The sequence below is a fragment of the Rhinopithecus roxellana genome, chromosome 5, assembly GCF_007565055.1.
Source record: "Rhinopithecus roxellana isolate Shanxi Qingling chromosome 5, ASM756505v1, whole genome shotgun sequence".
NCBI classification, from domain to species: Eukaryota; Metazoa; Chordata; class Mammalia; order Primates; family Cercopithecidae; genus Rhinopithecus; species Rhinopithecus roxellana.
Window position 1 is genome coordinate 22,322,036 of NC_044553.1, and position 72,089 is coordinate 22,394,124.

Consider the following 72,089-nt stretch of genomic DNA (forward strand, 5'->3'; position numbering starts at 1 on the left):
TATGGTATACATTTGTGACATAATACTGACATCAGCAAGAAGGAGGGGGTGGGGTGATTATCCCAAATGGCTTCATATCTAATTCCCTCAAACTTATGAGAAAAAAAAAACCCATAAAACAAATAACAAGAAAGTATGCCAATATCAAATCGCAAAAGAAAATAAAAATGTGTCTTACTTGAAAAACCACTAACTTTTAAGGTATCAAAGCCCAGTTTGCTTTGTAATTCATTAAAGGTGCCTATTCTGGAATCAATAGTAAAAGACCATGGGCTAATTTTTGATTGATAAATTTCTCATTAAAATTAATGTCAATCTAAGCTTCCAAACTGTACCTATTAATAAAAATATTAATTGATATCATCTGTAGCCAATGCCTTTCTATGGGTATAATCAATTTGGTAGAGATCCTGTACTGTATTGACTTTTGGCTACACACGGGAATTTTTTCTCCTCCTTCAGGGAGGGCCCATCTCTGTGCAGAAACCCGAAAGCAGACCTGAGGCATGAGGGCACTTGCCATTTAATTTAGACTTCCTGTGACATTCCTAACACACAGCACCAACGTCAGACAATGCTGTTAGTGTGCTGGTCCCAAGGGTCACCAGCTATGAAAAGCCAATTGCTGCACTTAAAAGCTAGGCTGTCAGAAAGCTTGGTGTTCTAGACTCCCTGGCTCCAGCTCCATCTACAAAACTTTAAGTGCCACTTGCTAAAAGTAAGGAAAAACCATATCCTGTCTTTATCCATACAGGGTACCATTATATGTTTTACAATATCACACAAGCTGAATAACTGGAGCCAGGTAAAAAGTCAGTGTTCTACTTCAAATATTCCTGAGTCTTCAAAGAAAAGTGGTATACTTGGATTCCTGAGGAAAACCAGCTCCCATGCAACAGGGGCACATGAGTATTGACTCATTCAAACCAAAAGGAAAACTGCACCTACTAAATGATTCTCTATAAACACCCCTAAGGCTCATTGACATGCTGTTGCTTTACACTTAACATTTCTGAGTGTGTGTATTAACTTGGAGGATCTCACTGCACAGAAAAAAAAAAACCAGAAAAGGTCTATTGGACAACTAAAAGCCTAAAAGAAAGAAAAAAATTCAATATCTGGTTTTTGCTATATTCAAACAAAATACGAAATGAAATTTACTCTAGCTGTAAAACTCCAAAATCATCAAAGAGCAGCCCAATAGCTAAAGAAAACTCAATGAAGGCCCATGACCCCTCTGCAGGGATGGGTGATGCGAAAGGTTTAGATTAAAACTGGTGCAGATAAATATCTTGAAGATCAGATTTTTATCTGAGCGCTAAGCAGCCCTTGAGTCTTCAGAGGTGCTCTGCAAATGTCAAGAGAAAAGAAGCTCCTTCAAGGCTACGGCACTTCTTTCCACGTTGCTATTAAGCTTGGAATGCCAGAGCTGTACGTTCTCTATGAAATTTCCAGCTAAACTGTAAAACTCAAGCATGTGAAGAACACTTACGGAGAATTGTTTTACCCTCAGTCTCTCTATCAAACAGTAACTTTGTGAATGGGCTTCAAGAGAATGACTTGAGGGTGAAAGGGACTGTGTCCTCCTTCGCTTAATCTGAAAACAATGAAAGGGTATTTTTTATTTCTGTCTGTCTGTCTCTCTCCCTCTCTCTCTCAATGTCTCTCTAGCATTTCTAGAGAATCAGCCTCAGACGGCTAGCTGACTATTGCTCAATTCTCCATTACATTTTAAATGATTTTGTTGATCCCCTTTGTCAGGGCTTGGGTAAAGACTAACGAGAAGTTTCCAGAGAAGCTTAATGAATGTAGGGCCTACTTTCAGTTCTGAGTTTTTCCCAAGACTATGTGGCCTTCCTCACACCCATCCGGGACAGAAGGACAGTGCTGTCCCATTAGGCTGACTCTGCTGTACGGTCCACTGCTGTTTACTTATCGATCCCCTAAAATCCAAGCTTGTAAAGCTTTAATTTCTCTGCTGAGGGAAACTTCACTTTGTAGAATGTATTTCCTTTTTTTTTATTTTTTTAAAAAGTGTGTAATTCTTGTTGATTATAAAAGCATTAAAGAAAAATTTAGAAAATAAAGAGAAGAGAAAGATCCCTTCCAATTGCATAGTGCTTTATAATGAATAACAAGAAAACATGTTTTTCTCTAGGTTTGGCTATTTTTCTTCATTTTGGTGCATCCATTTGCATTTTTCTCTAAGCACAATGATGGTTATTTTCTGAAATTTTGTGGGATTATAAAAAACGATTTGGTGAAAGCTAAAAGAAAGTTTACAGGTCTGTAAATTGTTCTTTCTAAAATTGTTCTGTCAGGTCCTCGAAGATTTTATTTACATTTCTCCTCACAGGTCACTCTCTGGGGAGTTTCCCCAACCCACAGCAGGAAGCCTTTGCAACCTGCTCAACCCAACTCTACTCCGCATGTCCCACTTTCTTTATTATTTTTTTTGGCACTGGCCAGCCTGTGATACATATAGGTTCAAGTGTTGGTTTGTTGTTAAATAGAATCTAAGCACCATGAGCTTTCAGTTTTCTGGTTAAGATTCAGATTCAAATTCAACAATCATTTATAAACGCTGGAGATCCACACTTATCTTACCCAGTAGTTCCCTAAAGCAAAAAATAAGACACCAGAATCAGATCAGATATGCCCCTCAAGTTCACCATGAATTGGTATGTGTTGTTCATTCTATCACTTGTTCACGCATTCCACGGGCACTTTCTGCACACCCACCAGATACCTGAAGATGTCCAAATGGAAACAATCTTCCCGTTCTTAAAGATGAGTGGGCAGCACCGGTCCAGGGTGAAGGAAAGGTCAGACTGAAAGGAGTGGCATCAGAAGTCAAATTAGACAAAAGATGGTGAGGGGAATTGCAGCATTGGCTATATTTAGCCAGACCCGAGTCATTCTCTTCTTTTGAAGTATGCCGGGTCCATGGAGTTAAAAGAGAAGGGGGAAAGAGGTGAGCATCCTCTGAAGGATTAAGCAAACAAGACAAGAACATTATCTCAGTTCCTTGTCAGGCCTTCCCTCCAGGAATCCTAGCCTAAGCCTCTTTCTGTCATAATCAGTCATTTGTCTCTTCTACACCATAGTCCCTCACTGCCCCTTTCCCTCGCCTGCTCATTATCAGTGTCATGTTGCCCGCTGCCCGTCGCCCCTCCACATAACTCATAACTCACAACAGACAGTGAGCTCCTGACAGTTGAAATCAGGCACAGAGCTCCCGTGCCCAGCCTGGCACAAGGAGAGGGTTTATGCCATCGTTGGAGGAGAGAACAAATGAACAAAGAATCAGCAAATAGACTCTGGACCTAGAGGTAGGCAATTCATGAGATGAGAATCTCATTGATGCCACATGGTAGTTATCACTGAGACCAAACTTTGCCATGAGTTTTTAAAAGTGAAATGCCAAATTAAGGCACATTAAACAAAGCATAGCATCCAGAAACAAGGAGGTTATTACACATTCATCTCTGGTGAATGGTGGTCAGTTCCAAGCAGCTGTTTTAATAGGAATGTTTTAACAGGAATATTAATTAAGTAGGATACAAACAAAGAAGTCTGATGAAGAGGTCTGGCCTGGAAATGCTTGCCATACAAAGAGTCGTTGGCCTCCCAAAAGAGGGATTGTTTCATTTAGGAGAACAGGGACTGAAGAAAAATGTGATACCAAAATGTGGATGTTTAAACACAGACATGTGAAAGATGTCCTATATGACTCAAAGGGAGAGCTGTTAAACATTCAGATGGACCTATTTCATGCCAACAGAGGGACAGTTTTATGGGCATTAGAGCTACCCAGAATTACGTTGGATTATTTGGTGAATGAGTGAGGCTTTTTGCCACTGGAAACCTTCAAGTAGAGACAGCAATTTTAAAGTTTTGTTTTATTCTTTTAAGAAAAGTATCAAAAGTGTTGGGATAGATGGGTATCTCTTTCAAGATAATGGTTCTATGACCTCTGACTTGCTGAAGTAAGCCCAGAATACTCAGAATAAAAGGTCGTTATAGAAGCAGGAGATTTATCTCATTATCCCTGGGTGACTGGGTGACTGGGTGACTTTAGTAGGAAGCGACTGCACCCAATAAGTGCTAATGATACCGGTAAGAAATTGAGACTCACAGTAAATGAAGCTAGAAGGAGAAGCAAGAAAAAGTAAAAACAGAAATATAATTGGGGAGGGTGTGACTACCATCAACAAAACTGGGTGCCAAACACTGTATATAATCTTCACAATACCATGAAGTCCCTAGTATCATCTTCATGTCACAGTTGAGGAAAAATAGGCTCAGAGATGTTAAGTAGCCAGTTCCAAGTCACACTGTCAGTGAATGTCAGTCTCAGCATTCAAACTGAGACTTATTTTATACCAAAGTATATGCTATTTTTATCTCACGATGGCCTGGAAAAGAATATTGCCCTACTTCTCTGGATGGCTATTAGAGGACTGACCAAAACACAAAGTATGTAGAGCTGTTCTGAATGAAAGGAAAATGGTAGGAGTTTTCAGCAGATAATGAGGACCTCAGTATCAAGAGACACAGTTTTTGCTACGATCTTTTCACCATACCTCTAACCTCTCTGACCACCCAGACATGGGTAAAAGAACAGGGATCTTTTGACAATGAACACAAAGAAACAACTCTCAAATTGGATCATGGATCAGTATAAGAGGGCAGGGATTTAGAAGCAGCTTTTTATTAAAATCAGACCAAAACAAAAAGCTAAATACTTTAGGAAACTTCTTTTTATTATAAATGGCATCCTAAATGTTCTTGGGTTTGTATTTGTTTCCATCTTGGCTGATTCTCCCACTGGCTAAAGTACTGCTTGGGCATAGCAAAAATATCAGGGAAAAAAAACCACCATGTGGTATTAACTTCTATGAATCTTTTTTGACTGCAACTTATTCATCTTCCTCTTAGTGCCATACGCCAAGTAACAAATTATAGATCCCCTTACATCTTGATTCATTCACATGGATATCTATGAAAAGCTCCAATTTTGGAGGAAGATACAGGATTTTTAAAAATAGAAAGTCACATACCAAAATAGTTAAATAACATGAAAAGATGTTTGACATCATTAGCCATTGGAGAGGTTCAAATTAAAACCACAATGAGATATAACTACACACTTATCAGAGTGGCTAAAGCTAAAAATAGTGAAATACCAAATGCTGGGGAGGATGCAAAGAAATCAGATTACTCACACATTTCTGGTAGAAATGTAAAATGGTACAGCTACTCTGGGAAACAGATTGGCAGTTTCTTATAAAGCTTAACATGAAATTATCATATGACTCAGTGATTGTACTCCTGGGCGTTTATCCCAGAGAAATAAAAACATATGTTCATATAAAAAACCTATACACAAATGTTGATAGCAGCTTTCTTCATATTAGATAAAAACTGGAAACCCAAATGTCCTTCAGTGGATGAGTGGTTAAACAAACTGTAGTACACCCATGCCATGGAATACTACTCAGCAATGAAAAGAAACAAACTATAGATATGTGCAGCAACTGGATGACTCACAAGGGAATGATGTTGACTTAACACAGCCAGTCTCACAAGGTTATGTACTGTATGACTCTGTATATATAGCCTTCTTTCAAAATGGCAAAATTTTAGAGATGGAGAACAGATTAGTGGTTGCCATGAGCTAAGGAGGGAGAAGAAGCAGGGAGAAATGGGTATGGTTGTGCAGGGACAGTTAGGAGGACCCTCACTGAAGTGTTCTGTATCTTGACTCTGGTATTAGATACATAAATGTGATTAAATTCCAAAGAACTAAATATGCACACACACACACATAAAACACAGAAATGAGTACATGTAAGCCTGGAAAATCTGGATAAGATTGATGGATTGTATCAAAATCGATTCATTGGTTGTGATGTTATACTCTAATTTTGCAAGATGTTGCCATTGAGAGAAACCAGGTAAAGGGTACATTGCATCTAAGTTTTCTTTCTTACAACTACATGTGAATCTACAATTATCTCAAAATTAAAAGTTAAATTAAAAAAATTAAAACAATTAAAGAACCTAGTTGAACTCCATTTGCCTGGTTCTTGTAATTTTCCACTCTATTTCACTCTGCTATTCAAAATCTGGATGGAGGATAATCATAGGTGATTGTGGTGATTAAATGAGATGCTGCTTGTAATGTCCTTAGCTCAGTGACTTGCACATAGTGTTTATTCAATAAACGTGATCTACCATTAAGGGAAACAAAAGAATTCACATGTCTGTGCTTGATCTCAAAAGTAGATGGAAATTTTGTTATTTAGTTCCTTTTCTAATACAACCATGTGAGTAAGTAAATGAACACAGGGCCATAGTGGGTTGGCTGCAATTTGGAAATCATTCATTATTTTAAATCTCTATAATTTGTTACTTGGCATATGGCACTAAGAGGAAGATGAATAAGTTGCAGTCAAAAAAGATTCATAGAAGTTAATACCACATGGTGGTTTTTTTCCCCTGATATTTTTGCTATGCCCAAGCAGTACTTTAGCCAGTGGGAAAATCAGCCAAGATGGAAACAAATACAAACCCAAGAACATTTAGGATGCCATTGTATTTTTGACATGGAAGGAGATAGATGCACAAAAAGAGGGGGCTACCAGCTAACTCAAGACAGTGCTGAGAACCTTTGCTTTGAGCCTCCTTTCCTTCTGTACTCCCCTGAAGATGTGCCACTTGACCGTTTTTTTGTTTTGTTTTGTTTTGTTTTGTTTTGGTAAGCAGGCAAGGTATGAGGGGTACACATAAGGAAGAGAGAAAAACCTTTTTCTCACCATCTCATGCTTTATTTACCTTAAATTTCTGTCTTCTGTTGTGCCAGTTTTTAAAGCTACATACCCTGCTGATATGTTTACATGGCCAAAGAGAGCAGCAGAGGCTCCTGGGCTTCAAAGAAGGAAGCAGTCTGCTCAGACACCATTCCCTTCAGCGTTTTGGGGTCAGTGCTGCTGACTTGATAAGTCCATGCATCCATATGTATCCAAATTTCTTGTGTGTACTTTTTAAAAGCACAAAATTAGAGTCTTCTTGCTCTTTTTGAAATGGCCCAATTCCCAAGAAGAATGGGAGAGTGAACAGAATAGAAGAATCTTAATGAAGCAGGAGAGGAGCCAGACCCAAGGTGCGAGCTTGCTATTGTGGTTGAGACTCTCCTGCACATGCCCACGGAAAGGCCTCACTGCCTGCCAAGCCCGCTTTCTCTACAAGCAGATCCAATAGAAAACAGTGCAGGCAATACTGGCACCAGGAGAGGTCTTGCCTTAGCCTCCTCCTGCTCCAGAGCCCAGTGTTTTCCCCAAGGTTTGGGAACCAGGGAAATATGCCATATTGAAATGAAAATCACCAGGCAGAGCTGACATTTTCATCCACCCAAATTTCTAAATGAGTTTGTTGGGAAGATAGCCACCAAATAAAGCTGGCAGTCACCTCTGAAATTGCATTCTGCATTCTGCCACTCTAGGGCAGGTTATGGAAAGTGACAGCGAAGGGATCTCGAATTTACTAAGGGTGGGAAGATTGCTTTTGCAACTGCCTGGGTCAAGAAAAATAAAAAAGGAATATAACATATGCAAAGCGCACCCATAATTCAGTATTCAGTCTTCAACCTTTATTCACTCATGGCACAGACTCTCCTGTGCAGGGCACTGTGTGAGGTGCTGAGGCCACATGGGAAACAGACTTAGTCCCAATCCTCAACGGAGCTAACACTCCTGAAGGCTTGGGGTGAAAGGTCACAAAGACCAATGTATGTTAGGTCTGGGAGAACAGGGTAGACATCTAAATCTTTCCAAACCAAGGAGGACTTCCCAGACGGGGCTACCTATTCAACTAAGACCAGAAAGTTTAGAAGGAGGAAACTAGGAATGGCATTAGGGGAAAAGGATGGATGGAGATGAGAAGAAGAGATGGGGAAAATGCCAAGGAGTATAAAAAAATGAAGTGTCCCAGAGCAGTGGTTCTCATTAGAGGGATATTTTTGTCCTCCCCCTACCCCATGCTTTCGTTGCCAAATCTTGCAATTTGGAGGGATATTTTTGGTCACTTTAACAGGAATGGGTAAAAGCCAGAGATGCAGCTAAATATGCTGCAGTGCCCAGGACAGCCCCACCACAAAGAATTGCCTAGAACAGAGGTCGATAGTGCCAAGGCCAAGAAACTGGCCTAGAAACAAGATTTGGGGAAGGATCTCTTCTCAGAACCCTAAATAAAATAAATGACTACCCATTCTTGGGTTCTGAAAGAAGTTAAAATGTGAGTTCCTTGTGACATTTCTGGGTATTGGCATATTATTCTCACTCAATTTTCAGGAAATTTTTTTCAGTGGATGAGGAGGTAGAGCCAGGGGAAATCAGTAATGGGAAAAGGGGGGAAAAACACACATGCATGTACTGAGGTTTGCAAAATTATTTCTAACAGTGATGTCTCTACTCTCTGTTTTGTACTTTCTATCATTATTTCTCCCAGTACCTCCGGCATCTTAGGCCAAGCTATTGCTTTTAGTCTTCTTCTTTTTTTTTTTTTTTTTAAATAAATAAGTAAATAAGCAAGGAAGACTTCAGATACCACCAAATTGATCAATGACAACTTTACAGATTATTAAAATAGTTAAAAATAGGATTACCCAAATAAGGCAAGTAGGGTAAAGATCCTAACATTTTGTTTGAATACTGAGATTATTTTGGTCATATTATCTGTGTTAAGACACTCATAAATAGGCCCTGGCTTATACTTCAGCTCTCATCAGTATTAATATAAGAATAAAAGTGTGTCATAAGGATTCTGAGTCCACTAAGAACATTTCCTGGGAAACACCGACAGTGAAAAGCAGTGACATGTCTGGGTTGGACACTAAGATGTGATATAAAATCCCCCTTTCTCATTTCCTATCTTGACAATCCATACAACCCTTAAACAAAGGGGACGAAATCACTTTTAGAAAATCTTCTTACAAAGTGTGAATATCTAAGAGCCCAGGCACATGGTCAGTTAATGTATTTGAGCATACACGAAGGAATTTGCTGAATGCTGACAGCACCGGGTAACACTTCATTTTACTACTGCATATTTATGAAATTAATGATATAATACCATCCCTCCTAACTTTAACTCTGGATGATGGTATTTGATCCTGTGGGAATGCATTGTCATTAAGCCCAGAATTAAATGCAAGAATAATCTCAAATTTTGAGGAGGTGACAGAGAGAGATGAATATGAGAGACTACATTGTATATTAAATATAGGAGCTTAATGGGAACAAAGTAAAACAAATAAGAAAATAAGCCAGGTATTTTTCCCCAATATGCCAGTTAAGGTTTTATCTTTACAGAAGTGACCCATGCTCACTTATATGATTGAGGGATTACCAAATCCCAAATCCTGTCAGTCTAAGTATATGTTTCATCTCCAGATGAATATATCTACCATAGACTCCTTGCCTCATTGTAAAAATCTGACATACAGAATGTATGTATATTAGAAACAGAAAAGAAAGAAAAACTCCTTAATAGCCTGTCCATGTTCCGTTAGCTAAAAAGGATTTTTACATACTAATAAAAATATTTTAATTGATTATGGATCACAGATTTTTACTGTGGAGATATATAGGTATGATAGCATTATCAATTATCATCAGCTAATGAATATGGCAGCTATTTGTAAATATTACATTTTTTTTCTCATTTTCAAAATCCAGCTTCCATTCATAGTATTCAATGACTGATCCAAAAGGTCTCTATATTTCGTGAATGAAGTCAAGGACATTCTCACAATGGAATATCAAAATCAGAGTCAAACGTCTCTCCAAAAATCACGTGGGGTTGGAAAAAATGTAAAATGAACCTTCTTGTCAGAGGGGACACTGAATAAAAATTTTACATTCTAAATATTCCAGAACTGATAGTAAGAGGTGACTTTAGTAGTTCACAACCACAAAATATGCTTGTTACTCTTGATCAGGGATGGTCAATAGCATCCGTACAGTAGATTGCTGGTGGCCCTCTGGTGGGTGGGTGGGATAAATTATTGAGATCAAGTGTGACCTAGAGCAAGGTTTTTCTTCAAAGTCTGTTATGGGTATGGAAGTAGGAAACAGTGGAATGAACATTACATAATAACCATATCAACTCTGAATTATTTCTAATTATTGAAATGGTAAAGTTCTAGAAAAGGGCCTCAAGAACTTTTCTTTAGCTAAATAGAGTACTTGTGAATTTACTTATGTACATAAACCGTGTTATACTTTTGATATTGTATTAGGCATACAATTTATGTATTTGCTACACTTAGTTGGTCACATGAATTGTAAGGATTGAAGACAAAAACTTATTTTAAATTTTAATGCAGGACTCCCACATTCCTTCCCCAAACACGTCACAGTGATTAGGAATTTATGTCTTATCATGAGTCAAGGTTTTAAGGGGACACTTCCTTTTTTATAGGCAAATTTTATGATAGATAACTAATGCTAAAGAAACTTGCCCTGACCTTTCAGGCTGTAACTAACTAAAGCAAATTAATAAAAGTTATGCCTGTGAAATAGTAAGGCGACACAGAACCTCTGGAAATGCAGCCAGAAGGTCTAAACTAAAGCACAAGAGAAAAAGTAGAGAAGAGAATTCAGACTGTAGGAGCAGCAACAGCTACGGAAATGTCTTTGATCAAAAATGACTTGGCAGAAGAGTTTTACTCCAATAAAATTTTCACTGAAGCCAGTGCCTCAGGCCTTAGTTGCAGCTTCGTGGGATTTAAGAAAAGTAGATGAAGCAGGCGAAAACTGAGTGAGGAAGCAGGAAAAGGCAATCTTCTGATCTGTTCTACATATTTCTGCAAATAAGAGCAATCTTTACCCGGAAAAGAGTTGAAATACGGAGTCTATCTCTGGGGCTGATTTTGGAGACTATGTTATGCTGTATATACATACATAACCACGCATGCATCCACCTCCATATACATTGCAGAAATCTTCCATTTAAAACGTATTTCCCTGTGATGGTGAAGTTGTTTGAATTTCAATTACGCGGTAAACTTAAAACAGTTATTCTCTAAAAGGCTTGTGCATACTTAACCGTACTATACGTATTTTAAAAGTGCAGTTTGTAATCTCAAGTGGCTGAATTGGCAAGCGGGTTCCGTATTGAAATTGTTAATTTCATTCTAGAACAATAATAATGCTAAATAATAAAAATTCTGTGAAACATTTTAATTCATCTGATGTGTTGCTTTATCTTAGGCTGCTACTGAGTTTCAATTAGGAGTGTAGGGAAAAACGAATAAACAGACTGTGTCTTTTATGTATGTATGTATTTATTTATTTATTTATTGTATTTTTAAAAACTAAGATTTTTCGGCTACTAAGCTAGTTATTAAAGAGCCACAGCCATCCTGGGCTCCTCGCAAGAACAATGCGGCAAATGATCGAGGTGGTGCCGGCCGGCCAGGCTGATGACTTTATACGCTGCGTCCCGGCTCGGTGACCCACAAATCTCCTTTGATATGCCAGGCAGGAGAAAGAGCTTGAAAGGATCAGGAGGAGAAGGGCCCAATGAAGCCATCATGTGACAAGAATCCTAAGACTGCCGCGGAAAGTAAAAAAAAAAAGGCGAGATTCGGGCAGGAGCGCGGGGAGGCGGGCGGCGCGGGCGCGGCTGATAGAGACGTCGGAGCCGCCCGAGTGACCCGCTAGCTGCTCAGCCGGGGCGTCCAGACCACCGAGGATGCAGGCCGGCGCGGGCCAGGCGGAGCCCAGGAAGCAATCTTCGCTAAATTAAAGAAATCTCCATGGAAATTAGCATGAAACATTTTCTAATCTCCCGCTTTTCACTGCCGACAAGGGTCACTGGTTTAGCTTCCCTCTTATTTTATTATTCCCCAGCCACTTCCCCGGAGTCTTTATACCCTTCCATCCTGCCACGAGTTTTCAGCCCGTCTATGTTGTGTTTTGCTGGGATTCTTAACCCTTTTAGGCTATCTTTTCTGAAAAATATAGGATAGTATTATTATTGTTGTTGCTGCTGTTATTGTTATTATCACCACATCCACCATTAACATGCTAGCTCTTCTAATACAATTACGGGCATGGGAAGCCTTGGAGAACATTGCTCTTTCTAATCTCTGGGCAGTGCAGTCACTACATTGCACCCAGTCACTCCCAAACCCGGCTGCCAGATGGGCAGGTGAAGCAGCTGAACCCTTCCTTAACCGTGGCATTACAGTTTTCAGACTGCTCCTCTCTTTCGCCTTGATTGTCTGACAGAATGAAGTGCCACCAAACTCGACTACTCCTAAGGTGCGGTGCACCAGGCAACTCCCACCTGGCCATGGAAGGGGCACAGCTCCAAGCAGTGTGTGTGTGTGTGTGTGTGTGTGTGTGTGTGTGTGTGCGCGCGCGCGCGCACTCATGCTTACCTGGCCTTAGGCATGTCACCTAACCTCTTTGAGCCACACTAAGTCATTAAGAAAATGGGAATATTATACCCTTATAAGGTGTTGGAAAGCATTATGGGATGTGGTGGAAGTGAAGCTTTCTACATATTAAGAGATACCCAGAAAAAAGATTTTTAGTATTGAAAGTAAGAACTAACACACGCTGCAACAATGTTAAAAATTGATGACAAATCTTAAGATGTGAAAATTACATATTTAGGTCTCTTATTCATTAAACATCTCCAACTGGAGCTTTGAGAGTCAGGACTCTACATCCATAAAATCAATTATAAAAGGACAAAGTATTAACAACGTGTATTGAGTGCTTACATATGCTAGATAGCTTTAGGGACACTGGCTTATTTAATCCCTAGGGCATCTCAACTTTAGTGGGTTCTTTGAAGTCAGAGGCTGTGCTGTTTTTTATTCATCTAGGTACTGCTAGTCCGTGAAATAGTTCCTAACATAGAGTAGAAGCCTCTTGTTACTATCAAAGACCTCTCTGCTCCATATTCTGCACTCAGAACCATACATATCCTATTCAATCATCTTAAGAACTCTGTGAGTTAAGCATTGCCGCATTTTGTAGACGGGAAAACCGCAGGAAAAGTAAAGGAGCTTGCTGCAAATCACACCTTCAGTAGTCAATGGCGATGAAACTTGAGGACCTGATTCAATTCGCCAAATGATCTCCATTTACTGAAAGAGAAAACGGAAGCAAAGAGAGGTGAAGTAACTTTCCCAGACTCACACAGTGAATACATTGGCAGATCCAAGATCTGGATCAGGTTTACCCAGTCCTGGTGTCTATGCCATCCTTCTCCACGGCAGCTCAGGAAGGCAACGGGCTCTCATTTTAAAAGTTGTCATCTAATTTCAGGCTTCAATTCCACACTTTGTAGAGCAGATCTAGCCTTAGTAGATCTTTATCAGTTTGTGAAAAAGTTTATATAATATAGTCTTTGCCATTTTTATGTGTGTGGAAATTTAGAGATCTCTTTGAACCTTTACAAGCGACTAAACCGCATTCCCAGACAGCACAGGGTGTGTTGGAAACAATATTTCAAAAATAAAATCTGTTTTCTTCAACAATTTTTAGACAAGGCCAAATGAGAACCATTTCTAGAATAATTTGTTTATCTGCTTTTATCTTATTGTGAAAATGTTAATTTTTTGGTATGGAACATTAATTCCATAAATACTGATTTTACATGTAAATAAAATTATATTTCAGATTCATAGAGAAATTTACAATTTAAATAATGTGAATTATTTTATAAAAATTGACATTTTGAGACAAAATACATCTGTTTTTAACCTTGGTTTAGTATCTCCAGTTTCCTTTGTGGGTGTGTGTATGTGGGCATTTACATGTGCATACGTACATACGTGTGTGTACATATATCTTTGATTACTGAAAATTGACAGAATGATGACAACAGTCTGTAATAGTAGGAAAGTTGGTAAGTTTGGTTATTGCCTATCTATTGCAATTAAGAAATAAAATCAGTGTACTTTATACTGCTGCTGATTGTATAACAAGCTTTTAATGCATATCCATTTCTTTCAGCCAAAGGCCCAAATAAGGTTTCCCAAACTGATAACATTAAAGAAACTGTGTCCTACTGATACTTGGTCTATAGTTAGGAAGGTTCCCCAAAGTCCTAAGCCATGCTTTGGAATATTAACTGCTGTTGATGTAAAGTACCAGGATCCTGAGTTCACAAGGTAGTCTCAATCCACATCCTCTTCGTCTGCTACTGTCATCTCGGTTTTCAAGGCACCTTTATCCCAAGTCTCCCCTCTGAGTGTTGCTCTCAACCCCACCAATGAAACGTATGGTTTACCCAGGACTGGGTAAACCTGATCTAGAGGAGAGGACTTATGCTAAAGTACTTACTTTTGCAAAGAAATAGCATTAATAAACCAAGGCCAGCAATAAACACACTATAAAAACATTATTGAAGCTGGCATACTAGAAAAAATGAGTGTGTTTCATGTGAAAATTTAAAGTGATAATTCCAGTATACTTATGCAGGTATTAAAGTATATGAAAAGGAATTCTAGAGAAATCTAAGTCAAAGATGCTTAATTGCAGAGGATATTAAAGGCACAATTCCTAATAGATAAGAAATAAACAAAAATATCCTAGGAAAGAAACTGTAAATATGAGGAGGTTGTTAAGTTTGTGATTGTTGAATGGATCTTTCATTCATATTTCTAGAGAGACCAATGACTACCGAGGAGCACACTGTTCCTTACCCCATCCCACCATTTAACACGTCTTCATTGTGTTTTTAAATACCCAGCCCACCCTCATACAGCCTCTTACTTTAGGAAGGCTGAGCCCTTCAGCTGTGGGCCTGTTTGCTCCAAGGACATTTTAATTCCATTTCCAAATTAGCTAAAGATTGAACATTTGATTCAATTCTGGATAATGAGTTGCAGGAAGTTGAGGAGAAGTTCTTCCTCATTCTTAGAGAAGTTAAGGGAGACTAGTTCACCTCTCTCCACCACCAACATATACAAAAAATCATGTGCAAGGCTGATAACTATTATCACAAGCCATCACAGTATGTAGGTTTAGGGTGAAATTAAACTCTTTGTAGAGCAAAGCAGTGAAAAGGGAAGATTCTGGGTACAGACAACATTAAGTCTTCTCACTTTGAACCTCCTCTTAGATGAACTTATAGTTTCCATTTTTTACTGTTTCAAACAGTGTGAGCTGTTTTTCTGTAGGCATAATTAAAAGCATCCTAAATGATGCATGCTGAGCTATTCCAGAAAAATCACATAATAGCTTTATTAATTAAGGCTCTGTGGGTTGCTGAGACAGGTGTATCACCTGAGCTCAGAAGTTCAAGACTAGCCTGGGAAATGTGGCAAAATCCCACCTCTACAAATAAAATACAAAAATTAGCATGACATGGTGGCACATGCCTGTGGTCCCAGCTACTAGGCAGGCTGAGGTGGGAGGATCACTTGAGCACAGCAGGTCAAGTTTCCAGTGAGCCATGGTCATACCACTGCACTCCAGCCTGGGTGACAGAGTGAGAGCTTGTCTCAAAAAAATAAACAAACAAACAAACAAATAAATAAGGTTGTTAAGTTTCTAAAAAAAAGAATCTGACATGCTCTTCTAATGCTGTTTTCCTATATATTTGGTTGCTTATCATTGACTGGCTTTTCATATGTCAACACTTTTGTCATATAATTTTCCATAGAGCTAGTAGAGTCATTTTTCCTCTACTGTGGTTGACTGAAGTTTTCTTTTTCTACTGATGGATGGGAAAACTATTCTTCAGCTTCATAACTTGGTATATGTAAACTTTTAAATAAATATATTTATTAAGTTGGGCACAGTGGCTCATGCCTGTAATCCCAGCGCTTTGGGAGGCCAAGGAGGGCAGATCATGAGGTCAAGGGATCAAGACCATCCTGGCCAACATGGTAAAACCCGTCTCTACTAAAAACACAAAAATTAGCCAGGAATGGTGGTGGGCACCTGTAATCCCAGCTACTTGGGAGGATAGAATTGCTTGATTCTCCTTGGGAGGCTGGAATCGCTTGATTCTCCGCCGGGGGGAGGTGGAGGTTGCAGTGAGCTGAGACTGTGCCACTACACTCCAGCCTAGTGACATAGTGAGACTCTGTCTCAAAAAACTAATAATAATAATAAAAATAAATATATTTATTGAAGTACAACCTACATATAGAAAAGTGCAGAAAGCATAGCAGTGCAGCTGGATGACTTTTCACAAGGTAAGTGACTCCAAGAAACCACCACCCAGATTAAAAAAATTGAAGTTTTATTAATACCCTGAGAGCTTCCTCATGTACCCTCCTAGTCACTAACTCACTCTCCTAGCAAAAAGCACCAGTATCATAATGACTAATACCATAGATTCATGCTGCTGCTGCTGTTGCTGCTGCTGCTGCTGCTGCTGCTGCTGCTGCTGTGTGTGTGTGTGTGTGTGTGTGTGTGTGTGTGTGTGTGTGTGTATGTAGAGATGGGGGGGGTCTTTCTTGGTTGCCCAGCCTGGTCTCAAATTCTTGGATTTAAATGATTCTCCCACCCTGGCCTCCTCAAAGAACTGGGATTGCAGGCATGAGCCACTGCACCTGGCTTGCTTATTTTTAAATTTTATGTAAATAGACTCACACTTGATGTATCCTTTTGAATAATACAAAGTATGTGTTCGAATTTTTCTAAATGCCTTTAGTTAAATATTATGGTGGTGGTATTCTTCCACTGTAGTTTATTTTAGTTGCTATATACTATTTTGCTGCATGACCATAGAATTAATTGTTCTTCAGTTCTACTGTTTTTGTATCAGAGTTGTTAGTCTTTTAAAACAAGTTGTTTCCCTTTCATGATTTTATATTCTTTAAAGGAGTTTGCATAGGATATTATTTTTTCCTTAAGTGTTTGACAGAAATTAATGGTGAAGTTACCTTGTCCTAGAGTTTTAATTGATGGATAGCTTTCAATAACATATTTGATATATTTAATAATGCTTGTAATTCCTCTTTCAACAGATTTGCAAAGCTGTGTATGTTTTCCTAGGCATTTACTAAGAATTATAACTGATCAATATCATTGGCATAAAATTTTTAAAAAATCTCAATATTTACTAACATTAATATATTTCTCCCATTCCTGATTTTGGTAATTAGCTTTTTCTTACTTTTTAGTCCAGCAGTCTAAAAAATTGAGATGTTAAACTTTGATATTTTTCTCTAATTTTTCCTATTTTGTTAACATAGTTATGTTCTTAATATTGCTTTCTTCTTTTTACTTTTTTGGAAATTTAGTTTAGTCTTCTGGTTGTAACTTCTTCAGAGGACACTTGCATGAACAATTTTCAGCCACCCTTTTTTTTTCTAATGTATAATTTTAAGACTATTATTTACCTTTATCTACTGTTTAAGTTGAATGCCTCCTTTCTTTTCTATTTCTGTCTTTTTTTTTTTTTTTTTTTTTTTTTTTTTTTTTTTTTTTTTTTTTTTTTTTGAGATGGAGTCTCTTTCTGTCACCCAGGCTGGAGTGCAGTGGTGTGATCTCGGCTCACTGCAACCTCCACCTCCTGGGTTCAAGCAATTCTTCTGCCTCAGCCTCCTGAGTAGCTGGGATTACAGGCATGTACCACCACGCCTGGCGAATTTTTGTATTTCTAGTAGAGATAGGGTTTCACCACATTTGCCTGGCTGGTTTCAAACTTCTGACCTCAAATGATCCATCCTCTTCAGCCTCCCAAAGTGCTGGGATTACAGGCATGAGTCACCGCACCTGGCCTGAATCTCTTCTTTTGAAAAGTTGCATTTTTATTGTCACTCAGCAGAAAACATTCACTCATATGCATCACAAATTCTTTGACCCACAGATTCCTTAGAGGTATACTGATGAATATTCAAATATTAGAGCTTTTCCTCTTTTTCTATTGACTTTTAGCATTATTAACATAATTACACTATGAGTACAGAATATACTTTCTGAAATTTCAATACTTAGAAATTTGTTGAGTTATTTTATGGGTTAGCATATGGTGATTTTGGTAAATGTCTTATGTGTATATGAAAAGATTATATATGCATAAGGTATTGAATGCAGCTTTCTATCTACGTAAATAAGGTTAAGTCTGAAAATCATAATCCAAATAATCTATATTCTTATTAATTTTTTGTCTACTTCTTCTAACAGTTGCCCAATGAGATGTATAGAATCACACACTTTTTCTTTTTGTTTGCCTTTTGTTTGTTTATGCAATCAGTGTTGTCATCAGTTTAAAATAATGAGTTATAAAATAGTATTTGCAAGCCTCATGGTAATCTCAAATTAAAAAAGAAAAAACATACAATGGATACACAAAAAATAAAAATCAACGAAGTAAATCATACCACCAGAGAAAATCACCTTCACTAAGAAGACAAGAGGGAAGAAAAGAAGGAAGTGAAGACCACAAAACAACCAGACAAAAATTAACAAAATGAAAGGAGTAAGTCCTTACTTATCAGTAATAGCGTTGAATGTAAACGGACTAAATTCTCCAAATGAAAGTCATAGGTTGGCCGAATGGATTAAAAAAAAAAAAAAAGACTCAGTGATCTATTGCCTACAAGAAATATACTTCACCTATAAGGACACACATAGACAAAATAAAGGGATAGAAAAAGATACTCCATGCCAGTGGAAACTAAGAAAGAGCAGGATTAGCTATACTTACAACAGACAAAATAAATTTCAAGGTAAAAAACTGTAAGAAGAGACCAAGAAAGTTATTATATAATGATAAGGGGGTCAATTCAGCAAGAGGATATGACAATTGTAAATATTTTTGCACCCAACACTGGAGCAACCAAATATATACAGCAAATGTTATTAGAGCTAAAAAGAGAGAAAGACCTGAGTACAATAATAGCTGAAGACTTCAGCATTGGATAGATCTTCCAGACAGAAAATCACCAAAAAAAAATTACACTTAATCTTCACTATGGAACAGATAGACCTAATAGGTATTTTCAGAATATTTCATTCAATTGCTGCAGAATATACATTCTTCTTCGCAGCACATGGATCATTCTCAAGGATAGACAATATGTTAAGTCACAAAAAATGTCTTAAAACATTCATAATGTCCAGCATCTTCTCTGATCATAATGGATAAAACTAGAAATCAATAATAGAAATTCTGGAAACTATACACACGGAAATTAAACAATATGCTCCTGAATGACAAGTGAGTCAATGAGGAAATAAAGAAGGAAATTGAAAACTTTCTTGAAACAAATCATGATGGAAACACAACATACCAAAACCTATGGGATACAGCTAAAGCAGTAGTAAGAGGAAAATTTATAGCTACTAGCACCTACATCAAAAAAGAAAACCTCAAATAAATAACATAATGATGCATCTTAAAGAACTAAAAATGGAAGAACAAACCAAACCCAGAATTAGTTGAAGAAAAGAAATAATAAAGACCAGAGCACAAATAAATGAAATTGAAATGAAGAAAAAAAAATCCAAAAGATCAACGAAGTACAAAGTTGGTTTTTTGAAAAGATAAACAACATTGACAAATCTTTAGCCAGACTAATGAGGAAAAAGAGAAGACTCAAACAAATAAAATCAGAGATGAAAAGGCAACATTACAACCAATACTGCAGAAATTCAAAGGATCATTAGTAGCTACTATGAGCTACTACATGCCATTAAATTGGAAAATCTAGAGGAAAAGGATACATTCCTAGACACATACAACCTACCAAGATTGAGTCATAAAGAAATTCAAAACTTGAACAGACTAATATCAAATACAAGATTGAAGCCATAATAAAAAGTCTCCCAGCAAAGAAATGCCTGAGATTGGATGGCTTCACTGCTGAATTCTATAAAACATTTAAAGAACAACTAATACTAATCCTATTCAAACAATTCCAAATAATAGAGAAGAAGACTTCCAAAATCATTCCACAAGGCCATTGTTACCCTGATACCAAAACCAGATGAAAATACATCAAAAAAGAAAACTATAGGCCAATGTTCCTGATAAATGTTGATACAAAAATCCTCCCAAAATACTAGCAAATTTAACTCAACAATACTTTAAAAGGATTATTCATCGTGACCAAGTGGAATTTATCTCAGGGATGCAAAGATGCAAATCAATCAATGTGATACACCATATCAACAAAATGAAGAACAAAAATCATATGATAATTTCAATTGATGCCAAAAAAGTATTTGATAAAATCAACATTCCTTCATAATATTATAAAAACACTCAAAATACCAGGTATAGAAGGAATGTACCTCAACATAATAAAAGCCATATATGACAGACCTACAGATAGTATCATCATGAACAGGGGAAAAGTGAAAATCTTTCCTCTAAGATCTAGAACAAGAAAAGGATGTTCACTTTCACCACTGTTATTCAATATAGTATTGGAAGTCCTAGGTAGAGCAATCAGACAAGAGAAAGACACAAAGACCATCCACATTGTAAAAGAAGAATCCAAATTATCCTTCTTTGCAATTAATATGATCTTATACTTGGAAAAACCTAAAAACTCCACCAAGGAACTATTAGAACTGATAAACAAATTCAGTAAAGTTGCAGGATACAAAATCAACATTCAAAAATCAGTAACATTTCTAAATGCCTACAGTGAACAATCTGAAAAAGAAATAAAAAAGTAATCTCATTTACAGTAGCCACAAATGAAATTAAATACCTATGATTTAACTTAACCAAAGAAGTGAAAGATTTCTACAAAGAAATCTATAAAACTGTAAAACACTGACTAAAGAAATTGAAAAGGACACAAAAAATTTGAAAGATATTCCATGTTTATGGATTGGTAGAATCAATATTGTTAAATGTCCACACTGCCCAAAGCTATCTATGGATTCAATACAATCCTTATCAAAATACCAATGGCATTCTTCAAAAAAAAAATTAAAAATAATCCTAAAATTCATATGGAATCACAAAAGACCCAGAATAGCCAAAGCCATCCTGAGCAAAAAGAACAAAACTCAAGGAATCCCATTTCCTGACTTCAAATTACACCACAGAGCCATAGCCATAGTAATCAAAACAGTAAAGTACTGAAATCAAAACAGACACACATACCAATGGAACAAAATAGAGACCCTAAAAACAAATTCATACATATAAAGTGAACTCATTTTCGACAAAGGTTTCAAGAACATATGTTGGGGAACAACAACAACAAAAAAAGACAGTCTCTTCAATAAATGGTGCTGGGAAAATTGGATATCCATGTGCCAAAGAATGAAACTAGACCCTTATCTATCTCCATATACAAAAAAAAAAAAAAAATCAAAATGGATTAAAGACTTAAATCTAAGACCTCAAACTATGAAACTACTAAATGAAACATTGGGAAAACTCTCCAAGAAGTGGCAAAGATATCTTGAGTGACACCCCAGAAGAACAGTCAACCAGAGTAAAAATGGACTAATGGGATCACATTAAGTTGAAAACCTTCTGCTCAGCAAAGGAACCAATTAATTAGCAAAGTGTACAACTCATAGAAGGGGAGAAAATATTAGCAAACTATCCATCTGACAAGCGATTGAGAATCAGAATATATAAGGAGTTCAAACAACTGTATAGCAAAAAAAATCTAATAATCTGATTTTGCATATGGGCAAAAGATCCAAATAGACATTTCTCAAAAGAAGACATACAAATGGAAAACATGCATATGAAAAGTAACCGAACATCATCAATCATCAATGAAATGCAAATTGAAAGTGCAATGAGATATCATCTCACTCCTGTTAAAATGGCTTTTATCCAAAAGATAGGCAATAACAAATGGTAGAGAGGGTATGGAGAAAAGAGTATGGAGAAAAGACCCTCATACACTATTGGTGGGAATGCAAATTAATGCAACCACTATGAAGAACAGTTTGGAGGTTCCTCAAAGAACCAAAAATAAAGCTAACATATAATCCAGCAGCCCCACTGCTAGGTACATACCCAAAAGAAAGAAAATCAGGATATCTAAGAGGTATCTGGACTCCCATGTTTATTGCAACACTATTCACAATAGGCAAAGTTTAGAAGCAACCTAAGTGTCCATCAACAGATGGACTGATAAAGAAAATGTGATACATATACACAATGGAGTATTATTCAGCCATAAAAAATAATGAGATTCAGTAATTTGCAACAACAGGGATGGAACTGAATAATAATAAGCTAGGCACAGAAAGATAAACTTGGCATGTTCTCACTTATTTGTGGGAGCTAAATAGTAAAATAATTGAACTCATGGAGATAGAGAGTAGAAAGATGGTTACCAGAGGATGGAAAAGATAGTGTTGGTGGTGAAGGGGATGAGGAGATGGTTAATAGATACACAAAAATAGAAAGAATAAATAAGATCTGGTATTTGATAGCACAACAGGGTGACTATAGCACAGCAGGGTGACCTTGAAAATAACTAAAAGTATATATATATTTGGATTGTTTGTAACATGAAGGGTAAGTATTTGAGGGGATGGATATCCAGTTTTCCTTGATGTGATTATTACATCATGATATTGCAGACCTGTATCAAAGCATCTCATGTACCCCAAAAACATATATACCTACTATGTACCCACAAAAATTTAAATAAAATTATATACTAATTGTAAATTATCTATTTCTCCTTTTAGTTTTATAAATTTTCATTTTTTCTTGAGGCTACCATTTTAAATGCATACATATTTATAATTTTTGTATCATTCTGCTAGACTGAACCTTTTCTTATTATGAAATATTTTTGTCATAAAGTCTACATTGTTTTCTATTATGATAGCTACTCTGGCATTCTTTCGTTTAGTCTTTGTGTGGCTAAATTTTCTCTTTTAATGTTTTAAACTGTATTTGTGGGTTTGTGTGTTTATACATATATCTTCTAAATCCTACACATATATGATATAAAGAAAGTTCATATATACCATTTATGTTTTTCATATGTAGATATACATATATAATAGTTCATTTTGCCCAATTTGATGATCATTGTCAGAAATGTATATAATCTTTTAATTAGAGCCTCTATTTACATTTAATGTAATTTAATGTTACTATTGATAAATTTGTAATTAAATTCTCCATCTTAACTATATTTCCTAATTGTTAATGTATTTTTATCTTCTCTTTCTACCATGATTTGGATGAAGCAAGCATTTTTTATCATTCTACTTTTCTCCTCTATTACAATTTTAGTTACATATTATTTTCCTTTCTTTCATTTCATTACCATAGAGATAACCACATTCATCCTTGATTTAAACGCTAATATAAATTAATGCTTACCACTTCTTAGAGAGTTTAAGTCCTTTATATGTTAGGACTTCAAATAATGCAGTGTTATTTTATATATTCAAAATCTATTTGAATACATGCACTTATTTCGTGCCATTGATATTTAATTTTGTGGCTCTTCATTTCTTACTTCATTTCCTTGTCTTAAAGTCATAGTTTTTTCCTCCGGAAAACCTCCCTTTAATAGTTCTTTTAATATATGTTCCTTGAAATAAATGATCTCCATCATGTATATGTGTCAAGATATCTGTAATCTTTTTTGGTGGATATAGAATTTGAGGTTAGTAGTTATTTTAAGCACTTTAAAAGTGTCATTCAATTTTCTTCTCTTTCCCATCATTTGTAATACAAAGTCAGCTGTCAACTTTACTGTTGAAGTTTTAAAGTAGTGTGTCATTACAGTTCTTCAGCTGCTTTTAATTTTTTTCTGTATTTTTTATTTTTAGTCTTTTTACCTGTGATATGCTTTCCCGTAATTTTCTTTGTATTTATCTTGATCTATGTTTACTGTCTCTTGCAATCTATGGCTTGATGCTTTTCACCAGTTTTAGAAAATTCTTGACCAATACCATTTCAAAATGTAGCCTCTACACCATTCTTTCTCCCCATCTTTAAGGTGTTTTCAAATTTCAAGCAATTTGAATTTTCATTGCATTACAAATATGCTTGCACTCTTATATGTCATTTTTCACAGATTTTGGTCTCTGTGCTTAATATGGATCTCTTCTAGTGGACTATCTTTCAGTCAACAGCTCTTATAGTCTCCTGTTTAATCTGCTATGAAACTCATTTATTCAATACTTAGTTTCAGTTATTTTATTTTTCAATGCTAGATTTTTCCCTTTGATTTATTTTCATTCCAGCTTACATGGTAAAATCATACATTTTGGCACTCAATTGTCTAGAAAATATCTATCTGGTCACCAAACAATTTCTAAACCATTCCTATGATTCATTCCACTTTGATTTGTTCTGCTAAATTGGTGAACCTTACATGTAAGGTCACCTTGCACTGGAAGTGAAGGTCTTACAATGAAGCATTCACAGAGGCTATACTCAAAGAATGTTGACACATATTCAGGAAGAGAGAGAAAAGCAGGCATGTCTAGGGAGACAAAAGCATGAATCCCTCCAACTTTGCCTTTTAAGCCCCCAAAGTGTAATGTCCATTGTCCAACAACAAACTACACAATACACATGTGTTTCACAACTCCCTGTCTTGTTATTCAGCCTTATCTCACACTTCTTTGTCCATTGCCCTGACACCACTGAATTCCTTTCTGTTTCTCAAATATATTCAAGGTTTACTCTATTATGCAAACTTGCCCATACTCTTCCCTTTTTTAAGCCCTGAATCCCCCACTTATATGGATAAGTTGTACACATCTGTAAAGCCCCAGCTTCAAGTCCATTTCCCAGGGGATATGATCTCAGACACTCCAGATCACATTGAATGTCCTTGTTATCAGATTTGTAATTATTTGTTTAATGATTCTCTTCCATTGATCAGTGAGGGCATGGATCACATCTGTGTTGTCCAGTGTTTTACGCCCAGTGCCTGCTGCAGGACTTATGTCAAAGTACATAACCTTTAACTTCATAGAAAGGAAAGGAAACCAATGCAAAAATCTTCCCAGGATTCAAGAAATTTTGTAAATTCTTACGAAAAACATGTTCTGATTTTAATATAAATAAAGCTAGACAGAAATTTTGAGCTGGAAGGAATTTTTAGAAACCAATCTATGTAATCACATCACCGCACTCATAAGAAAACTGAGGACCAGAGAGCACCAGTGATTAGCAAAGAGTTGATATTAATGATGATGATAATAATAATGGCAAAATGCAAGCGATCTCAGTCAATGACAGACTAGTCCACAATGCAGAGTCCCTCCTATCGACTCCAAATGTTCTCTATGATTCTCAGCAATAGTGCAACAACTCAGCGGTGGCAACTGATCATGCCAATGATCAAGAATTCAAGTTTGTAGATTTGCTTTCCTAGTAGAATTAAATCCATACTCTCTTTAAAACAGTGTCATTCTAACATGCACTTGAATAGCAATTTCAGGGTTTTTTTTTGTAATGAAGACATTTATTAAACCATTAGAGTGTTTAACCTGCAAGTACACAAAACCTAGCAAAAACTGTTTTCCATAATAATGAGTTTCATATGTTGCACATAGCCCAGAGGTAAGTCAGTTCCAAGGATAATCCACTGAATTAATGATGTCATCCATGAGCCAGGTTCTTTTGGTCTTCCTGCTTTGCAAATCTTTGCACACTGGCCCTTGTCCTCACGACTTATTTTTCTTGGTTGTAATGTGACTGCAGTAGTCGCAAGCACCATATCCTAAAAGGTGGTAAAAGAGAAAAAAAAGTTTCACATTTTAACAGCAAGAGAAGCTTTCTCAGAATCTCTACCTAAGCACTGGTCAGAACTGTGTCAGAAGCTCACTTCTGAACCAAATGCTATAAACAGGGTCATTAAATCACCATGGTCAACCTGGACAAATCAGCATTTTTTTCTTGCTTTGGAGAAGGACAGTTTTTTTGTGAAGTAGGTGATCCAAGAAGGGGGCAAAGGTCGACCAGCTGATGCCAGTAGGTAATGAAAAATGCTGACCATATTTATTTTAGACTTTTTTCTTTTAAAGATCAGGTGATTGCCTAGTTGAGATTTGATAGGGAAAATGTTAAGTGTTTCTGGTTTCTGTCAAATTTTATAAAAAGCTTTAACGATAATATTTTAACTTCCCTGTGATGTCTTAATTGCTAGTACAATACTTCCAATTGTTAAACATTTTCTAAGATCGAACATTATTTATTCAGAACTTCAACTGTATCTGCTAAATAAAATGAAAATAAGTGCAGGGGTTTTTTTGTTGTTGTTTGGTTGGTTGGTTTGGTTGTTTTTTTGTCATTACTAGCCCAACAGCTACTTCTGGGATTCTGTGTTAAAGGAACAAAGACCAACTATTTATATGAAACTGATCAATATGAAGACACATCTGGAGGATCTGAGTGTGTTGGGTTAGATGAAATTAGTATGCCAGAAGCTCAAATGTTAAAAAGACAGAAGACTCAACTTCATGAGGGATTTGTTAGCAGTCAGACATAGCACATTGTCCTGTACAGACATATGCTGTCTATGCTAAGCATTCTTGATGCTATCTTAATTCATAGAGGAAGAACTCATTTTGAATCTGTAAAGTTTACCACCAAGTTGAATAATTACACTGACAATTGGAAAAAAAGCTCTTAAATTTTCCATGTTCGTTTCTCATATAAAAACATTATTTTTCACCCAATCTTTCTCCTGACACCCAACCATTGTACTCCATATCAAATAAATAGATAAAAATATTAATTTCCCTCATGTCTGTCCTAGTCTATGAATGTTCATGTTTATTTATAATCATGCTGGTTCTCTTGGGCTGCAAGCCGCCTTTGCGAGAAGGTCTCTGTGTCTGTTTATTCAGTCTCTACATCACACTTAACGGAGTGTCACATGAAAAGCTGCTTTGTGATTATTATCATGAATCTAATTGTAAAAGGAAAAATTAAAATGAATTTTATACCTGTTTAAGTTAACTAAGCAGTGACTCCTCACTCAGACGAAGAACATTGTTACAGGAAAAATGTGATTCATTACCTTCTCACAAAGACTGACAATGAATGACAGGTTAGAGAATGAAAAGAAAATTTTAAAAATATGTGATGACTTAGCAATAACTTGATATATGTATAATGGATATATTTATAAAATCAAAATAGTTTTGAGAATATTTAAAATTAGAATATAGTGTTATATAACACGATACAAATGTTAACAAAACATATTGTATTAGCTAGAGTTGGAGGCCACAGATTTTCATTCTGTTTCACTTGACCACAGAGGATATCAAAGAGCTCAGAACCTTTAAAGGAAGGCACACGGACAGACATAAGAAAACAGTAGGAGTGAGGGTGCAGTGTGGGGCTGCTGGTAAGAAACATAGACAGACAAAGTGTCTAGATAGGAGGACTCTTAAGCAAACTACTCCGGAGCTACTACCCTAACACACCTGCTGCTCAGTTTCTGAAACCGCAACACCTCCACCACTCATCATTCACACCTCTCAGACCAAATTAAATTGTTTCTAAAATGCTCCTGTGTCTTTGAATCTCTCCTTCAACATAACGTTCCAGATAGTTAAGCCTCCTCCAACTGAAAAGAGAGAAGATACGGCCCTTTCCATTTCTGAAATGGAATCCTCCCAAAACTGACACAGCGGTGAACTTGCCCAAACCACATAAAGCATACAGATGCTGAGTAGCCAAGAGAATAGGAAAAGGCCACCCTGTCTGTCATCTGAGTACCAGGTCTACCTTGTTTATGCTTCGCTTAGTTGCAAATTTTTCCATATTGAAGATTTCTGGCAACCCTGTGATTAGCAACACTCCCTTAAGCCAAAGCCTAATCCAGAGCAAGGTCCTAACCCTTTTCAAATTCATGATGTCTGAGAGAGATAAGAAAACTGCAGAAGAAAAGTTTGAAACTATTAATTCGTGAGGCTTAAGAAAAGAAGCCATCTGGATAACATAAAAGTGCAAGGTAAAGAAGCAAATGCTCATGAAGAAACTGCAGCAAGTTATCCAGGTCTAGTTAAGATCATTGGTGAAGGTGGCTACATTAAACAATATATTTTCAGTATAGATGAAACAGCCTTCTACTGGAAGATGATGCCATCTAGGACTTTCATAGCTAGAGAAGATAAGTCAATGCCTGGCTTCAAAGCTTCAAAAGACAGGCTGACTCTCTTGTTAGGAACTAATGCAGCTAGTGACTTTAAGTTGAAGTCAGTGCTCATTTATGATTCAGAAAATCTTAAGATTCTTAAGAATTATGCTGAGTCTGCTCAGCCTGTGCTCTGGAAATGAAAAACAAAACCTGAATGACAGTATCTCTGTCACAAGATGTTTTACTGAATGTTTTCAGTAAATCTCCTGCTCGGGAGAAAAAGAAAGATTCCTTTCAAAATATTACTGCTCATTGACAAAGCACCTGATCATCTAGGAGCTCTGATGAAGGTATACAAAGAGATTAATGTTGTTTTCATGCCTGCTAACACAACATCCATTCTTCAGTCCAGGGACCAAGGAATATTTCAACTTTCAGTCTTAATAGTTAAGAAACACATTTTGGAAGTCTATATCTGTCATAGATAGTGATTTCTCTGATGGATCTGGGCAAAGCACATTGAAAATCATCTGGAAAAGATTCACCATTGTAAATGCCATCAAGAGCATTTCTGATTGATGGGAGAATGTCAAAATATCCACATTCACAGGAGTTTGAAAGAAGTTGATTCCAACCCTTGTGGATGACTTTGAGGGGTTCAAGCCTTCAGTGAAAGAAGTAACTGCAGATGTGGTGGAAATACCAAAGGAACTAGAATTAGAAGTGGAGCCTGAAGATGGGGCTAACGCTGCAACCTTAAGATAAAACTAACAGATGAGGAGTTGCTTCTTATGGATAAGCAAAGAAACTGGTTTCTTGCAATGGAATTCACTCCTGGGGAAGACGCTATGGACATTGCTGAAATGGCAACAAAGGACTTAGAATATTACACAAATTTAGTTAATAAAATAGCAGCAACTTTGGGAGGATTGACCCTACTTTTGAAAGAAGTTCTACATGGGTAAAATGCTATCAAATTGCACTACATGCTACAAAGAAATCTTTTATGAAAAGAAGAGTCAATCAATGTGACAAACTTCATTGCTGTCTTAATAAAAAATAATTGCCATAGCCACAGCCACCCCAACTTTCAGCAGCCACCACCCTGATCAATCAGCAGCCCTATGCATCAAGGTAAGACCCTCTCCAGCAAAATGACTACTGCTCACTAAAGGCTCAGGTGATTGTTAGTGTGTTTTAGCAATACACTATTTTTGATTAAGGTGTGTACATTTTTAGGCCTAGTACTATTGCACATTTAGTAGACTACAGTATAGTGCAAGCATGATTTGTATGTGCACTTGGAAAGCAAAAAATTCATGTGACTCATTTTATTGTGATAGTCACTTTATTGTGGTGGTCTAGAACTGAACCCACAATATCTTTGAGGTATACTTATAAATACCTCTTCCTAAATTTATCCAGTCAGAAAGGAAAAAAGAAATGGATACTTGGGACATCATACACCTATGCAACAATAAACATACTCACTCTTTCCCCCAAATGGAGACACTTCAGTATCTTATCACTGATTTCACACAACTCTAAGTCCAAACAAACTGGATGATGTTCATTCTTCCTCTGCAGTCACAATCCCATGTTTAAATTCTGCTTTCATGAACAAGTGTTTAGTAGCATACCCCAAATGTGGTACTAAAAGACAAAGAACATGAATTAGAAGCTAAGATATATAAATGTATTCATCACCATAACAATAGAAATTCTAGAGGATAGTAATCAAATTTCTATGGCAGCATGTGAAAGCGTAATTCATATCTATGACTCCTCTCCTTTCTTGAACACTCTGCATGCTCTGCCTTCAACCAGCACCCCAGCTGACCAGTTAGGTGAGTTACCCCAACGTTTATTGTTGTTGATTCCAAGTCTTTGACAGCCTTTCCTGTTTGTAATTTTTTCTACCATCTACTTTTACTACTATAAGTGGTAGAATAAGAAGGTACACTGAGAGACTACCTGCGTTCCACCCATAATTCTCCTGTTCCATTGTAAAGTAGTAACCCACTTTGTCTTTCATGGTTAGGATCGATTACACCAGCCGGCCCTAAAATCCCTATCATTTCCTCTTTTCCTTGAGTCATAAGAAGCTGAGAATGACCAGATGGCAATATGAGCTTCCAATTCAATGGAAACATTGTTGTATGTCTTAGTGGAAACATTCATCCTTGTGGATTAATACCTCTAACCAGCAGACCCCAACTTATTGGAACAAGATGCAAAAAAATTTTGAAGTCATACTATAACTGTAACTGAAACTTCAATAGGCCATTTCCAACATCCTATAATGATAGATGCTTCCGAGTTATGGCAAATATGCTGAAGATAATGAATCAAAACACAGCAGTCTTTCCCTTGTCCTGTTTTCTTTTAACCATTTTCATTAGAAGCAACGTTATGTGAAAATCTGTACCAAGGGTAGAGCAATAAGGAAGTCCCCTAATAGTACTGCTTGCAGATGCTTGATGACCAAGAACATCACATCCAAATTCACGTTAAGTATCTATTCCAGTGTGGAAATTGTTTGCAACCTCTATCTTAGAAGGATTTCAGCGTTATTATCCTGCTACCAGACACCTGACTGTTCATGTCAGGTGTAATATATATGTGGATTTTTATGTCACTCACTGGATGGCAAATTGGACATCCATTAGTAGAAGTGGCCTGAATAGTCTTGGTGAAGGAAAGTCCATGTTCATAAGCCCATCTTGAACATCTCACCTTGTTTCATGACACTTGAAGCATTTATGTAACTAACATAAGGGAGAGACACTTCTAGAAAGCCACCACTGATTACTAAGAACCTCCTCTTCTGTGGGTATGATCTTAGATAAACATTCCGAAATAATCTCAAACTGCAATTTTTCTGAAAAGTATATACCTCATCCCTAAACCCTCTTGTTATAATTTTTCAGACTTGTCCCTTCAACTTCCTGATCACATGGACAAGTCGTTGGCCATTCCCCATGGACTGCTATACATACAATACTTCCTGATTTTAAGCCATCTCTTCATCTAGACACACTTTGCCATGAAGTGAAGGAGCAACATACAGAACTTAAAATTATTCTCTAACTTTTTTAGGGACCAACTCTCCTGGTGCCATATATCATGAAAAGTCATATAGAAAACTTGCTCATAGCTAGTTAATACATATAGTTTTTAAGGAGTAAGAAAGTCAGATGATACTTACTTGTCTCGTGTCCTTAGGAGCTGCTTGATTCCAATCCTATTTGAACCACTTCTATTTTATGATGGAGGGTAGTTGGTGTGTTCACTTTATAAATAGGCAGACCATATAAAACTCCATCATAATGGGAAATTTGACTCGAGTGTCATGATTATATGGCTCTTACAATCAGAAACTTAGTCACCATGAGAAATGAATAGCAAACCAAGAACTTGTTCTTAGAAGTGGCATGATTATTTGTTTAAAGAAGGTGACTTTGTCCCCCAAACTAGGATTTCATCCTCAATGACCACAAATATGTCCAGCATTATTAAACCTGGTGCTTTATAAAGACCAAGGACCATAGCTACTTGTCTTGAAGCCCAGATCACTGGGGAAAAGTAATTTGTTCTGGGCTCCATTCATATTTGAAAGCTCACATAATTGGGAAAGAGTAGAACCCTCATTTGTGATACAATTTGCTTCCAAAAACAAAAAGCCCTACTAAGCATTTTGCTCCTTGGAGTTAGGTGACAAATGTTCATTAACCTTCACTTTGAGGTTCCAGATCAATGGATCACCAGAAAATTCACTGAGATGGTATGCCTGCACATTTTTGTGGAACGGATCTCCAAATCTATATGCTGCATGTGTCTTGTCAAGGCACTTAAGATACCTGCTAATTCTTTCTCTCCAGGTGCTACCAATATGATAACATTCATGTAGCAGACTAGCAATATGTCCTTTGGAATTAAGCGATAGCCAAGGGCCCTAGAAACAAATTTGGACACTGTTGAAACCATGAGGCAAGACAGAGAAGGTATACTGCTGCCCCTCTTTGTTCAGACAAATTTCTGCTGATATTTTTATTTATTGAGAGAGAGAAGAAAAGCATTTTCAAATCCACAGATGTGTTCCAGGTGCCAATGAATGCACTGAGTTTCTCCAGCAGAGAAACCACATCTGGAACAGCAGTTACAATGTAAGTCAAATCTATTTAGTTTGAAGATAACTCACTCCCATTCTACAAGGTCCTTCATTTTCTGCACTTCTGCAACTACAGAGATAAGTAGAGTTATATTAGGAATCACCACGCCTGCTTTTCTCAAGTCTTTGATGGCAGCGCTAATCTCTCTCTGGAGGAAGATTCCCCTAGGGATGGGATATTGCTTTTAATTAACTATTTCCTTAAGGACAAGAAGTTCTAGGGGACATAATAGGACCATAATACCTTTTACTTTATGGGTCACAAGATCTAGTAGGGGTTTTTCTAGTACGTAAGTGTGTGTGAGTGTGTGTGTGTGTACGTGTATTTTAAATATAGAATCTTAAATTTCAAATACATACTATATAATTAGGAAAGGAACACAGAATAACTTTCAGGCCTATTGAGCCAAAAATTTATTTATTATCTAATACCCATGAACTACCACTCTAACCTATGGACTATAGTGGTATTCCAGGTTTGCAGCAATAGTGTAGCATCGAGCTGTATACACTAATCCACAAAAGATGTGAATATTTTCCTTTTCCTAGTGATAAGGTGTGCCACATATCTTTGAAATAGACTTGGAGAAAATATCATAATATACACTATCATATCACTACAGCATCCAATCGCAATACTATCTCCCTCCATTTCATTCTAGGAGCACTAGGTCTAGGAACTGACTCAGGCATTGGGATAGCAATATAGGTTTAGGATAGCAAATATACATTATGATTTCTCAGGTCTGGTCTAAGTTCACCAAATATAAAGCTCTTCCCTACCCCAAAATATCCAACCAATTGTACGTATCATTTAGGAAACTTGTAGCAATTTTAAATCTGCTTTGTCCCAAGGAATCACATGATATCAACTAAAGTCAAATATTCCTGAAGTTCTGTTTACCAGATTGGCCTTTTGATTCTGGAGTTTAAATGGAACTACAGTCAACCCTCTGTATTGGTGGGTTCTGCATTCTCATTGTCAACCAACCACAGATTGAAAATACTGGGGGAAACAGAATGGGAGAAAATTTTTGCAATCTACTCATCTGACAAAGGGCTAATATCCAGAATCTACAAAGAACTCAAACAAATTTACAAGAAAAAAAACAAACAACCCCATCAAAAAGTGGGCAAAGGATATGAACAGACATCTCTCAAAAGAAGACATTCATACAGCCAACAGACACATGAAAAAATGCTCATCATCACTCGCCATCAGAGAAATGCAAATCAAAACCACAATGAGATACCATCTCACACCAGTTAGAATGGCAATCATTAAAAAGTCAGGAAACAACAGGTGCTGGAGAGGATGTGGAGAAATAGGAACACTTTTACACTGTTGGTGGGATTGTAAACTAGTTCAACCATTATGGAAAACAGTATGGCAATTCCTCAAGGATCTAGAACTAGATGTACCATATGACCCAGCCATCCCACTACTGGGTATATACCCAAAGGATTATAAATCATGCTGCTATAAAGACACATGCACACGTATGTTTATTGCGGCACTATTCACAATAGCAAAGACTTGGAATCAACCCAAATGTCCATCTGTGACAGACTGGATTAAGAAAATGTGGCACATATACACCATGGAATACTATGCAGCCATAAAAAAGGATGCGTTTGCGTCCTTTGTAGGGACATGGATGCAGCTGGAAACCATCATTCTTAGCAAACTATCACAAGAACAGAAAACCAAACACCGCATGTTCTCACTCATAGGTGAGAACTGAACAATGAGATCACTTGGACTCGGGAAGGGGAACATCACGCACTGGGGCCTATCATGGGGAGGGGGGAAGGGGGAGGGATTGCATTGGGAGTTATACCTGATATAAATGATGAATTGATGGGTGCTGACGAGTTGATGGGTGCAGCACACCAACATGGCACAAGTATACATATGTAACAAACCTGCACATTATGCACATGTACCCTAGAACTTAAAGTATAAAACAAAAAAAAATTAACAAAACTTTTAAAAAAATGTAATACAGATTTTTTTAAAAAAAGCAATACAGCATAACAACTATTTTCATAGTATTTACATCGTATTAGGTATTATAAGTAATCTAGAGCTCTTTTCAAGTATATGAGAGGATGTGCATATGTTAGATGCAAATACTATACCATTTTATGTCAGGAACTTGAGCAACCCCAGATTTTGGTATCTGCAGGGGGCCTTGGTCCCTATCCTCTGTAGATACCGAAGGTCAAGTGTTATTTTGCTTTTGCTCCTCTGCAATCCTCCTACTCACTGAAACCAGGAACGTACTTCAAGTGCAATCTCTCATAAGCATCTTGAACCCTAAGCAAATTATCACTAAGCATCTGCTCTCGTTACACAATGTTTTTCTCAAAGTCTTGGTAAAGAGTGTCTTCTCATGTTTCTCAGGGGATAAAGTTAGGAAATTATCTGAAGTAACACATGGTGAATGGACTCCCACCTTCTAAACTCTAAGTCTTTACAGTGTTCTCTCTGTACTATACCAAGAGTTTTCTGCATTTCAATTGTTTTCTTTCTTTTAAGTGCAGGCCACCCTTAGTTCCAGGTTGCAGATTTAAGCATCCATCCAAACAATTAAATTCACTCCCAGGGAATCCAGCAAGCATACTGAAACCATATCAACGAAATTGGCCAAATCAAAAATGATGACTGTTCCTCATTTTACAAATAAGTTCAGATTCATGCGTACACACATTTCTCAGATTTTGATCAACATGAATTAGTAAAGCTATATAACTATTTTTTAGGTGAAAGCATTCTTCTTAGGGTTGGACTTTGTAATTTTCTCCAGGAGCATTCTGAATTATAATGTTAATTACATTTGGGGAGGCAAGAAGGGTTTAGGAAAGAGCAGAGAAGATGGCTAAGAAGAATGATCTGCTTTTAAGATAAATAGCTTACGTAAGAGATTTATTCAAAGTTCTTTCATGCAAGTGTGAAAGAGTTTCATCAACAAGGAGAAAAGGACTGCTCTGGCTGCCATAGGAGTTGCAAGGCTCTGATTCTCCCCCTACACATCCTCATTTAGCTGTATTCTTTTCCATCATTATCCTATTGATCTAAGATCTGGTGAAGCTTTCAATTTATTTAATATTATCATTTAGTGTCCTGCAACTCAAATGCTAAGTTTAGGTTATAATTACCCCATGTTCCTGTAAGCATAAAACCAAACAAGAGACAAGAGGTTCTTCTGGCCTCCAGGAGAAATTTAAGACCTTTGATTTCTCATGTAATCTCATTTTAATACGTGGGGTTCTAGTCTTTCCCAATCATTTTCCTAACTTAGACATAAAAGATAGGGAGAAGCTTTGAATTCAGTAGATGTTATAATTTAGCTCAGACGTTAAGCATAGACTTTGGCTGTTTCCACTCTACGGAAGCATGAAATGAGATCAAGATAGTCTCTAGATTTCAACTGGTATCTTTAGCAAGGTCTTCAGGATTTTAGCCTACCATGGTCTTTCAGCAGCCATCTTGACTCCCTTCTGTCTTTGATTCATGAAAGTGGCAAAATAGCCACTCAAAAATTTTTCTTCAGAAAAGCATTTCATTCAAAGTAATCTCAGGCAATCAGAGTGATATTTCATTACACATCCTGAGCTACCAGTCTTCCAACCTAAAAGACTATTTTAGCTCAAAATAGGTAAGATAGGCCTTTTCAAATACCTGTACTAATCATGGGTTCTATTGTTTATAAACCATTCTCTATATATCCCTCACCTTGTTTCTGCACCTTTATTCTACCTCAGCTCCATTAATTGATGGTTCTACCTTCCTCTTCTTTTTTTAACGATTCCTTTTATTTCATTTAGCCCATCCAGATGACACAAGATGATCTCCCTACTTTAAAGTTAGCTGATTAATAGTCTTAGTTCCATGTGCAAAGTCCCTTACATTAGTTCCTAGATTAATGTTCGATCCAATAACCAAAAGATGGAAATCTTGGAGTGCACCTTTAGAATTCTGCTTACCACACTTCCACATGATAAAAACCCCAATTAGAGCATACAACTGAGCAAGACAAAACATCACATGCCATAACTTTCACTAACTAATAGTGAGCAGATAGAGGATCTAGAAGTTTGGACCTCTGTAGTCTGAGGCAAGGCTTTTGTTGTTGTTGTTGTTGGAGTTTTGCTCTTGTTGCTACAGCTGGAGTGCAAAGGTGCGATCTTGGCTCAACACAACCTCCACTTCCCAGGTTCAAGCGATTTTCCTACCTCAGCCTCCCAAGTAGCTGGGATTACAAGCATGCACCACCATACCCAGCTAATTTTTTGTATTTTTAGTAGAGATGGGGTTTCACCATGTTAGCCAGGCTGGTCTCAAACTCCCGACCTCAGGTGATCCACCCACTTCGGCCTCCCAAAGTGCTGGGATTACAGGCATGAGCCACTGCACGTGGCCGAGGCTTTATCTTGTACCTATTCAAACACAATGGGCTTATCAATCAAAGAAACATGTAGGTTAAGATACTGAGTGACCGTTCACAAATGAAACAATGTCCACTATTGGAAGCAAAATTTCTTTTCTTCTTTGACTTGATACGTTTATTATTTTTACTATCTTAGTAAAATTAAATCATTAAATTTACATCATTCAAACATACTTCTATTCATGCTAATCAACTAATTGAGGAACAATTTGCGAAGTCTACTAATTAGCACTTAGTTCCCCAAATAACTATTTTCAATGAATAATTTATCACTTAAATGTTTCTTAAAGAAAAATGAGAGCCTGAATCATAAAAATGTGGTGGGTTTTCCACACTTGCTGTTGATTTAATGATACATAAAAACATGATAAAATTGTAAGGCTCTCTAGGAAAATAATTGTCAGAACATATTGCAATTTATTTGATAAAAATTCTTATCAAGTGCACTCACTTAAACAGGTAAACTCAACAAAATATGACAAATACACAATCACTTTTTTCTTTATTAGGATAGTTACATTAGATACTTGGTTGCCAAATAAAAGTTACATAATTGAGTTTATTTCTGAAGTTGAAGAGAGAGGCAGTGTGAATTGAATGTTTCTAAATAGGAACAAGTCTTATAAATGTCTTTTGTCTAGTGTTTGCTCTCAAACTATTTCAAAAAAAGGTAGAAGAGGAAAGAGTACTTTATAACTCATTCTATGAGATCTGTATTTCTCTGAAAAAACAGATAAAGGTACCACAAGAAAAGAAGCTACATGGCAATATGCCTTATGAACCAGCAAAATAAATCTAACAGCTCATTTAAAAGATTCTACCCCACAACCAAGTATGATTGATACCAGGAATGTAGAAGTGGTTTAATACACAAAAAATCAATGTACTAAACTTTACTAGTGGAATGAAGAAAATAGATCATATGATCATTGCAATTCATGTAGAAAAAGCATTTAAACCCCTTTTACTTAAAAAATTCAAAATTAGAAATAAGAAGGAACTTCATCAACTTGATACAAAAGGAATCTGTGAAAAACTGACAGAAAATATCATATTTAATGGTAAAATGATGAAACATTTCCACCAAAGATAAAGAACAGGACAAGAATGTCTGCTTTCACCATTTATTCAACATTGCACTGGAAGTTGTAACCTGAAAATTAAATTAGGTGAGGCCGGGCATGGTGGCTCATGCCTGTAATCCCAGCCTTTTGGGAGGCTGAGGTGGGTGGATCCACTTGAGGTCAGGAGTTTGAGATCAACCTGGCTAACATGGTGAAACCCTGTCTCTACCAAAAATACAAGAATTAGCTGGGCATGATGGCACACACCTGTAATCCCAGCTAGTTGGGAGGCTGAGGCAGTGAAACTGGCTTGAATCTGGGAGGCAGAGGTTGCAGTGAGCCAAGATTGCATCACTGCACTCCAGCCTGGGTGACAGAGCGAGACTTCATCTCCAAAAAAAGTTTTTTAATTAAATGAGGTGAGAAAAAAGAAATAAAGGGCATCTAAATTGGAAAGGAAGTAAAACTATCTCTATTTGTAGATGAAATGATCTTTCACGTAGAAAATTCCAAAGAATACACAGAAAAGTTACTAGAGCTAACAAATGTATTAATCAAAGTTTCAGGATGTTAAATCAACACATAAAAATCAGTTGGGTTTCTACATGACAGCAATGAACAATCTGAAAACAAAATTAAGGAACCAATGCCATTTACAGAAGCATCTAAGAGAATAAAATAGCTAGGAATAAATTTAACCAAGGATGTGAAAGACTTATATACTGAAAACCCAGAAAACATTTCTGAAAGATATTGAAGAAGACAAATAAAAGAAAAGCCATCCCAGGTTTATGCATTGGAAGACATACTACTACTAAGATGGCAATATTTTCTAAAGTGATCTACAGATTTAATGCAATCTCTATCAAAATTTCAATCAACTGTGTTGTGGTAGAAATGAACAAGCTAATTCTAAATTTCATTTGGAATTTCAAAGAATATTAAAATGGCTAAAACAATCTTGAAAAAGAGAACAAAATTGGAGGAGTCACACTTTTCAATTTCAGAAATTACTACAAGCCTACGGTAATCAAAACATTGTGCTTCCAGCATAAGAGAGACATGCTGATCCATGGCATAGACTTGAGAGTTCAGAAATCAACATCTATGGTCAATTTATTTTCAACAAGGATATCAAACCTTTTTAATGGGAAAATAATAGAATTTTCAACAAATGATGCTTAGAAAACTGGATATCCACATGCAAAATAATAAACTTGTCCTCTTCACACCATATGCAAAAATTAACTCAAAATGGATCAAAGTCCCAAGTGTAGGAACTAAAGCTATAAAACTCTTAAAAGAAAATACAAATATATTCTTCAAAACCTTGAATTAGGCAATTTTTGTTGTTGTTGTTGTTGTTATGACCTCTAAAACACAAGAAATTAAAGGATAAAGATAAATTGGACTTCAACAAAATTAAATGCTTTTTTCATTTCAAAAGACCCTATCAAAAAAGTGAAAACACAACCCAAATAATGAGAGAAAATATTTGAAAATCATGTATCTGATAACAGTTTATTACACAGAATACATGAAGGACACTTACAGCTTAGAAAAAAGACAATCATTATGATTGAAAAATGAACAGAGGACTTGAAAAGATATTTCTCCAAAGAAGATACGGATATGGCCAATACATACATGAAAAGATGCCCAACAGCATTAGACATTAGGAAAATGCAAATCAAAACCACAAAATTTAACTTTACCTACAAGGATGAGTATACTTTTTTCTAAGAAAAAAAGGAAACTAACAAGTGACAGTGAGAATATGGAGAAATTGGAAGTTTTGTGCATTGTTAATGTATTATAAAATGATGCAGTTACCGTGGAAAATAGTTGGACATTTTCTCACAAAGTTAAACACACAATTCCTGTATGACCCTGAAATCCCACTCCAAGGTATATATACTTAAAAGAATTAAAAATAGATGTTTATTCAACAACTTGTACATTGAGGAATTATTCATAGTAGCCAAACACTGGAAAACTTGAAAGTCCATCACTGAGTTGAACATGGATACATAGATAAACCATAGACAAACAGTTAAAGTGGTATACCCATGCAGTGGAACATTATGCAGCTATAAAAAGGAATTAAGTAATGATACATGGTACAACATAAATGAATCTTGAAAACATTATGATAAATGAAAGAAACAAGACAAAAGGCCACATTTAATGTGATTCTATTTGTATGAGTTTCGGTGAATTGTCCAGAATATACAAAGTCATACAGATAGAAAGTATATTAGTGATTGCAAGAAATCAGGAAGGGGAAAATGGGAAACGAAAAGGGAATAATAGCTAATGAGTACAAGGCTTTGTCTTTGGGGTGAATCCAATGTTCTGGAATTAGGTGATGATGATGGTAACATAAAATTCATGAATGTACTAAAAGCCATTGAATTTACAGCTTAAAATAGTGAATTTTATGTTATGTGAATTATACCTTAATTTAAAAGTGTGTGTTGAAGTGGCTTAACTAATAATATGGGGCAAACAAAATATTTAGTTGATAATGGTTTATTTAAGCAAAAAATGAAAATATATGAATAATCTAAGATTGATTCTGGTGTTCATCTCTAACTCCTCATAGGCAGAGCACTGGTGAAGTTTTATGCTAGTAAGAATACTGTAGTAAATACCAATTGTTTGTTCCAGACACCCTACTTACCACTTCATATAGATGAGTTATTTTAAGGTTATGACCAAAACATTACTATCTCCATTATATTGATAAAGACGTTGCATTTTAAAGAGGCTAAATGATTTGACAAGATACCTGCAACTATTCAGGAGTGCATCATTGATGTTCAAGTCTGCGTGATACATAATCTATTCTTGCCCTTTCTATCATGCTTCTCTCATTCTCTAAACTGGATACGAATTCTGCTAGCTCTATCTTTACTTTAATTTCCAAAAGTAAACATTTGTTCTTATCAATCTGCATTATATCCTGTTCTGAGTTTCTATACAAACTTCAGGGAATCCTCTCTTTTGAGAATAACCACTGAAATTTCAAATTTTCCAGATGACTTGTGCCAGTTAATTCTTACAATTTTAGAAGCTAACAAAACGAGTTCTTCTCTTGATCTAAACTCTTTAAAAACGTTTCTGCCTGGAAAAAAGAAAACAGTAAAAAAAGAAAAAAAGGATAGAAAAAAGTAAAAGAATCTATGTTTGGTATTATTCACATTACATTTGGGGAGAAAAGTCAGGCTTCCGTTTTCAGAATGGAGTGGAATCAGAAGAGATACTGATACCAACACATTTACACTTTTAAAAATCCACTAAATGTTCAAGAAAATATTTTAAACAGTTTTTAAAGAATTGGATATACCTGAAAGAAAGATGAGAGATATGAAGTCACAAGTAAGAAAGGAACAGAGGCTGGCAAGAGAAGCTAGCAATTAGGCAATTTGTTACACTAGGGACACATAAAGATGCTAGAGTATCAGTGGCAACGGGTGACTATAAGTGATACACTAGGCTGGGCATGGCAGCTCACGCCTGTAATCCCAGCACTTTGGGAGGCTGAGGCAGGCGGATCATGAGGTCAGGATTTTGAGATCAGCCTGGCCCACATGGTTAAACCCCATCTCAACCAAAAATACAAAAATTAGCTGGATGCAGTGGCACACACCTGTGGTCCCAGCTACTAGGGAGGCTGAGGCAGGAGAACTGCTTGAAACCGGGAGGCGGAGGTTGCAGTGAGCCGAGATTGCGCCACTGCACTCCAGCCTGGGTGACAGAGAGAGACTCCACCTCAAAACAACAAAACAAAACAAAACAAAAAACAGATGATACACTGAAATTATTGACTGAGAGATCCTGCATAAAGGTGGACCCTCAGATAGGTCTCAACCTCAGAGAAAGGTTAAACTTGGGGAAAAACAACCATGTAAGGGAGTCAACAAGAGAATGATTTATTGCTTCCAGTTAGAAGATAAAAGAAAACATCAACACAATGACCAATGACCTGCCTTCATATGAGATTGAGGACTGAATTTACAATATTCTATGGCTTTAAAAACTGCCAACAAAAAAACATGATTTAAAATGGACAAGATCTCTAGTGTCCTCATATACCTGTCAGAAACAAATATAAATCTTCCCCACAGGAGGAATGCATCCTCAAAACAGGTGTCTAAAATCTCATATAGTGAGTTCGACAAAACCTGGACTCATGATTAAATCCCAATACACGATAGAAAATAAGCCACCATAAGTAAAAGTCAGTGGAAACAACAATAAATAAAATTAGATCTGTATACAACTTCATTATTGAAATTACTGGATGTGTAATTTGAAACAAGAACATTTAATACATTTTTAAAATGCAAAAAGAAATAATGAATTTGGAGCAAATTACTATCAAAGCATAATAAATGAAATAAAAAGGAAGGAAACAATTTCCAGAAATGACAAATAAAATAATTAAAATGAGAAAATCAATGACTGACTTACATGTTAGTTAAGACATAATAAAAGAGAGAATAACTGACCTGGAAGACTAATCTGAAAAAATTACCAGTAATTCTCCTCAGAGAGACAGAAAATACAAAATGATATTAAAGACATATGGAGAATAGAGTCTAATCATATATATGTCTAATCAAAAATATAGGTGTGATCATAGTTCTAGAAAGAAAATACAGAGAAGGGGAGAAAAGAAATATTTGAAGAGACCATGTCTAAATAAATATATTTCCTTAAATATATGAATCCTCAGTCTGGAAGACCAGTGAGTCCCAAGTATGATAAATAGAAACCAACAAGGAGAAACATTGCAGTAAACTATAAGCCCCACAGGGAAGGGGTCAATTTAATGTCATTCTGGAAGATAAATATTTAAATGTATTGCTGTCAAAGGAATGCCATTTGTGCTGACGATTTCTCAACAGCAAAAATGAAAGACTGAAGAGTGCAGAATAACATTTTTAGAGAGCTGGAGGTAAATACTGTCATCTATAATCGTTAAATCCAGTGAAATAGTATTTTAAGAAGTAAAATTCAATAAATAGTAATAATAATATAATAATATATTCACCAAGAGAATATGATATATGTACCAGACACTATCACTTAAAGATATGAAGAAAAAATGAGAGAATCACAATGAGAATTTAGCAATTTTACCATAGTAATTATTATTTGCAATCTAACACCCTCAATTCAGCAAGGTGATAAAAGCGAGGAGATAAAAGATATTTAAAAACAATAGTCTGTATAGCCACCGCCTCTGTGCATCGCCCTCCACTGTTACCCCGACTCTTCGCCCCTCCTTCTCGCGGCGTTCGAGGGACCACGGCCGAACCTCGCGTGAGACAGATCAAGATCAAGACCGGCGTGGTGAAGCGGTTGGTCAAAGAAAAAGTGATGTATGAAAAAGTGGCAAAACAACAGGAAGAAAAGATTGAAAAAAATGAGAGCTGAAGATGGTGAAAATTATGACATTAAAAAACAGGTAGAGATCCTACAAGAATCCCGGATGATGATCCCAGATTGCCAGCGCAGGTTGGAAGCCGCATATTTGGATCTTCAACAGATAGTAGAATGTGGAAAAGACTTGGAAGAAACTGAGGAATATAAAGAAGCACGTTTAGTACTGGATTCAGTGAAGTTAGAAGCCTGAAACTTTTCTTGTATGGGGTGGTTTTTGCATTGAATCCTGGGGTCCATTTTACAATCCATTATTTTTGACCACTGCTGTGTGTTCAAGTAGTATGAGAATGTGATTGTTTTTATCTGGTTACACATATATTTCTTTGTCTAATTTAATGTGTCAAATAAATGAGTACATCTAAAACATAGTCTAATAAACATACCAATTATGCTCCAAAATGTTGGAAATGCACAATACTTTTTATCATACAGAAAACTTAGAAATTACTACCAAGTCATAAGGCACTAAAACTATTCTCAAATATTAAAGGGAAAGTGTCATATACAGTATAGTTTATTTTATATATATATAAATATATATATATATATATCCCAAGAAACAAAGGGCAAAGGATGTGAACAGTTATTTCATAATCTCATTAACAATCTGAGAAATGCAAATTAAAATCATAATTAAATATCACTTTATTCACTTTATTGGCATATGTTTAAAAATCTGAAAGTGCCAAATGTTGTCAAGGATACCAAGAAATGGTAACTTTTATACTCTGCTTGTGGGATTATAAAATGGTACCATCATTTTGAGAGTCTGCACTAATCTCTTAAAACTTGGATATTTGCATTGGCTTATAGCCCAGATTCTATGCCTAGGTATACACACTCAGAGGCACTTTAGCACCTCTGAATTCATTTTCTCACCATCTCAAGTTCTTTCATCCAACTAAATATCCACCTTTTAAAGAGAAAGAAAAATAAACCTACCTGATAATGTTAATCAGGTATCCCCAAACAAAAGGAGAAGGTTGGCCTAATTATGAACACATTGTTTCTTGGTGAGAGGAATGACAAACAGCATCTTCCCCTGCCAATCATAAGTGAATCTCCAACAAATTGGTGGAAACCCTCACAGAGAGGATTTAGTTTTCCAAACTCAACTGCGTATTCTTTAAGGGATTGAAGTGAGATCACTGGTTTCTGCTGGTGATGAGGAGGCTGTGACACTGGAAAAGGTCATATGTAACCCTTAGTGGTAATGTTGGGATTCGGTTTTATGAAAACTAGACTGTGAGTGTTAGTTTTTTTGAAGAAAACTGAAGGATGACTAGCTAGCCCCTAGTTTCTTAAAAATTGAAGGACATTTTTACTTTGTCACACCTGTTGGTCTACAGACCACAATTAAACTCTGTATTTATTTTATGATTATTTTATTAATTTATTTTAAATTAAATAGAGACAGGGTCTCGCTTTTTTGCCCAGGCTGGTGTCGAAATCCTGGCATCAAGTCATCCTCCTGCTTTGGTCTCTGAAAGTGCTGGGATTACAACTGTGAGTCACTGCACCCAGCCATTCAACTATATGTTTTCTACACTTATTCAACATTCATTTCCTTCTATTAGACCCATCTCTGTGCTCCAGCCACTGAGTGTCACCCTAGTTTTAGTAGGGCCTTATGATGTCCACATAGCTTTACTGATAACAGGATAGTTCATTATTAAGAATTCTTCCCTATTTAATAAATGGTGCTGGGAAAATTGGCTAGCCATAAGTAGAAAGCTGAAACTGGATCCTTTCCTTACCCCTTATACGAAGATTAATTCAAGATGGATTAGAGACTTAAATGTTAGACCTAATACCATAAAAACACTAGAAGAAAATCTAGGTAGTACCATTCAGGACATAGGCATGGGCAAGGACTTCATGTCTAAAACACCAAAAGCAACGGCAGCAAAAGCAAAAATTGACAAATGGGATCTAATTAAACTAAAGAGCTTTTGCACAGCAAAAGAAACTACCATCAGAGTGAACAGGCAACCTACAGAATGGGAGAAAATTTTTGCAACCTACTCATCTGACAAAGGGCTAATATCCAGAATCTACAAAGAACTCAAACAAATATACGAGAAAAAAACAAACAACCCCATCAAAAAGTGGGGAAAGGATATGAACAGACATTTCCCAAAAGAAGATATTCATACAGCCAACAGACACATGAAAAAATGCTCATCATCACTCGCCATCAGAGAAATGTAAATCAAAACCACAATGAGATACCATCTCACACCAGTTAGAATGGCAATCATTAAGAAGTCAGGAAACAACAGGTGTTGGAGAGGATGTGGAGAAATAGGAACACTTTTACACTGTTGGTGGGATTGTAAACTAGTTCAACCATTATGGAAAACAGTATGGCAATTCCTCAAGGATCTAGAACTAGATGTACCATATGACCCAGCCATCCCACTACTGGGTATATACCCAAAGGATTATAAATTATTCTACTACAAAGACACATGTACACGTATGTTTATTGCGGCACTATTCACAATAGCAAAGACTTGGAATCAACCCAAATGTCCATCTGTGACAGACTGGATTAAGAAAATGTGGCACATATACACCATGGAATACTATGCAGCCATAAAAAAGGATGAGTTTGCGTCCTTTGTAGGGACATGGATGCAGCTGGAAACCATCATTCTTAGCAAACTATCACAAGAACAGAAAACCAAACACCGCATGTTCTCACTCATAGGTGGGAACTGAACAATGAAATCACTTGGACTCGGGAAGGGGAACATCACGCACTGGGGCCTATCATGGGGAGGGGGGAGGGGGGAGGAGGGAGGGATTGCATTGGGGAGTTATACATGATATAAATGATGAATTGATGGGTGCTGACGAGTTGATGGGTGCTGACGAGTTGATGGGTGCAGCACACCAACATGGCATAAGTATACATATCTAACAAACCTGCACGTTATGCACATGTACCCTAGAACTTAAAGTATAATTAAAAAAAAAAAGAAAAAATAAATAAATAAAAAAAAGATATGGAATCAAAAAAATAAAAAATAAAAAATAAAAAATATAAAACATAAAAAAATACATAACTAATGTTAATTTCTTATATGACTTATTTTTTATAAATGTATAAATACCATGGTTATATAACATAGGGAAAACTGAATAAAGGATATATTATATAAGAAAAAAAAAGAATTCTTTAACATGAAGGAAGAACGAACACAAACATGAAAATAGAAAATACCACTTTTCAGAATGATATTAACTCCAACAGAACTGAAGAGCTCTGAGTAAGGGCTCTCATTTCTGAATCATGCAACAGACAAGCATTGGGGACCTATTCTCTGAATGGCACTGTCCCAGGTGTTGGGATAACACAAAGCTGAATATGATACTAATTTTTCTGAGATCATTTACTTTGCAATGAGGAAACCACAAGTCAGTACTACAGCAGAAGGTAAAACAAAATCTGTATCAAAAGAGGTCAAACATCTTACAGTTGAAGTAGAATAAGGAGGAACTGGTTCTGACCACAGCAGCCAAAAGTCTCCATAAATCAGTGGTGTTTGCACATGGGAATTTTAGAAACATCATGGGGAATGGAGGTATGAATGTGCACGCTCTGCAGTGAGGAGAGAGAATGCTGGTGGTGAAATTAATAAAATGGGGTGGAAAGCGAGGCCAGAACAGTTTGTGACTAGATCACAGAGGTCTCAAGTGTCATTTTAATGCATTGTAACTTTATGCAGCAGGCTGTCAGCCCCTAAAGACTGTGATGGAGGGAAGAAATGTCAATTGACCTAGGTTTTAGGAAGATAACTGGGGCAGCCATGTGAATGACAGATTTGAAGATCTGGTTAATGAGAAATAGCTGGTAAGATACTTAAGGAATCCAGGTTTACTCATGTGATCTAGTGGATAAGGAGTTCCTCATAAGAAGCTTTTAAATGTGTTTTTTTTTTCTCATTGTATTTCCCCAAGTTTTACTTTTGCTCAGGCTCTTATTCAAATTCAAGCAACTATAGAGTTTTCTTTAAAACTATGATGACGTTTTCAGATACATAAATACAACACTTCAACAGGAATTATGAGAAAGATATTAAACAACTGATATAATCTGGCTCCTTAAAATTGGATTCTGATGGATGTAAAAGTCTGCTTTGCTGTAATAAAAATTCACATTGCAAAACTATTTGATTTATGAATCAGGGAAAGCTGGTTAGAAAGAGCATGAACTACAAGTAAGTGGAGAAAAGTACCAAAAAAAAAAAAAAAATAGGTGAAGGGACAGTTAAGGGGTTAAAGTAATATGCATATTTTAGATAGTAGGCCTTGTCATTTTTACAATGTATTTAATAGATTGGAAAGATCTGAAAAAAATACCTGCTTTGAGTATAAAAAGTCATAACAAAGCCTTTTTATATACAGAGTCAGTGTTAATTAGATGTGACTTTGAGAAGTCTTTTAAAGTGCAGGTGAGATCAAGAGCACTGCTGGTGCAGAAACCAGCCAGTCAAGAACAACCTATTGGGTATATCAGGAGGAAAAGTCTTTTCCCCAGAGACTCGTTATTTGATGATTGAAAAAGAATGTCTGGACATCAAATGGGTTTTGGAATGCTTAAGATACTAAAGTATATTTCTGGGGAAAAAATTATATTACAGACAGATCATAGAGCTATACAATGGTGGAACAGATTGAAAGATGAGTAATCCTCAGCTTCTAAGATATTAAATGTCCCTGTAGCAATGTATATGTGCATTTTCTCCAATAATCTCATGAAAAAAACTCATGAACTGTGGTATGTTTACTGAAGATATTTCCTGGGTAGTGAAATCACACTAGTGAATTATCCTATTAGTTCATGCAAGGTAAGATTCTCTGCACTCAAATCTCAATAAAAAATTAAAGAAAATTAGCATGTGATTCTTTCCTGCCACACTTTTCTATACTGCCCTTCTCATCCTCTAAAGTAAGGTGCCATTTTAGTTTCTGCAGGCTGTGAATGAAGGAATGAGATGTGCCAGTAGAGGTTCTGGTGGCTATTGCTTGGGCAACTAGAGAGAAAACTGGTTGATGGGTTGACCCTAATCAAGGGTCTGCGTGATGTGATGTGCTATGACAACCATGTGGTCCCCTCTGCTGACCATACACCCTTCTTTGAGGAACAGTGTACTTTCTTTTGTTTGTTTTCTCCCACATTTGCTGTGGTTTTGGTACATAATTTCTGCCTCGTTGATGAGAATGCAATGCTAAGGAAATCGAGACCCAGGGCATAAGTCAGGAAATCCTACCATTAATTTGACTTTACCAGTAACAGCCTCACTTTGGGAATGGTAAACACTATATGTGTATCAGGGCATCTGATTTGGCTAAAACCATAGCTTGACTACTTTAATAAAACATAACTTCCTCCTCCAAGTGTCTAAGGGGACTTCTGTTATTTATTGAAAGGGAAAGTACACTTTGTGGCATATATGTGTTTGCAGATCAAGGCAGATGAGTGAAGAAAAACACGACTGTGGAGTTGTGGCATGTTGTTTTCCACTCTGCACCCTAGCCTGACAGACTGCTTCTATGCCCCTATGAGGGGATAGCTTGGGGTAGAAGAGAGAATTTGAGAAGTTATTCACGTTGGGTGGGTTTTGAAGACAAATAGTCCTTCTTCCAAGTTTCAGTGATGCTGTGTGACAAACTGCTTTCCAAGAAACACAGTGAATGCTGACAACTGAAGCCATCAGCTAGCCATATCTGCTGAGTAAAGCCTTAAGGAGGAACACTGAGACCAGAGCCTGTGCAAGCAGTCAGTAAGCTAGCCCTCCATCCTTAGGATCTGTTGGTTGGGGAAGGTCTAAAAGTGGTTTTTAGATATTCTGCTTGCAATAGTTAAGTTATGTAAATATTTTAAAATTTTGAGATCATGAACCCAAGCCCACTCAACAGAAAAATGTTATGTCTTTCATGTATGTTTTACTCTGTTTTCTGTTGCTTATAATAGAATACCTGAAACTGGATGCTTTATGAGGTAACAAAATGTATTTCTTATAGTTCTGGAGGGTGGGAAGTCCAAGGTAGAGGATGAGGACCTTCTTGCTGCTGGGGACCCTCTGCAGAGTCCCAAGGTGGCATAGTGTACATTCACATGGTGAGGGGGCTGAGTGTGCTTGCCCAGGTCTCTCTTTCTCTTCTTATAAAGTCACCAATCTCACTCCTGTGATAACCCATTAATCCATTAACCCATTAAGCCATTAATCCATGAATAGATTAATCCACTCATGGGTTCACCTCTTAAAAGCTCTCTATGCTGCCAAATTCTGATTGAATTTCAACATTAATTTTGGAAAAGACAAATATTCAAATCATCGCAATATATATCAGGAAGACTGGCGAAACTTCCATTTTCCCAAATAATTTTTATAAATTTACACTGGTTCCTCCACATATTCTCTTCTAAGACCATCTTGTTTTATGTCAGCTTTTATTCTAACTCCTTGAATAGGGATGTGCAAGTCCTACTTGCCTTCAATCTTGGTCATTCACTAGTACATAAAAGTGGTTAAAGGCCATGAGGGAGGTAAGAAATTCAAGGTCAATTTAATACTGTGGTTTGGCCCTTGACAGGGTTGCCACATAAAATACAGGGTGCCCAACTTAGTCTGAATTGTCAACCATGACAAATAATTTTTAGTGTAAATAGGTCCCAAATACTCCATGGGACATACTTATATTTTGGGACATACTTATAGTTTGGCAAATTAATTGAATATCTGAAATTCAAATTTAGCTAATAATACTATATTTTATTTGTTATATTTCCATGTACGTATATTTAAAAAGCTGAAAATAAATATATTATCAAGAGGTTAATAGAACCACATGTTTTACCAAAAAAGTATTCATCATACTTGCATAATTACTACAAAGTTAAGATGGTCAACCAATGAGAGATTCAGCAAACATTTATGGAGTTGCTTTTGTGCTCTAAGCTTGATTCTACCACATTCTCACTCATGGATGGATGTTTTGGATGCTGAAGTAAATAAGAAGAAGTCTTAACATGAATATTTGAGCAAAATGACAAACACTCAATCAAGAAAAAAGTTATGAAATCAACAGCAGGGTGAAACAGTTAGTATCCAAAAAGAATGTCAGATTAAAAAATACAGACATATTTCATAACTTTTGGGAGAAACTATATGTGCACTGTTTCAAAGAAATGTGAATGCTACCTTTTTAGTTTGATTTTGTTAATATTATTTTTCCTTTTTCCAGAAATAAACAGTTTATGTTTAATTTAAAATTAGACGAAAATGTGGAGGTGTTGGGGTGGTAACAAATGCATATTTTAACAAAGATCTGAAGAAAAGCTTTATATATTTTATTACAAAATACTTTATACAGAATGTTATAAAGACTAGCATAATGAAAGTCTGTGTACCTACCTCATAGCTTTTTAATTTATAAAGTATTAACATTTGACTCCATTTGCTTCTGATGTTGTTATAAAACATTGCCCATAAAGTTGGAACTTCCTATGTTTTCCTTCTAATCACATCTTCCCATTTTCCCTTACCTGGGATGCTAACAGCTCTCCTGAATTCTGTGCTTGTAATTCTCAGGCAAGTCCTTATGCCACATATGTATACATATTCATAAAATGTAAATACTATTTTATTGTATGTTTATTAACATTTTAATCAAAGGTACAACACTATTTACATTATTGTGTAATTTGCTTTTTTGACTTAATATTACAGTTTATTTTTCCAAAGTCCATGTTTACAAATTTAGTTCTAAATCATCATTTATAACTGCTGTGTAGTATTCTTAGTTAGAAATGTGTTTACTCAATCGCTATTCATGGACATTTAGGTACTTTCCAAAATGTATTTGTCACATTTTTGTACTCATCTCCTTTCACATAAATGCAACAGTTTCCAGTAGAATTGGAAATATTGAACCAAAGTGTGTAGACATCTTCAGTTTCTATAGATATTGTCCTATTACTTTGAAAGCAGTAGGACCAGTTTACACATTCACTGAAAATCTGTGAGTTTATTTCCCCACATTCTCACCAATTCTTGTTATTTTTATTATCAGACTCTAAGATTTTGCCAATCATTGGAATGTCATCTTACAATTTTATTTTGCATTTTCTATTTGTCAGTAAGCTTAAACATTTATCCTGATAGCTATTGGGCATGTATGTGTTATTTTATGTAAATAATATGTTTATGTCTTTTGCTCAACTGTTTATTTGGCTGCTTGGATTTTCTTATTGAACTGTAGGTGTTCTTTATAAATTACTGGCACTAATGTTTACATGTGCTTTCCTGAACTGTGGACTGTGCTACTTAACTTTGTATAAAGCATTTTCATTGAAGATAAGTAGGGCTTTTTTATATTTTATTATACTCAAATGTACCCATTTTGATCTTTATATTTGTATCTTTTTATCTTATAAAACTATTTTGGGACAAATTATTATAAAGTCAGACCCTAAAATTAGACAGAAAAAAGTTAGAAGATAGATAGATAGATAGACAGATAGATAGATAGATATGTCTGTGTAAATACATACACAGTAGGATTCTATTCTTGCTAGTCTGTTCTTAGGATTTTTACTTTTATATTCAGTATATGAGATTGGCTTTTAATTTTTTCTTATCCTCTGCTGAAGATATTTATTTGGTACTAGCTTCATAAAAATAATTGTTGTAGTTTCTCCATTTTATTCTCTTAAGAAGATTGTGTAGGCTAGAAATTATCTATAGCCTGATGATTTTATAAAAGTTACCTATAAAATAATCTGAATCTAAAGGTTTTGGTTACTAACTTAGTTTTCTTAACGGTTAATGACTTATTCAAGTGGTTTTAAAAAATCATTTTAATGACTTATTCAAGTGGTTTTTCAAAAATAATTTTAATATAATATAAATCATTGTAATATAATTGAAAAAGTGATAAATCATATCAAGAAACCAAAACAGAGTAATGGGGTGCTCATTTTCATAGGATATTCCAGAAACGAGTCTTTGGGGATGTGATATTTAGAGAGATGACAATGAGCAAGCCTTCTCCAGACAAAGAGTTACAAGACAAAGTTCTGAAGCCAAATAGAGCTTGGCATGTGAGTGAAACCAAAGAGTTCAATATGGCCGGAGAAAAGGCTCAGTGGAGAGGAACTGGAGATAAAGATGAGTGAAAACAAAGGTAATGCAAAGCTCTCTAGACACAGTAAGAGGTTCAGACCTCATGAAAAGCAACAAGAAGTCATGCAAAGGTTTTACATCTGGAAGTTACAAAATCTAATCCCCATTTTAGACAACCATGCTCTGCTGCTTTGGGGAGAGTAAGGCTGTAGAGAGACAAGAATGAAAATGAAAAACCCATGTGAAAGGCAATTCTGCCAATCCAGAGGGACACTAACCCTATGATGCTGAGGAGAAGTGGGTAGATTCGGGCTATATTTTGAAGGAAGTCTTCACAGGAATTGATACGGACAGGAGGCAGGGAAAATACTGGGTAGAAGAGGGCGGTTCCCGACAAAGGCCACACCCTTAAGCCTGGAATCCCGGTCTCTAAAGGAGAAGACTTATCCCTGTTTTCCTGCCCAAATGTTACTTTTTTGACCTTCCACCCTGCGCCCATCCTGTGCCCATATAAACCCCAGACATCAGCCGGCAGAGAGACAAGCGGCTGCCATGGAGAGAAGAAGCAACTGAGCATTGGAAACTACAGACAGTCTCAACTTAACTTCAGACTGCACAACTTCAGAATGGAGCCTGGCCCGAGAAGGCTGGGCTTCAGGGAAAGATCACCTCCTTCCCATACCATAGCCTTTCCAGCTCCCCTTCCACTGACAGCCATGTCTACCACTTAATAAAATCCTCCACATTCATCACCTTTCAAACCAATCATTCGACCTAATTCTTCCTGGACGCCGAACAAGAACCCGGGTACCAAGAGGGCACGGTGTAAAGCCAAGAGGGCGAGGTATAAAAGGCTGTTACCTCGTCTCCCCACCGAACTGGTTAACACTTAGCCGTCAGGGGATGGCAACTGCTAAGAGCGTTAATTGTTAACACACCCTTAGATGCTACTGTGGGGCCGGAACCCAAAAGCGCTGGGCCTAGCCCCACACCTGCTCACCTGTGTCCCCCTCCGCCCACCAGGGGTTCGAGTGCACGGCGCCGGGTAAACAAGCCACACCCCTATTGCAATCCCACGAGGGGGTCAAGGGAATTCTTCCACCTCAGAACGACTTGCTAACAGACCAGATATGGGAATGCCAAGTAAAAGTACATGTTCACAGTATTCTAAAAATTCAGACTACCTGAAGGTACAAGAATGTACCACATTAAGAAACAACTGAAGAGGAGAAAACTCGATTCCACATAGACAAGGTAACATGTTGATAGACTGCTTATTATATTTTCTTTATGTGTAACTGAGGATTTTAGCTTAGGAATTATACCGTGGAACTTTCTCATTTTACAGATTAGTAATGCCTAAAGTCTCAGTAAGCTACAGAATGCCATGGGCTCTCAGCTGTTGGGTGAGCCCACAGTGGGAGCTGCCTCTTTGCTTTTCAAATGATGCCATGCACAGAACCTGGGAATCATTAAAACAGGTATGAGACAAGAACTTGTACCTCATGCAGGTGTTCTAGGTTATTCTCCACTTCATTCTACTGGAGAGAAAAAAAAGATCCCAAAATAGTTGTCTAAAGGAACAAAGTGATTCCAAACATGTAAACCTTAGGTAAATTAGAAACATGAGCTACATCCAGGAAGCCATGACCAGAGAAATAGTATGGAAAATACACAATTTGGTAACCATGGCTGACAGCTGGACATATATTTTTCTCAAAGTCTTTAAATCCCTATGCCAGCTTCATGAAGCTAGTGTAATGATTCTGGCTTTCAGATAAAGAAACTGAAACCAAAAAACAAAGAAAAAAGAAATCAAGAAACATGGCTAAGTTCACACAACTGTGAGAGGCACAAAAGAATCTGGACCCAAGTCATGTGAGGTCAATGCCATTGAAGGCTGTGTCCACAGCATCACGGAGTCCAGCGATCTGCACTGGGCTGAATATTATGCCTTTGGACTGACAAGAGTTCACTCCCAGCTCATCTGAGGGGAAAAGATGAGACAGGAAGAAATCAAGGTATCTACAGCAAATTTTTAAGGAAGATTGTAAGAGAAGACAATTCCTACAGGTGTATGTGGAAGTTGAACTGCCTTCCAACTTGCTAGGACCAAGTTCTAATTTTAACTTTTGTTTTCTTGATTTAAAAAGATTTTTACCTTGGAGTGAAGGTGGATGGAGTTATAACAGGTTCATCAGGCAAACACAGCTCCACACGACACGGGTCAGGATTTCTCGTTTGAAATTGTCTGTATCTTCTTGACTCCAATCCTCTGCCCCGCAAACAATCAGAGATGATTTTCTGCCAAGACAAACAGTTGCTAAATCTTCCCTTCTGCTTCAGCTCAGGAGAAATCCCAAACTATAGCCAGGCAGCTGCCCTCTATGCTAACTCCATTCACCAATTTTCCCTTGCAGTCTAAAACTGGTGGCCCCAGAGCTAGCCCACGTGCAATATTTCTGTGATTCAATATTTTGATTATGTGTCTCTCTCTGACATGTTTTTTCCTGCCCACACAAAACCAAGTAAATTACAACTAGCTTTGAATAGAACAATCAAAGAATAGTCTACCAATTTCTAACCCCTGCAGTAGTATCAGGCAGCCAGGGCCAGAAGACAGCCTGCCACCCTCATTCTACTACTTGCTAATCAGCTAGTTTCCAGAAGACACAGAGTCATGATGACTAACTCCAGAAATCTTCATTAACTCGAGAGTTAGCATTTAACTAACTAGAGGTAGTATTAAAACTAGTTAGAGGTAGCATTTAACTCTAACAAACTTCTGATCATAAGCCCTATTAAAGTTCAAACTGTTAACTCTCCTCTTAAAATCTCAGAATACAGGCTACCTTTCTCCAGTTTGGTTCTCTCTGTTATGAGATTTTGATATCATTCTTATTTTGTATTTTAGAGTTGAGGTCTCACTCGGTCACCTAGGCTGGAGTGCAGCAGCGCAATCATAGCTCACTGCAGCCTTAAACTCCTGGGCTCAAGCAATCCTCTCTCACCTCAACCTCCCTAGTAGCTACAGGCACATGCCACCACGCCCAGCTAACTTTTTGTTTGTTTGTTTTTGTTTTTGTTTTTGTTTTTAGAGAGATAGACTGGTCTCAAACTCCTGGCCTGGGCTGGTCTACTTGCTGTTGCCCAGACCAGGGTTGGTCTCAAACTCCTGTCTTCAAGCAATCCTCCCATCTTGTCCACTCAAATTGCTGAGATTACAGGTGTGAGCTACTGCTTGGCCTTCATTCTCATTTTTATGATGCCTTTTTAAAAAAAATGATGCCTTTTTTAAAAAAATTGAATCACTTTGATCCATCTACATTCTAGAGAAATGAAGATGCTAGACCAGGTGTGGTGGCTCACACCTGTAATCCCAACAGTTTGAGAGGCCAAGGTGAGGTCAGGAGTTCGAGACCAGCCTGGCCAACATGGTGAAACCCCATCTGTACTGAAACTACAAAAATTATCCAGGCTTGTGGTGGCACATGCCTGTAATCTGAGCAACTCAGGAGGCTGAGGCAGAAGAATCACTTGAACTCGTGAGGTGGAGGTTGCTGTGAGCCAAGATTGTGCCACTGCACACCATCTCAAAACAAAACAAAACAAACAAAAAAGAAATGAAGAAGAAGCATGGAGTCATGAATAAAACCCTCAGGAATAAACATTCCTAAGTGTACACAGATATTTCAAACATAAACTCTTCTCAACATCACATCTTGGAGACAGTTCCTAGGCCCAGCTTTTTGTAATACTTGCTGTTTCACACTGACTATGCTGCTTAATCTCTCTGACTCTCCATTTCCAAAGAAAATTCACAGGTTATACAAGATCAGTCATTCTCAAACTGTTATTCACAGGACCATATAGTTCCATTCCTTTGCCTTCAGGATTGGCAGAGAGAAGGGGATGGGTCAAGATGGAGGCTGAGTAGGCATGAGTTGAAAAATCCCTCATAGACCTTTTTTTTAAACAGAATTTATATTGTGGTTTGGTATTAGATTCCATCTGAAAATTGAATTCTAGCCCTAACATTTTTTAGCCTGAATTAGATGATGTCTGAAGACTAAAATGCTGTGGTCCTGGTACCTTCAGTTTATAGGCATAGTAGTGGGTACATTCCAGTAGACATATGGTTATAAGATATGAGACTGTCCCACTCTTCAAGAACAAAGCCATTTAATTGGAAAGGTCTGTGAAAACCAGGACCATGTAAGTGGACACAAGGAGTCAGAACTATCTTTAAATGTTGACAGATTCCCATCTGAATTAGAAGAGACTGAGGAAGAAATGATGTAGGGTAGGGACGTTTCTTAGATACCAAGCTGTGAACAAAGTACTGAATACACTCAGCCAATTTTTATTTTATTTATCAGAAAGGCAATCATTGCAGCATTCCAAATTTTCTTTAAATTTTGATTGTTCTAGGACTTTCTCCTTAGGGTCCCTGTCACATGACCAGGAAAGATTAGGCTCCCAGACACTTTGAAGGGTGAGAAAAAATGGAATTTATTGGATGGGAAGGAAAAAAAGGGAAGCATGGACTCTCAGCAGAGTGAGAGTCCTGCTAGTCAGTTTCCTGCCTTACAGACTGAATCCCAGGTTACCACTCCTGAACAGGAGAGGCCAGGCTCCTCCCCGCTGCAAAGGGTGTGAACTTCCCATGGCTCCACCCCATTCTCCCAGTGCCAGGGTGGTCGGAGGTTCTCTGGGGATCCCTTTATACTTGGCTGTCTCACTATGAGGCTGTATCCTTCATCCCAACATTAAGATTCTTTTGCAAATCAAATATGGACTTTCCACACACTTCGGATTATAAACAATGCTCTCAAAAAATGCCATAACATCTACTCTGAGCTTCTTAGACTATTGTTGTCTGTATCTGACAGATGTAAACAGTCTGCAGTAATAGCTCTGTTACAGAAATATTGTGCACCCATCATCTTGTTTTAGTTTAATCATATTACTCAATTGTTCTCAGTGAAATTTCAGTTATGTGTGTGCTTATTTCAAATCTGATTCATCTTCACCAGGCTGGTATTGAAAAAACTCTTTCAACCTGTCTTCCCAACATACACACCTTCTAACGAAGTATGATCAAAGGTAAGGAGACTGAAGAACAAGAATTTAATCCACTGGAGATCTGAACGGGCAGAGACCATTGGAGAAGTCAATGGAAATAGGAAGACATTTTATAGGAATACAAGGAGGAGCAGTAGAAGGAGACTGGTCCTAAAGGAAACTGACAGTAAAGTGAATAGAAGTCCTCCTGCCCCAGGTATGTAAAAATGGGCCCCTGAGATGCTTTTATTACTTGGGTGGGAGGACAGCCTAGGCAGGTGACCATTACTATGCATATGGCAGTTCTCTGAAGACTGAGAAGTGAGGACATTGGAACATGAGCCTTTAGAACTGGCAGCTGGGGTGAAGCGGGGAGGTAGCATTAGGCTGCAATGCACCTAACCAGTTTCTCCTCCTCTCTGAGATTTCATTTTTTTCTGGAGTCCTGTGAAAGCCGAAGAAAAGCACAGCTCTTGTCTTAGGTGCCCCATGGCCAAAAGGGTGATAGTAACTTCAGGAAACGAGGAGGAGTGTTGTAGACTGAGTTTGAAATTAGAGTTTGCTTATAAGAATGCATGCTCCATAGTCAAGATATTCTCAGCTGGGTGCAGTGGCTCACGCCTCCCAGCACTTTGGGATGCTGAGGCAGGTGGATCACGAGGTCAGGAGATCGAGACCATCCTGGCCAACATGCTAAAACCCTGTCTCTACTAAAATATTTTAAAAAATTAGCCAGACATGGTGGCGTCTGTAGTCTCAACTTCTCGGGAGGCTGAGGCAGGGAAATTGCTTGAACCCAGGAGGCGGAGATTGCAGTGAGTCAAGATTGTGCCACTACACTCCAGCCTGGCAACAGAGCGAGACTCCATCTCAAAAGAAATACACACACACACACACACACACACACACACACACACACATACTCAGGTCTGCTGGGAAAGAAAAATAATCTCTTCAATAATAGTCTATAAATTTAATTACATAAGGGAATTTATGCAAGATTATGTGGATTATGGTGCTACCTATAAATAGACATTTCAATAGCTGATGTGAAATCTTACTTATGGGAGGCCAGCAGTAAGCTGAATTCCTGTGTGAGTTTTTTTAAACAACTGGGAGAAGAAAGAGTGATGTGGAGAATACTCAAAATTGTGATGTGGGAGAAAACAGGTTATAATATGGTATCATTGTATAATCCCAAATTGGACAGAATATAGGTTGCATACACAAACACACACACACACACACACACAGAGAGAGACACATATTATATATAGTTATAGCCATTAATTAGTTATAGATTCATAAAAAGATTTATGTGTTAGTGGTCATTCTCTTTGTGTGGTGAGATTTGCTACTTTGGATATTTGTTATTCTTATGATTAGAAAACGTAATGTGATATTTATATTTTCTAGATTAACGAGCTAGCTAACCTCAGAATTAGTAGTGTAAAAATACAGCCAGTTTTACAATTCACTTCTTGGATAATTTTTATGTATATTTGAGATTCATTCATTTAAATATTTCTTCAACCCTATGACTTCCTTCCACAGAGAACTGGAGTTAGAAAAAGAATTCACATAAGCATTAAAACCTCCCCCCACAAAAAACATCATAATTTCCCAAAATCTGTATGAGGAAAAAAAATAAAACAAATGGATGCAAAACCTAGTTCTGAGTTTTCTAGCAGTGACAACAGAGAAATGTGATGTGCTATAAAACTCTCATCACATCAAGAAACATACTAACTCAAGAAACATGAACTGTTTTCTGCCCTGACTTTATTATGGACTAAAGATAGGGTTGAGGGGGGAGTGTATGAAAATGTGAGCGAACGCTGTTGATGGGTGTGGGATACAGGCAAGAAAGAGGTGTCAGATGAACACTTCTGGGAATATTATATATTTGAATTGAGATTATGCCAATTAAAAAAGGGGTTTTCCTGGCAATTTACTAAATACATAGCTCTCATTGCTAATGCTTAAAGATAAAAATGTATCTCCGTTCCTCTGGCAAGAGAGAGTACTATGTGGTGATTAAGTGTTTGTCTCTGAACCAGCCTCCCTGGGTTTAAATCTCACTGCCATCACCTACCTATTTGGTGCCTTTGGACAACATATCCAGTACCTCCAATTTCTATGTCCTCATTTATGAAATAGCCACAGTAATAGAACATAGCAAGCACTGCATAAACACTATGGTCTTCCTCATCACCATCCTCATCCTCATCCTCACCACCACCGTCGCCAATCAGAGCTATGGAGAAGCACATTAAATAAAATTAGTGAATAACTTTCTCTGCAGTATGATGACATTTTGGTGAAATTCATTTGTTTCTTGGTCAAGGGACCATCCTAGTCCTGCCAATGCAGCTGAAACATGCACAGAAGTTTCTGTCTTCCAGTTGCCTTGGGATCACATATGACCTAAAATTAATCCTGATTTCCCAGGATTTTGACTATGATCCCTATGGAAGACCAACCTGCGGTCAATTTACAAAGTATTTTCAAAAGTTATGTGAAACTCTTCTACATCTCCTCTCACTGTATTTCTTCTTGCTGGCTTCTCCTCTCTCACATGCCCAGGGGCCATCCCAACCATGATTCTCCCCTAACACATGCACACACACACACACACACACAAATTCGTATACACATGCACACACATCCGCACACAAATACATTTACACATGCACACACATGCACACATGCATCCACATATTACACATGTACACATACACATGTACACGTGTCCACACATATATACATATAGCACACATGCATACATACACATGCATGCACATCTGTGTACACATATATACACATACACACATGTACACACACAGCACATATCCACATACACATGCACACACATGCAAACATCCACAAACACACACAGCACACATATACACATACATATGCACTCACATACACATACACATCAACACAACACAAATGAGCAAATACACGCACATATGCACATATCCACATCCACACCTAAATACATTATACACATATGCACATACACACGGACACAAATATACACATATACACACATATGCACATCCATGTAAAAGCACATATATACACACATACACATGCATATATATAAACTCATGTACACACTTACACACACATATACACATACACATACACATACTGCTTACCTCTCTAAGCAGATCCAAACATCCTGAGAATTCACTAAAGATGGTTTTGGACTTCACTCTTCTCATCAGAGGAGACTGGCTTTTACTCCCCAAACTCCAGTCTTATTTAATAAAATTCAAAATAATTATATGTCAGAAGCATGTCTATGCAAAAGAATCTGCATGTTTATGTGTGTGCGTGCCCATAAGTGAGCTGATAGGCCTTCATGAACCCATAACTCTGCAAAGGTATGTTCTAGGATAGTCATTGCCATTGCCTCCAGCCTGCGTTCCCCAACACATACGCATACACATATGCACACATATACATACGCATACACAAACATGCATTCACACAAACACCTGTGTTGTGTTTCCATTGTATTCTCCATTGATGGTAAAGGAATCAACATTGATAATAAATAATGCCATATCTATTCCTGTCTTGTTTTTTCTCTTCAATTCAGCATTCAGTTAAAATTCTAAAAGATTGTTTTCAATGCTTAGAAGTAGAAGACAGTGCCATCATCTCCTTTTTTTTTTTTTTTCTGAGATGGAGTCTCACTCTGTTGCTCAGGCTGGAGCGCAGTGGCAGGATCTCTGCTCATTGCAAACTCCACCTCCCGGGTTCACGCCATTCTCCTGCCTCAGCCTCCCGAGTACCTGGGATTACAGGCGTCCGCCACCACACCTGGCTAATTTTTTTGTATTATTATTAATATTTTTATTTTTAGTAGAGACAGGGTTTCACCATGTTAGCCAGGATGGTCTCGATCTCCTGACCTCATGATCCACCTGCCTCGCCCTCCCAAAGTGCTGAGATTACAGGTGTGAGCCACCGCGCCCGGCCCATCTCCATTTTTAGGGTATAAAAACTGAGGCTCAGTGGCAAGCTGACTTTCTTTGCTCTCTGTAGCTACTATCGTTGTCCAGCCACGGGAACTGTCGGCAGCATTCTAATCTGGGAAACAAGCCGGTAGGAGAATCTACAGCGCGGGATCCTGGCCACTGCTTTGGTATGAACTATCCATGGGAACGCAGAACCTTATATCAGCTTGCTGGGTCTTAGCTTCCTTCTTTACAAAGAAGGAGAAGGTGGAACTGGGAAGGTTGGAATACAAGATCACACAGGTTGAGAACTTCAGAAATTATACAGTTTTCTCGTCCAGAATATTCTTTATAACTTCTTTTATAATCTGTTCATCTGATTTAGCATTTTGACTTCAATTCCAGTTTTTCATTTATGTTAATATATTAACATTCTACTCTTTTAACTAACTTAATTCAATAGTTCAAATAACGTGCCTAAGAGAAACTTTCATTTAGGCTAAAAATGTCATGTGAACAAGCAGTTAACACAGTGCAATACACCACTGTCCAAAAATGTCCACACAATTTCTTGGATGTATTTTTAAGGAAAGTACATTTTTAAGGGAAAAATTTGAGTTAAAAATGACTGGGTATTCAGCCAAGTTTAAAAGATAAACCCTGATGGTGTGGGGGGTGTTGGTTTGGTTTTTTGTTTTTGTTTTTTTACTGAGCGATCCTACACAGGAGGCCTGCAGATGCCGCATCTCAAATCATAGGAAATTACAACTTAGCAAGTGCTCTCTCCCTGAGGGCTCAAATGAAATTTCCTAAAGGAAATTTTCTAGCTCAACCACAGGCGGGGAAGGCATTGTAAGTGCTCTGAAAAGGAAATCTCTCTGTTACACTAGAATGGCATCCATGATCCTTCTCTCCCACCCAAATGTCCCTGCAATGTTTTAGACTTGAGACTATGACCATTAAAACTGTAGGGTCTGTCCAGGAGCCCTGAGTCCCAGTCGGCTTCAGAACTAAGCAGGGTGCCTCCCTCGAAGTGCCCAAACTGCATCCTCTTGAGACTTTATCAGTCCGTTTAGACTTCCCCTTTTTCTAAGTGGTAGAAATAAACCACACTTTTTCTAAACAATATTAGTTTGAAACATTTTACCACTTACTTAAATTATGCCCCTGTAACTCTAATAGTTTTACAATTGGAATTTAGAGATAGGAGACTAATATTAGACTGAATTTTGAACACATTTTTCTTCTATTAGACTCCCTATATAAATGTGATATAAGAGCATACATTTATCTAAACTGGCTATCAATTATTTTTCTATTTTAAATAACTTTTTTTGTCACTAAGCTTTTAAATAGACGATATATTATGCAAAGTTTAAAGTCGAACTGCACTTAATATTTTTCGATTATCTTGTTCACTTATGTTTCTGGACCAACAGGCTATTCAGTATTTTTCCTAACTTATTTTTTAAAAATTTATACTTATTCAGAAATTGCCTTTTAAATATGATACACATACACACACACACGCACAATCTCCCTTTTCAAACTCAAGGACCATGATAATATTTTATATTTTACATAAAATAAAGCCAGTTTCATTTCTGTCAAATATAATTTAGACTTGATCAGCACTCAGCATCTATGTTGCCAATTAAGCTACAGGACACTTTACAATGTGAAAACAAAATTTACGAGGAAGGATAGATACAACATGGAAAGAATCTTTGAGATAAAAGAAATATAATTGATGCACCCTTCAGTCTCCAGCATTGATTTCTATTTATTATTACAAACTCTTCAAAACACAAAGATTGGATGTCAACATGTTATCCTGGAAGCATACAATTGAAGAACGCATTACCTGCACGACTTACTTCATAAAATTTGTTTACCAGAATTGGAGTTGCATGTTCATTTAAAAGGACTTTGAAGTAAGAGGAAAAAAGATGATTTAAGCTTTTTTTCCTCCCTAATACTTTACTTTTGAGATTTACAGTTAAATAGATGCCTCCTTGACAACCAAGAATCCTAGTAATAGGAGTGAAGTGGTAAAGTGTAGTTTGCCTAAACTTCCCTGAAGGCAGAGTGGAACTCTATGCAGGACCACTTTCATCAAGCACAGCTAGCTGACTTTGAAAATTCCTCCTGAGGAACAATGATCAGCGGACCCTTCTTACATTCATCTAATTTTCAAGCCTTGATGTGACATATGAAATAAGAAGAAAGTGACAACAAAAATCAATGTGTCTAAATAGTCTTGCTTCAAAATATACCTGTCACTGGCTTAACTCAGAAATTGGGTGGGATATTAGATCTGATATCTTTGTTGTTGTTGTTGCTGTTGTTATCTTGGCTTCAGAATTTATTTTCGTACCTGAGGAGAGAAAATGACAGAAAGCCTCTTCTTAATTTTGCATAGGAGAGAAGTCCACTTATTAAAACTAATTCACAATTTTAAACAAATAAAATCATCAGTGACTGCCCATTCTTGCACTGGGCCTTTCTTCTCTTCCATGTCAACATGCTTCTAATGAAAACGAGTTCTGCTACATCTTAGTGGAATCATGAGGTTTTAGAATTATTCACTAAAATAAATCTCTAGGAAGTTAACATATTTTAAGTTACAAAAGTATAATATATTAGAAATTATGCCTCTATGAATCTGACAGTTTTACAATTGGAATTTAGAGACAGAAGACAAGTATTAAACTAAATTTTGAGCACATTTTTCTTCCATTAGATTCCCTATATAAATACGTATAAAAGCATACATTTCTATAAGCTGGCTATCAATTATTTTCCTATTTTGCATAACACTTGTTGTCACTGAGACTTTAAATAGAAAATATATAATGCAAAGTTTAAGTAGTCCTCAGAAAGAAAGTGCCTTGCTTCACAGTCTGAAGAAAGAATTTAGGTTTTCACTCTGTAGATTATGAAATTTAAAAACTACTTAAACACTTTACTGAAGAAAAGACTCCCTTTGAATAAAAAAGTCACCACATCAAGAACAATTAGCGATCTTAAACATGTGATCTTTTATGAGTCTCTTTTGAAAAATATACAACTTGCCAAAAAAAAAATTACAAAGATGATTGTCTATGTTTAAACAAAGCAGTAAAAGCCATTCAACCTCCCATTCACACATAAATGCATTTTCTTTTCAAAGAATATTTACCCTTTAAGGAGACATTTTTAACCTTGTGACACCATAAAATTCCATGCATGCAAAGTTATTTGTTTTTATTTTTCTGACATTCATTCTTGACCAGATATTTTCCATGGGCTTTCTCATGTTACTCAACTAGAGGCACAATTTTAATAGTTTATTTTAATACCTTGATTAATAGGAGCAATCTGTTTAAAAATAATATTAGTGTTGGCATTTTGTAATGAATTGCAGAAGCTGAGCAGACATGCTCTTTTGTGCCTTTTTCAATTTCTTTTGAAAATTGTTGAACTCCTCAGTATTTGTTCAAACCTACCAAGTTTTAACATGAGCTAAGCATTAAATGGATTTGGAATCTGAGAAGGGTGTTCGCCTACAATGTAGCGATATGGGGAGAAAAGGTTTGGGTTGAGACCGCAGAATTTCAGAATTATAAGTGCTGGCAAGTAAGAACCACAGCCCCGCAATTTTGGAGGCCCCCAGCATGGCCACTGCTGCTAACCAACCAATTTTAAAAGACTAAAGACTGGGTTTTTTCCAAAGTGACAATAGTTGCAAATTTGCCATCTAACTCACAGTGGCACTAGCCCAATCGAGGCAATTTCCTGAGAGCTTATGATAATATGTCCCTATTATACAAGACCTAAAAGATTTTTAATGGCCTGTTTAGGATTTGTTCCTACAGAACTAAAATGAAAATGGCTGGCCTGTACAATAAAATATTTCACTGGAAATGAAACATAAATGTACTAGTACTCCATTTTGAAAAGAACTTTGTAAACTTATTTTTTTAAATTCTGAAATATGTTCAAATTTACAACAATAAAACTCTAGGAAAAACAGTGATGCAAATGTTTAATATGAGATTCATACAATTTGATTCACCTTATGTTGTAAATAGCTAGACTAGCTAGCATTTAAATACCAAGGATGAAAAAGAAAAGGTATATGTGTGTTTTTTGTGGGGGTGGCGGGGGGCGATGTACATCCTAGAACAAGGACGTATCAGAGGCTTTGGAAATTTGAAAGAATGCATTCGCTCATCAACAATCCAATGACAATTAATATTTGTGAAATATAGTCTTGAAAACAATTTTGTTCATTGTTTATTTTTTGTGAAACTGACAGAATAACTTATTCTAAATCATGTTATAAGTGGCACTTATAAAAAATACTGCGACGTGGCACTGTTTGTGACATATTGAGGGTCAATTGTGTGGAGAACCAAGGCAACAAGCCCATCAAAAAGCAGTAAATGGAGGTCTTTGTCTTTAAGTTATGAAGAATGTGTATGTATTTGATCCTGCCAGCCAGCAGTCCTGCAGCTTTCTGGGCATAAGACAGATGGCAGTGCAACCAAGCTAGAATTCAGACCTTCCTTCTTTCCCTCTGGGTCTAACTCCTATTATCCACTTGTAAATTAACCTGTCAATTTATCAATCAACACCATCTTGATTCTCCCCTGTTCCACAGCCCAGCCTTGCAGTGAATTTGCCTCGTAAATAACTGGGAGCCCCGTGTTTGTTAGTATTGTGAATGAGTTTATTATCACTTTGATGGCTGCTATGAATCACAAATGCTGCTGAGAGGCTGATAAGAAAAAAGTACATGCACACATTAACAGGGTTGAAACTATTTTAGAGATAAAAGATGGAGTAACTGTGATAGCACATCATTTAAATTGAAAAAAATGACTAAAAATTGTGTGTGTGTTTGTGTGTGTGTGTGTGTTGGACAACCCCCTGCAGTAAAAGAGAGAGAGAAATGAATCAACTTTCTTGTGTACTGTTCAAAAAAAGAATCTGCAAGACTACATTAGTAGACAGTAATAGTTCTTGGGTGTTGCAGGATAACTGTTTTATTTAATGGTTTAGGTTCAAACTTCAGGAAACACCCAGCTCTGTTCTAGCAGACCAGTTGGCTACGTTTACATTTAGGTGTTGCGTGGGAACTTGAAAAAGAAGGGAAAAAAATCCAAATTGTATACTTTATTAGAATAATATACGGAAGTATAGCAATATCTATTAAGTTAAATGAGGCAGTTTGGTAAGCTTAACACGTTAACAAACAATTAACATTAAAGTGCTAATTAAATTCTTTCCCCTGTGTCAGTGAAATGGTTATGTATTTGACATGTAAAATTAAATTTAAGTGATCTTTAAGTTAGAAATTCTTCAACAAATACTGCACATATTAAAAACTTACCTTTAATTACAAAATTACATGTTGTCTTCAGTTTCCAATGTCAGATTTTTCTCAGCATGATTATTCTTTTACATTTTAAAATATGATATTAATATAAATCAGTGTTTTTAAGGAATACATAGCATTACATTCTGAGGATTAGGACTCATGTTATTAACTCAGAATTACTTTGAAGGATTACATTAAATATACTATATTTAGGACTACTTTAAAACTATAGTATAATCATGTACATATTTTTCATTTAAAGCAACGTTCATGGTTTGTAGTGAGCAAATATAAAAATAAGACTTAACTTCTTAGGTTCTGGCACATATGTTTTTCTTTAAAAATTACATTCTATATTCCATTAACTGGGTATTTCATTTTTAATCACAATCGAAATATTTCTTTCAATATTTTCAACTTAATGTACATATGTCTTTTGTTGGAAAAGTGTCTGTAAATGAATCCTAAATACAAGCGATCACATTATTTATTAAAGAAAATAGAAAGTTACATGTAATATGATGTTTTCATTATGCAAAATAGGTATCACTTGTAGGTGATTTTAAAACAAAAAAGTTTCCTGATAATGTAATTTAAACAGATCACCATGAAAAATATTGCAAGGCATGACATATGGTTAAAGTTCTCAAACTTGTAAGTCAGAAATAAACTATTAGTTGTCACAGGGGAAATACTTTGGCACAATTAAGACACTGCATTAAAAGAGAATATTCCCTGAACATTATTATACCCAATATGTCAACGGTAGAAATGTGATAAAAAACGAAACTATTTGTTAGAATGCAATTTAGAAAACCCGATAGGTTGTCCATTTTATTCAGTTCATAATTAAGATAGTGTTTAAATCTGAAATGAATTCTATATATGCATGTTCAATAGACTATAGCACAACAATAAGAATGGAATCACATCTCATTTTATCGTAAATTGTGTAATAAGCGATAAGGTAAAAACTAGGGCTAAAATCCTTCCAGCAAAAATGAAACAGAGCGACCTCAATTGCCCTAATTCATTCTGCTTTTTTCCTTTTTCTTTTTTTTAAGTCTCTTCATTTTCCCTCTGTTCACATTATTAGCTTACACATGAGTGCATTATTAGAAAATAACAAAGCCAAACAGGGGGGCTTCGAAGGAGCGGGAGATAGGTTCCTTCTACAGCTGAAAGGTATTCTCATTTCATTTGTTAGGAGTTGCAAAAATAGTTTTATAGCCAGGGAGGGACAATGACCTTTCTCTTTCAACAAGCTTGGTGGTTGGTCTTTTGATGGAAAAACTAGGGGATACAACATCTGGTAATTTGTGTTACTGAGCTTAGCTGAGGTCTTAACGATGTAAGCAGATTATTCTTGAAGAAGAACAAAAAAAAATTCCGGAAGACTCAATGGACTATTTAAAGTTATTAAGCAGTGCATTCTAGCACTTCAGATCTCTTTTCTGATTCATTTTCCCTTTAATGCTATGCCTTCGAAGCAATTTTTTTTTTTTAGGTCTACCTTCTTCCAATTCCAGTTGACTTTTTTGGTGGTCCACAGCTGTTTTGTCATTCATACCGGCCTCCTTTTTTCCATCACAGCAGAAATGATTACTTTGCTGATTAAAATTTCTCCTTCAGAACTTTAGGAAGCTCTCCTTCACCCCCGGGAGTCATTGCAAGACCAGAAGGGTCAAGCAACACCAAATAGCAACAGCCAAGCCTCGGCAATTTTAAAGGAAGAAAAAAATGTGAACAAGAGCAATGCGTGAAGAAAATGACCCACCCTGTCCAGGATTCTAGGCAAAAAAATAAGTGAAAGATGGTACTAAGTAGCTGCTGTGAGATCCTTTTCCCGCATGCATCATATTAAAATCACATCTAAAGGTTGTGTTCCTTACTCTGATATAGATGGTGTGGGGTTCATTTAGTATATTTACTTTGCCCCTGTAAGAAAAAAGAGACCCAAATGAGACGCATCGTGCAAAGCTCGGAAAGATTCTTGGCACTCTTTTTAAAGAAGAAAAGAAATATTCTATATTGAAGTAAGTCAGTAAATAAACATTAACTTGAATATTCAAGTTTATCTGACAACTCTGGCAAAAAAAAAAAAAAAAAAAAAAAAAAAGATATTGCTGTAACTTTAAGTTTTATCTGAAAGTCTAGGCAAGTCAAAGTACAGAACACAGAAGGAGCCTCAGACTGTAGCCCACCTGGAAATCAGGGGTTCTGCTCTGCATCGGGTCTGCCTCCCGGCCAGAGAGATCGCATGTGCACACAGACTGGCTCTTTGATTAGCACATTGCTTTACAGTTATGAAATGAAGGAAGCAATAACATTACACAGCAATTTCAATCTCTCCCGTGCCCACAATTCTTCGGGATGGCAGGACATTATCTTAGATCACTATTTCTTCAAGTCAAAGGGCTTCACACAGAGCAAAGTATGTTACCTTAAAAGAGAAATAGAAAGAGAAAGTGAAAGTGAAAGAGAAAGAGACAGAGAGAAGAAAAATAAAAAACAAAAAAACCCACCAACATTCTGATGAAGGATTCCATTTGGAAAAGAACACCAAACAATTTTCTATCTTAGAATAGCTACACAATAAAAAATATTTCTGTTAACACGTAGACAAACCATTGTATGTTGATTCATTACATATTTGATATTAAGTATAATTTCCCATGTTACAATATTTTTCCACGTGACTTCTGGACTTTCTGGAATTGCCAGGAACAGGAGAGGTCTGTGCAATGTAAACAGTAATTCTAGCTCAGATTATTTTTGAGGAATGCAATATACTAGATACATTTGAATTTTATATGATATTTATATTACCTTCAGTATTGCTTTGCTACATTTTAATTTTATTATGTATGAATCATTTATAATTAAGATCCCTTTAGGTAAGAGAGCAGTCAACTTATTTCCAATGTACTTTAAAAGGTTTCTTCTTTTAATAAGATGGGCAGTTAAATAAATATTTTTCAAATTGAACTAAAATCTACACTGATCATTTCAATTTTATCAATATTTGCCTGACATAGTGTTTGAATTGACACTATTTAAAGTTAACAGAAACTGTTGGCTCCTATATAATCTCAATTTACCTCTATATTCTATAGAGTTTTTGTAATTAAATGTAATTTACTCAAGTTTACTATTTTTTCTTTCATTACTAAGATACAAAATACTTCAAATGCGTCATGTAGGATATACTTGAGCATTTGGTACTTGTCTTTCCATCAGTTCTGCCAGCTTCAGATTCAAAGCAGCATTTGTTGAAGTTCTACTGCAGGAAGAAAAAAAGTATCCATTTTTGGTTATAAAGGGCAACTGCATCATCAGGGTATTGGCAGATAAACAATGGCAAAAAAGAGACCATTTACACAGAAAAACTGATGAAATCCACACACATAAGCACAAAAATAGTTTATCCTTCCACCTAACCTAGCTAAGTCCTTCACAGAAAGTTATGCTCACTTATCAAACCAAAATTTTCACCACAATTGGGTTGGTTAATTTTCTTGTTAAAAATCTAGAACCCTACCCCATCTTAATGGCAGATACGTTTCTCAGTCAGCAGTGGGGCTCTACTTTAGTAATGGAGACAGGGCAAAGGAAAGCCCCAAAGGCAGTTTGTGGTCTGGTAAATTGTGCTCATAAACAAGGATTTCATCAGAGGATTTTAATTTTTTTCCTTGAATCAGTCACATGGTTTCAAGTACTCTCTGTACATGTCAGTTTCTTTACATAAAACAGGGAGGGTGGCCTAAGAAAGAGCTAACTAGGCCAGGAACTTCTCATTTGATTAATTCCCCTCCTTGGTTTTATCAATATCCAGTCATGTCCTTTTACACATTTCATCTTTTTTCGTCTCATTCTGAATCTACTCTGCCACTTCTATCCTTAGAATCCCTTTCTTAAATTTACCCTTTTAATGATATTCTTTCGTCTTCATATTAACCATCCCATGGCACCACTTGGATTCTATCAAGATCCTACTCAAAGTCTTGGTTGGTCACTGAATACAATCTAAATCTGGGGCTGATTTCAAGGCTATTCACCATCTGAGCCTACCTCTCTACCCAGATTTCTCTTCCAGTTTTTCTAATAAGAAGATAATGTAGTGGAAAAGGCACGAGACATGGATTCAGAAAACTTAAATTTGAACATAATTTATTATACGATCACTCTGTACCATTGGATAAGTCATGTAGTCTCTCTGAACTTTAGTTTCCACATACCAAACATTGACAGCTGGTGATCTACAGGCCAGATGTGGACCCAGGTGTTTGCTCGAGACAATTTATTTCACCCTTCGGGATTATCTGTGTGGTTCCGTGGTCAGTGGCATGTGGGTCCATGCCTCATCTCCAAAAATGGGTATTGATGCCTATCACACCATATTGCTAGTGGATTAAATTAGGTAATATAAGGAGAAGTCCCAGGCTAGTGCTTGTTACAGGAGAGATTTTCAATAAAATTCAGTTCAATTTAAAACTGTTTCACTTGACTACGTCCATCTTCTGATGTGAGTTGTATGGATAACTACAAATACATTCTGTCATTGTCCATTTCTGGGCTTTTGCTCTGATGTCCTCTAAAACCACTCTCCTTTCTCTGCCTAGAGAAATCTCAAGAACAGGCCTAAATTTCCTTTCTATCCATAAACCTTTTCTTGAGCCCCTGATGACTCAGTAACCTCCAGCATCAGTCTGAATGGCAGTAATAACGCTACTGGACTTAGAATCTTCTGGCCCAGTAGAAAACTTGAGATCTTGGAAACCAATCTTTTCACCTTCCAGATGAGGAAACCAAAGGTTAGAAAGTACATAGGACAAACCCAAGGCCACAGAACCAACAAGAGTCCAGGACTTACATCCAGCTGTCTGATCTCTCACATCAGTTCCATCTTTCTACTTCGCAGTTTACTATATGATTTTTTTAAATTTTCATTGTTTTATATACAGATGTTCTCTTCCTTCACTCAATTACAAGACTCTGGAACACATGGATATTGTCTTAAACACATACTTGTATATTGCACACAAACCAGTCCAATGCCTTGCAATATTCAATAATATTTTGAATAAAAAGAGAAAGAAAAGCAGGCAACTTTTATGGTTGTGGTTTCCCACGCAAGCACCCAAGGGCTCAAGGTATAACTACTTCATCCCTGTTCTTACAGAGATTTCTATGTTTCAGATGCACAAAAAATAAACATTTTTTAATTTGCTAGTCTCTACTATGACCAGGTATTAGTATAAATGCTTTAAACTTCTTGTTTTGCTTAAAGTTCACAACACTTTACAGTAGTTACCGATATTGGCAACCATATTTTAAAATGAGAAAAATAAGTTGAAGAGG

The 72,089-nt window shown here is 36.7% G+C and overlaps 1 pseudogene across 1 annotated transcript; it reads left to right on the plus strand.

The window, feature by feature from the left end:
* Positions 1-11,588: 11,588 nt before the first annotated feature.
* LOC104660845 lies at positions 11,589-43,552 on the plus strand (annotated as a pseudogene). Its single transcript, XR_747770.2, has 2 exons — positions 11,589-11,631; positions 42,968-43,552. The product of XR_747770.2 is annotated as a tubulin-specific chaperone A pseudogene (transcript).
* The last annotated feature ends 28,537 nt before the right edge of the window (positions 43,553-72,089 follow it).